The 60948-nt window shown below is 38.2% G+C and overlaps 7 pseudogenes; all 7 read right to left on the bottom strand.

The window, feature by feature from the left end:
- Window positions 1–4815: 4815 nt before the first annotated feature.
- LOC143539238 (L-type lectin-domain containing receptor kinase IX.1 pseudogene) lies at window positions 4816–7195 on the bottom strand (annotated as a pseudogene).
- Window positions 7196–24063: 16868 nt separating this feature from the next.
- On the bottom strand, window positions 24064–25204 carry LOC143539237 (L-type lectin-domain containing receptor kinase IX.1 pseudogene; annotated as a pseudogene).
- Window positions 25205–28842: 3638 nt separating this feature from the next.
- Window positions 28843–35423, bottom strand: LOC143539218 (L-type lectin-domain containing receptor kinase IX.2 pseudogene; annotated as a pseudogene).
- A 51-nt stretch (window positions 35424–35474) lies between these two features.
- LOC143539217 (L-type lectin-domain containing receptor kinase IX.1 pseudogene) lies at window positions 35475–35918 on the bottom strand (annotated as a pseudogene).
- A 2556-nt stretch (window positions 35919–38474) lies between these two features.
- On the bottom strand, window positions 38475–40612 carry LOC143539236 (L-type lectin-domain containing receptor kinase IX.1 pseudogene; annotated as a pseudogene).
- Window positions 40613–49916: 9304 nt separating this feature from the next.
- On the bottom strand, window positions 49917–52124 carry LOC143539235 (L-type lectin-domain containing receptor kinase IX.1 pseudogene; annotated as a pseudogene).
- A 2281-nt stretch (window positions 52125–54405) lies between these two features.
- The window catches only part of LOC143539256 (L-type lectin-domain containing receptor kinase IX.1-like), a 7030-nt pseudogene continuing 487 nt past the window's right edge, over window positions 54406–60948 (bottom strand).

The raw sequence follows: 60948 nt of genomic DNA, 5'->3' as shown, positions 1-60948 counted from the left end.
AATTTCCACTTTTTGCCCTTACAACGAAATGAGTTGACTCATTATATAGAATGGCTGAAATCACTATAGGTCGCATCACCACGATGGATCATTGCAGGATTCCCAACAGCCTGTCGCCAACCTGTTGGGCTAGTAACTTTGGAAAATCATTTACTGCTAAATTCTAGACCTTTTAAAGAGATTTCCTGACATTTTATCAAGTAGTTCGATTTTGGAGGAGGGGAGGAGATTCTGGAATTGATAGAGATGAGCCGAAGTAAAGAATTGAAGAATAATAATTCAATTCGGTTTTCATATTTTACATCATTTCTACACTTGAATATGAATTTGTGAACATGCATTGTTTTTACTTTTGATTTTTGAATGTTTGTTTACAATGAGAGGCTAAACTTCTAGTATCATCCATGTTTGAATAATGGTTGATTAACGAATGTTTGGGTTTTTTTGGGCATGAATTGAATCTCTATTGTTAATATTCTGCTTTTATGGTTTTATATGATATGATAGATTTGGTTAAGGTCAGATTGAGTCTAGTGTGATCTTGTTTGCATGAAATGGTTATATGTTAATTTGTTGGCATGATTTGATCAATTAATTAGTGTTCGTGGTCATATATGGTTAAAGCTTGCTATAGGCTTTGTCTACCTGGTCATTTATGCCTTATTATCCCACATCCTGCTTACGTGACCCTGGATCTAGGATTTGGATTGTGTACTTGTTTTGCTTAATTAATCAAACTCTCACGAAAACTCGGTTAGTTGGACGTTCTGGGCAAGATAAGTTATTGATGACGGGGGTAGCCCAAAGTCTGGTAAAATGGCTTTCACACATTAACGCTAAAAAGGTCAGAATGTTAAAAGGTTAGTTTTCCCGCCCAAATAAGGAAAACAAATACGTGAACAGTAAAAACACGTAACAGTAACACGTCAAATCACTGTTCACATCATCCCTCAGGGATATGCTCAGAAAAGTATATTATCATATACCATTAACCATAGGTCCATAACCTCCCGCGCATAAAAGGGTCAACCCTCTACCAAACTGGAGGTTCACTAGTTTACCCACCGGACAAAAGGCTTATATTCCTTTCTATAAAAGGACATAACTCAGCCATAACAAGAACACACCAGATCTGGGAGTTAAGACATACTCTCTGATTTTCTCTTCTTCCTGGAGAAACTTGCACTTTGCATGTTTCTTTCTTACTTCAAGAACATCATAGCTTCGCTAAAAACTTCATCCAAAAACCGGTTCTAACATCTCGGTCTAGGATCCTTAGTGAACAGTAACAAATACAACTATACTAGTGAACCTCTCTCTACGTTTTGCAAACGTAGAAGGACACGACGACTTGCGTTAGGTTAACCGGAACCCTTGAAGCTTGTTACCCTAACCAGTCCATTCACTATCATTGGTCTTATAATTGTTGTAGCAACAGTTATAAACCAAGGTATTTAATTATTTTAAACAAGAATAACCCCTTTTCCGTAAGATTAATACCTTTAGGAGAATCGTGAATTAAAAACTGATCAAGTGATAATTCATTTGGATGTTTAGATTAATTTTTTTCCATACATTTATCCAACTCATTAGCACTCATTAGCATGCATGGTGGTAGACTGGTTAGACAGATCGGAGGCTTCTCTTTATATGTATTCATTAGCATCCATGCCTTTTAAGATCCGAGAGCTTCGTAGGTTACCATTAAGATTCCTTATCTAGGTGATCCCTCTTCCACAATTGTCAACCAGTTCTATTCAAGTTAGATATTTGTTTTCTTTGTTAAAGATTAAGTTTTAGTTTATTGAAAAAGAACAAATTCATTATTGTATAGTTTATCGTCTGATTAAAGGTTAGTATCAATATTAGCTACTACGGGTCCTCGAGTTCGATATCCGGACTTACTATACTTTGCGACTACAAGATTGGCACACTTTCCATTGTGTGAAGCATAATTTGGTAAATCCACTTCTTAAAGCTCTATCTGTTAAACTGTCTTTGGTAAATTAATTAATGTAGTTTTTCACACTTCGCTTTACACAATTACACTCACCATTTTTCTGTAAACACTTTCATACACATCTTTAATTCCTCCCTTGATATTCAAACATCATTTGAAAAGAGATTCAAGATTAAAGATTAAGATAAGATAACATAGCAAAATAGATGAGTTGGTCTACAACTTCCATCTTTCTCATTCTTATTGCTGTCTTTTTAATCACTTCCATTGTATAAGTACGTTTGTGAGGGTATCACTATATCTGTTTATTAATTTGTGAGTCCGATGATCACTACCTCTAGAGATTAGTGAAATGAAAAAAAGTGATTGCTTTCACTGAATACTGAAACAATTGTGTATGGTGCTCACTACCATGGATTAGTGAGACCCTTGGTGTACCGATGATCTCTTTTATTTAGAAGAGGCATTAGTCGAGCATATCTCTACTGAAAACTCATGGAATTAATGCAGAGTGGATTAGTTAAATCCCACTTGGAGATCTACAAATTCGGTTTTGCCTTTCTAACCCTTACGTTCCTTGCATTTCTTGCGCATCTAAAATTTTAATTTATAACAAGTGATAATCCATACAAGAATAGTTTTTAAACAACACAAATTGTTTGAAAATCTATTCAGCAATCCTCTAGTTGTCTACAGGCTTCGCCAGCAGACTCGAAAATGGGCATGGATTTTATCGGTTTTATTTTATGTACCCCTAGCACGTTGATCGATTACTATACGCAATAATATTATTATAAATATATCATTTTTTCTTGTTTTATGTTCCGTAGGTTTCAAGGTGAAAAAATGTTGAAATGATAAACGGTAAACGTTCTAAAAATTAAATGTTAACTCTTATTAGATTTAGCTTAATGTTATTAAGGCTTAACTAGAACTAAATGAAAACTCGCAGATGGAATTTCGTTTAGCTGGGGGACTGCAGTACTATACTATAATTAATCAGCCAACTGGTATGGGAAGGAAAGTGAAAATTTGGACGGTAGACTGCAAGGTATCAAGTTTGAATCCGATCTCAACCGGGTTTTTGGGCGGCGGGTTTTCCCTAGAACAGGAGATGGTGGACCTGGGCTACTCAGCGCTGTCTCTAATCGCGGGTGTATGTTGTTAAAAAAAACCATGCATTATTCATTGATAGTTAAAAAAAACTATAATTAATCAGAGTGTGATAAAAAAAAACCAAAGGGCCAAATTGAGAATTAGTGTTAGCCCACAAAAGATTAAAAGAAAGATGTGGTGCAGCCCATTACACAACACAATCGAGAAAAAGAAAGATGTAGGGTATGATTCTGCATGCATGTTTATTCAACTTATTATGTGAACTTGGAGTGCCGTCTTCGAGAATTTAAATACCTCGGTCGAGCCAGAATAAAAAGGCCCGTAGGCCTTAACAAAAAAAAATTTATTCGCTAATGTACATGGAAAAACTTTTATCGACCGATTTATTATAAGCAGAACCATTCTGAGCATGTAATTATATTAAAAACCAATGCAAATAACCTTATTTTTAACACCAAAAAATATATATATGTAATATATATAAAAAGGTTTGTGCCCCCGAAACTTATGTGCCCCGGCTGATGGTGTGGCTCGTACACACTCCGAGCCTCCCTGGAACTTTGCTAGACATGAATATGCTCTTGTTACTTTTAAAGTTTTACTAGTGAATGATTTAAATGTATTTCATATTTGTGTGTTGAACGATTTGCTATTTTGAGTACCCCTCATAGAAGAGTTATTATTTGATTGAGGCATCCATTGGTTGTTCATCATTCAAGGATGTTAAACAAGGGTACCTCTATGTAGCCTACTAAGTTACTAGCGTAGTTAATAAGCTGATTTATACATTGTGCTACCAAACCCGAACTTAGATGTGAAATTTGTTTCTTGTCTTGTAGTTTTGCGCGTTTTGTGATTCATGTTTCTTAATTAAAATCGTTGAGGTGGGGTCGATTAAAAGGATTCTCATCTTCCGCGTCACCGTCGCCCTAGACGAAGGCATTAGACTCGGTTTCTTCTATCCGTTCCAAATCCCATATCCGTTGTTGAAGATGCTTGATCTCTTCGTCCTTGGGGTCTCATGACCAGTCAGCATCACAACGATCACCACCTCGGTGACTAGCATGATGAGTTTGTGTTCACGACCGACTATGGGTAGCAAGTTCTGATGGTACTTGATACAGAACAACATTAGTGCCGTATATCATACAACATCCTATCTTAGACTCATTGGGTTCACTCTTATTCTACAACTTATAATCAGGTTGTCCATGGGTTTAATTTTGAGCTGGTTTAATTGCTTATCTTATCTTTTGTCCAAGCTTTATATCAATTTACTTGAGAGATTGGTGTTAACACATAAATCCATTATTAATATACTATAATATTAAACTCAACATTAATGTATTCAAAGGGTGTTCCACTTGGCAATTGGGCTTGAGCTGATATTGTAAACAGATAGAAACGAATTCAAAATTCATATCTTCCAACTTTATCCGCACATCCGGCTTGATCCGATTACAGCTATATCTGCACGAATCGTCTTTGCAGCGTAAACTCGTGCTAAATGAATGCCTTTGAATTCATTAGTCTATGATGCTTAATAGCTCCAACAAGTGTGAAAGCCGTTGCTTCTTGCTTTTGAGCCCATGCCGATCCCCCACTATGGGTGATACTTCTAGCCTGGCTCGTAGTTTGGGACGCTAGGGCATGGGTCAGATTTGGGTTCTAGGTCGAGTTTTTTATAAAAAAATGTTCTTTTAGTTTTACAATATAAAACACTCTAGGATATTTAAAGCCTAATACAAAACAAACACTAGTCAACCAAATATCCTTTCAATAATAAAAACATTTTACTATTAACATCATGATTTAAGACATACTCAAAGTCTCGTAATAACCAAGGTTCTGAAAACAGGATCGGTCTAACAGTTCGACCAATGAACCTCTAGAATAATCGGTTTGATTACCTGTCTAGTTTACAAATAATTGGTACTAATAGAACTTATGTTTACTTAACAAATAGCAATTGTTCAACGGACCAGGTCAATGCTAGTGTAAGTGATGGAAGCACCTCCAGAACCAGAACTAAGTTCAGGAACATCTGGTTCTGCGCAATACATCGGCACCGGCATGTTCATCGGAAGATTTGGGACTGCACCCTCAAACTTCAGCACCTGAATTGCTTGCTGATCGATGGCCTTACACTCCGGTCAGGGTGTGCACACCACAACCCAACCATCATCAAGCACTCGGCTTGTTTTGAGTCAAATGCCTTGTTCAGCCTTGGGTCCACACCTGAAACCAGCTCACTTTCCCGAGCAAACCCCAAACCCACTGCACCAACCCCGATCAGAATCTGAGTCAGCACTATCCCTCACCTTCCGCCCAGAAGCAATCTCTAATGCAACCACCCCGAAGCTGTAAACATCTGACTCTTTGCTAGCTTTTCCAGTCGTTATGTACTCGGGAGCCAAGTAACCCAGGGTCCCGGCTAAACCCGTTGTTTGCTGTCCCAACTCATGGTCCATGAGTCGAGCCAACCCGAAGTCTCCAAGCTTCACGTTGAACCCTGAATCAAGCATAATATTGCTTGTTTTAATATCACGGTGCACCACACATTGCTCCCATTCTTCATGCAAATAGAGCAACGCGGAAGCTAAACCCGTGGCAATCTTATACCTCACACTCCACTCAAGAGGAGTCTTGTGACCGAATAAGTGTGAATCAAGGCTGCCATTTGGCATAAACTCATAACAAGCAAGAATTGAGTTTCATCATGGCACCAACCGATGAGACGCACCAAGTTTCGGTGCCTTAGACTGCTAATAAACCTTCACTTCTGTTATGTATTCTTTCTTTCCCTGTTTAGAACCCTGAGAAATTTTCTTAACCGCAACTGCCATGTTTTCACGTGGTAAGTAGCCCTTGTAAACACATCCGAATCCACCTTGGCCTAATTTTCTATCATTAGAGAAATTGTCGGTTGCTGAAACAAGATCATTGTAAGAAAATCTTTTTGGGCCCGCCCCTCGTTCGAGATCATCATTAATCGATGTCAAGACGACCGTTTCAACCGGTTTGTCTTCGAGAACAGGTTCTCTTTGTTTTCTTCTAAATACAACACATGCTGCCATGGTTACAAGAGCTAGAACACAAAGAGGGACTGCTATCCCCAATGCTAGCTTCCATTCTTTTGAGTTATCTTTACCTTTCTCTACTATATTCAAACTTGAACTAAATTCCCAAAATTGAAGAACATGTCTTTCTACGTAAGCACCAGTTGAGGCTGAAAACCCGACGATCACCTGCTCAGGAAGAACTTCCCTGAGGTCAACTTGATATGAGAGACTGGTATTCATATTCCCTCCGGAATCATTTCCAGCACCATAGCTCCACCGCACGTTGAGAATCTGAGTGGTGCCGTTGTATGATACCCATGCATCTGTGGTGTCTCCACTGTGTAAACTAGCATTCCAAGCAGTGTAAGCAGCGGAACGAATGGAGTTCTTGTTGATACCCACATGTTCAACTTCGGGATCCCAGTCTGAGTTCACGAATGAGTCAAATTCGATGACAATCATTTGGTTTTGGGGTGAGTCGATATAACTCGTGTTAAACAAGCCAAGAAAGCCACCGACTGAGTTAGGTGGGATTTGGAAGGTCACCGGGGCAAGAAAGAAAGCGAGGCCATGACCGTATAAGGATTGACCTCGTGTGTCGATGAAGAAGGTGAAGTGAGTGGTGAAATCCGTGAGCTTACCCGACTTTCGGTCCCAAATCGGGATTGTGTCGTAGTATATGGCTTGGCCTACACGAGTAATGTAATTGACTTTATTGAACTCTATGGTTCCATCTGAAGGCATAGCATCTCCTGAATACAAAATGTGTGTTGCGTCGGTATTGAAACGATCGAACTTGAAATCTACGGATTCAGAATAAGGCAACAGGAATAAGAAAGAAGTGATCCAGAAAATCAAAGCCATATGATTACACTGATTTTGTAATTACAAGCTTATTAAGGTGTTAATACTGATTCCTTAATATATACCATCAAGGAAAATTAAAATATTAAAGCTGATTCATATTCTTCCAATGCTTGATCTCCAAGTTTACCTAATGTCTTAATTTATATAAAGGTTGAAGGATTCGTGAAGATTAGTTGAGTATTTACTATCGGTGAACATATAGAGTCAACACAGAAATTGATAATGTCCTTTTCTTCTGAATTTTTAAGTCTGTATTTTCGTTGGGCTTTTCTGGGGACAAATTTCCCAACATCAATACAAATAATCAAAACCCAAAATATACGTCAGTTAAATATGAAATCGTCAATATAACCGGCCCTGTCACGTTTACTTACACATATAGCAACCAGTTCACAAGTAAAAAACCATAATAACCATCTTGTGGAATGTTGTAGCATAAGAGCGGCGACTTTATACAGAAAGGTCTTTTATTAATTGATTTGACAAATATGAGTTGGTGGATGGAGTGATTAAGATGTCGAAACAAATTGATCGAGGTCTAAAGTCACAAATTCTGTATGCGGGTTGGCTTGTTCTGCATGCCTTTACTTTGTTAACTATCATAGCAAAATTAATCAAGCGTTTTAAGCGTATTATAATTTATCTCATTTTTAATAAATGATTCACACAACACAATCTATAACATGTGTGATCTGTTGTCACAGGATGTGCTATGAGTGATAGATGTACACCTGGTAAAGTAAAGATGCTAATTCATGCAAGCCATATGATATGTTGATCTCCGAGGTTCAACTAATATATAAACGACAAACAAAAGGCAGATGACAATTTAAAAATTTTAATTGTTCAAGATCTTAATTCATCTTCAAGATTATTATGTTCTCATTTGAATATGTTATATGTACTTATATGTACGATCATGGACATTGACAAAATCAATTTAATATACGTTAAACAAACCAATGATCGATAATGACATGTTTAAGAGAAACTCAGTTAATTTAAATAAAACCATAAGCTAAATTAATATTAATAGATACACTAGTGCATGATTCTCATGCTTTTAAAATTAAAACGGAATTATAAAAAAAATATGAAATTTAGAGAACTATAGTCCAAGTAAACCAAATAATGGATACAATGAGCGAATTTGGATCCGAAAGTTAGACAAATCAAAAGTCCATATTATTAGATCCTCGTAATTCCACAAATCGAAAGTCATGGTCGTTTTAACTTTGGTCCATTTTTCCATCCCACTTCTTTTGTTTACTTAGTCCAAATGCGCGTCTCTCGGTTATGATAACACTCAAATTTGTGAACTGTCTTTTAATGGACTCATATTAGATTGTCAACTTAGCAGAAAGCCGGTACCTCGCAACCAAAATGACCACAGAAGTCAACTAGAAGTCAACTACAATAACCAAAATGCAATGGAATATTGCCTGCCCATCAATTGGAACTTTTCTTCGAATATGTTACGGGGGACGTTACTTAAATGTCACCTCAATGTTACGTAGATACTGAGGCATTAACTAATCAACTCAAAAAATAAGTGTTATATATAAATGAGAAATGTTATAGAAGAGTTAGTTGACTAATTTTTTTATTATTATTTTACAATCGTTATTTTCTTACTAATTATTTCTTTTAATAAACAATTAAAGCAAAATAAAAAACTATTAAAATAAAAAATAGTTTAGATAAAATTAAAATACTATTAAATTTAGTCATCATCATATACGTTGACGGAAAAATAATCTTTAACCAAACGGTTATGAGCAGCTTTTCGATCTTGTTCGAGCTTTGGTCGTTCATTTAAGCGGTTGTGAGGTTTGATCATGTTCAAGTAAAAGTTAGATCTCCACTTGAACCGCTGAAACTATCAGCTCGTCTCTAAATCTAAGTTGGAAAAATTTTCTAGTGGTGAGTCAATGTTTTTTTAATGAATTTGTGAAGAGTCGGAGAGTTTTGTTTTATATAAAATGTGGAGACATTTGTGTGTTTAAATAGTTACAAGTATGATTTTAGTAATTCAATATAGCCCATATTAACCAATAACAATGAGATCTTGGGAGAAGCCAACACCAATACTTAGGCTAAATGCATCGGAAACGTCTGGAAAATTTGAAGTACTGTGGTGTTCGCCGTTGGGGTGATGTCTGGAGGGCATGTTACCGCCTTTTTTCTAATTATAACAATTATAAAACTGTATGTAGTGGATGTAGTCTATTATTGGGACGTTTTGCGTCATGTGACGTCACGTGATCATATGGGCTTTTAGACAAAAAAAAAAAGAAGGTGTAGTGGATGACTGGATGGAACATTTTCCAATCATTACTTTATTATCGTTATTATTATTATTATTATTATTAAAAATAAAAGATTTAAACCCAACCCACTAATCAATGGTCTTCTTCCCCAACCTCTTCTCTCACCCGGCGCTTTGTAGAAAACGCCCCACCCCCAAAACATCCCAAAGTGCCTCGGGGGCGGCGGACCTGGACATTTTGAGGTTTTTTAGGTTAGCAAAGCGCCCCACTACACCCGGTTTAAGGTAAGTTATCATTATATATTAATGCTCGGTGTTAACATGTCACGAGGAGATTGGTACTTGGTGTTATGTCTGTGTGTCACTCCTTCATTTATTTATCATTGGCCCCTAAAGCAGCAGATCCATACTGCATTGTACATAGGGCTGTAAATGAACCGAACGAGCACGAACAATGTCTTGTTCATGTTCATTTGTTAAGAAAATAATGTATTCACAAACACTTACCAAACAAGATTTTATGTTTGTGTTCGTTCATTAAGGAAATGAATGTGTTCACAAACGGTTCACGAACACAAACGAACATAAATAAAATCCGTTGAGCTTAGAAATTGAGACCGATGTATTCATCAATCTGAATAGCAAACGCCTGTAAACGAATCGAACGAACACGAACAAGGGCATACTTGTGTTCGTTCATTTAACTTTAAACGAACACGAACACTTAATTGAACACATATTTATGTTCATGCTCGCTTATTTAACAAATGAACATTTGTGTCCATTTATGTTCGTTTGTTTAAAATCTAAACGAACATATCTAAACAAAGATAAACGGACGTAAATGAACATATATGAACAAATGTAAATGAACACAAACATAAATGAAAACACTTAAATGAATACAAATTTACGAATATGAAATATTTAAGTAGATTACTCATCAAGATAATATTTAATTATTTCCTGTTAATACATAAACGAACATAAATAAACATACATAAACGAACGTTCATGAACATAAATGAAAGAACGGAACATGTGTTCATGTTCGTTCGTTTATTAAATAAATGAACATATAGAACTTCTCGTCGAACGGTTCATGACAAACAGTTGACCGAACATTCGGTTCGTTTACAGGCCTAATTTGTACATGCTTGCGTTGTACAGGCTCAAAAGAATCTAACACATGATAATGGATTTGCTGGCCAAGAAAGAAAGTATGTTATGCGGTCTATAGCTAGCAAGACACTTGTCAAGTTTTTGATTGGTTGTAAATTAAGAAGACATGGATAATATTTGAAAAAAAGTTGAGTCCAAATGGTTATTGTGACCCCAAAATTTTTCTAAGGTAAACCTTCTTTTGTAAATATTGTTATGTTCTATATGTTGATTCAAATAAGAAGTTTGATTTTCCAAGAAAAACTAGCAATGAGAGCATTTTGTTCCATTACTTAAATCTCAAAAACCTACTTCTCTTCACTCACCTTCTACAAAAACCACCACTCCACCTCCTATCGCCACCACAACTGCCACCCACCGCCACACCTCACCGGAAAAGTGACATGAAAAAGTCGTCGAAACTCAAAACTGATTGGAAACTCGCCGTAAAATCCGTCGGTAACTTGCCGGAAATGTGACAGGAAAACTCACCAAAAAAGTCACAGAATAAACACAATGGAAACATTATGAAAAAAACAAAATTGTATATTACACTTTAATAAAACACAATTTGTAAAACCCACTTTTTTTTTACAGAATTATAGAGATTGTCATTTACTTTTGTACTCAATTTCACTCATTTTCCTTTATCTTCAAAACTAATATATTTTATCTTTTACATTTCCTAATCCAATAGCGTTGGTCCTTTGACCCTAACCCAATTAGTATTTTTCGTTAAGTCAGGTCATGTGACATGAGGGCAAATTGGTCATTTTACCCATTTGATTAAAAAACATTTTAATAATCAAATTAACTTTTTTAAAAGATTAAGAACAAAATACCTTTTATTTTTGAAATAAAGTTTAAACTAAAAAATTTAAAATTATATATATACACACACACATAGGATTATGATCATGTGAGAAGCATTTTGAAATTGAGAATTTTGAGAGAGAGAGAGAGAGAGAAGAGTGACGGGGTTGCTAGAGTCCATGGTGGCTGTGACATTCGTCAATTTCGGGTCTCGTTTGTATTCGTTTTTGTATTCATTTATCATGTAAACCGACCCATTTTGTAAACCAAAGCTTATGATATAATCAAAATGATGGATTTTATGTTACAATATTATTTTACACTTGTTGGGTCTTGAAAACATTATTTTTGGTCCTTAAAACTCCTTAAAATGACTTAAACCAAACTTTGGAGACTATTATTGCCATTTACCAAAAACTTGTTTGACCATTTCAACCATCACATGCATCTTTACCCTATTTGTATGAACCATACTCTTACCATTATAAAAGAAAGGCTCCATACACCATTTTGGTTGTTCATCTTCTCCAAAATCTCTCTCAAATCCAAGTATTCATTTTCAACATTTTGTTATTTTGATTTTTTAATGTCAACTAACTATAGTCTTTCATTTCAACTTGTTCATCTAATATTACTAACACTTGAATATGGTGGTACAACATATATATAATACACACCCCTTGTTTCCTTTATTTGTTACTTCACCAACTCCGGTTGGTTAAGTTTCGAATGTCAAAAGGCAAGGCTTCATGGAGGACTTCGTGTTCTTGATATATATACACACACACATAACTTATTATACATATCACTTATGACTAACTTCTAACCCTTTTAGTTTGTTCATCTTATTTACAAGTTCCATGGTGTGGGTTTGTATAAGACTAACCTCGGTTTAACCGAAACTAGTCCAAACCGGAAACCGAACTTTTGTTTACTAGTTTTGTTAAAATAGTTGTTTAAACATGTTTATTGTTATATTTGAGTTTCAAAAATCATTTTTACAAGTTCTTTGATATTAAGCATATGGAATCCATCTATGAACTCGTTGGGAGATGGAAACCGAACTAAACCAAAACTTTTGCTTAAAAGACTTGTAGTTAACTTTTTAGTTGTAAAATTTAAGTTTTCTTCATTTATAAACCAATATACAAGTTCTATGATATTTGGGCATGTAGAAACCATCTATGAACTATTTGTGAGATGGAGACCGAACCAAACCGAACTATACCGACTTTTACTCGCTTAAGACACACAAGTGTGTTTTTGGCTATCAAGACTTGTATATTTCTTTAAAAATAGTTTACAAAGTGGTTTTAATTATTTTCTTAAGTACTTGGAATTGTTGGATCCAACTTGATCTCATCACATAGTTTGGACCGACAAAACCGAACACTCGCTTAATGTGCGTTGTTAGTTCTAAACAATAGATCTACATACTTGGTTAAGTGTTAGTATATTTTAATGAGTTATCTCATAACAATTAATATGTTGGAAAGTTGACTTTGGGTTACCATTTGTCAAGACCCGAATCGACAACCCGAACACTTGTTAAAAACCCTTTTTAGTATCTTTGTCCCAAAGGAACTTGCATTTTAGCATTTTTCCCACCTTATTACTTAACATTGGTTAAGTAAATATTAAGGTTAGATACTTTAACCCGGTTTCGAGCAAACTTACATTTTTAAAGGATTGTTATTATAAATTCTTAAATAGTTACATTTTAAACATTGAACTTTAATTGTTTACTTTTTGCAACAATTATTTTATTTAAAGATCTTCAAGACAACCATTCTAAATCCAAGATTTTATTGTCATTTAGGCCTTGCTCGTTAAACTTCATCCATCCGGTTATTCATCTTTTACCGATCAAGTTTTATACTTGAACGTGAGTAACTTCATACCCGTTTTCTATCTTTTGTTTTGGGGTGACATTTCATACTTATTCAAATCAAATGCTTTATACTTGAGTCTTAAACCACAAACGTTGTTGTATACTTTACTTTAATAATTGCTCGATTTGGTGTTCTATGCTTATATGCCTATGTGTTTATCGCTTTCGGTTGGTGGAATTTATAAATCCTAGACTACTTGGCATCCCCTTGTAGCAAGGTGTCGTTAACGTAATGCAATTAACGATATTCTATTAAATCCTAGACTACTTGGCAATCCCTTGTAGCTAGGTGGCGCTAACGTAATTCTATTAGCGATTGTCAATTTATCCAAGTTTATAGCTATTATTTATGGTTTTGTATACTAGTTTTGTGGCTTTTCATACGATATATCTATTGTTCAAACTTATGAATTGCTCACCAACCTTTGTGTTGATAACTTTATTTTATGAAATGTTACAGGTTTGCATCTAGGTTGATTATGGAGTTCGGTGAAGAAAATGACACAAATACCGTTAGGATATTAGCAAAAATGAACAATATTTGATTTGCTATATTTTGTTGTATTTGACTTATGAATATTTGGTTATGTGACATTTTCGATGATGTGAAATGAAATGAGTTTGTTAAATATTGTCGCTTTAAATAGTGTCATGCGTTTATGGGCAATCGTTACACCTCGGCATGTTCCGCCGCCTTTGGTCGAGGTGTGACATCGGCGATGAGAGGGTAGATGAGGACGGGGGATAAAGAGACGGTTTTAGCGGAGAGTTCGTTCAAGAGATTTTCGATTTCAATTGGGTCGTCTTTGTTGATGGTGTAGCATGGAGGGTTTTGAGGGCATGTAAAGATGAATAGTTGATTCCGTGGGACTGTGGTAAAGATGGGATAAAGATGCTGATGTTGTCGTATGTGGCAGGGGGTGTTGATGGTGGTGGGTGAATGAAGGATGAAGAGAGAGAGAGAGAGAGAGAGAGAGAGAGAGAGAGAGAGTTGAGATGAGAGGTGGGGAGAGATATATATTAACTTGTTCTTTGTTTATTTAATAAAATATTTTTAATTAAATAAGTGAAATGACTGATTTGTTCTCATGACCATACTTAACAATAAAAACTAACTGGGTTAGGGACAAAGGACAAACGTTGTTAGATTTGAAAATGTAAAGGGTAAAACATATAAATTTTGAAGATAAAGGACAATGAGTGAAGAATTTCTACACTGATCATTGGAGTTTATGTTGATGACTGATAGTCACGGGCACTCCAAAGAAGGAAATTGACTTGTTCAAATCCCAGATGGAAGATAAGTTTGAGACAAAGAAAAAGGTAACTAATGGGCTCATGTATTCTATTTTGGAGAATCTCCAATAACCTGGCATTATCATTATGTGAATCAGAATTCATGGCAACATGTTAGGCACTGTGGCTAAAGCGCTTACCCGGAGAATTAACTGGCGGGAAGGAAGAGAAGATAACTCTGAAAGTTGTCAACATTTAAGCTATAGCGCGTATGAAGAATCCAATGTTTCATGGAAGGATCAAGCATATAGACACACGTTATCAGTTCATTAGAGAGTGTGTGGAAGACGGACACATCAATGCGGAACATATCGATAATGAGTTACAAAGGGTAAATATTCTGACAAAGGCACTCGCAAGACTCAAGTTTGAAACTATTAGGCAAAGCTCGGTGTTCAAGATTACTACAAGGAGATGATCGCGATTAATGGGTAAATGTAGTATTAATCACTCGTCATCAAGAAGTAAAAGGGTCATATTGTAATTAATTAAAACTATGTTTAGTTATGTTTTAAGCAAGTCTGTAAAGTCACTTTAGGGACTAGAGTGTCATAGTGTAAAGTTTGTAATTGGTCAAAACACGTGTCTGTGTATGTACTATGATTGAAAGGTCGTAATGTTCCCTAATTCACCAAATGACGCGACTATTGGTGATGTATAAATAGGGGCAGCATCTGATCGATCATTCATTCCGTCAATTCAAATTCAATCGATGAACCTTTGCTTGCTTTATATCTCTATTCATCTTTTATTCTTATCAATTCATTGTGCAAAGATCAAACCGGGTCAACAATAGTCGCGTCGTTTGGTGAATTCATTGTTCAAAACCGAATATTCGAAGTTTTGGATATCCGAACTTTGGATATCCGGACCTTTCGGACAGTGGATTTCATTATCCGAATCCGTAACCGAAGTTTTGGATGTCCGAAACTTAGAATATCCGATCGGATATCCGGGAAAAAATCTTTTTTAAAAACAAACTTACAATATTCAAGTTATATGTGGACTAATTAAGACAGCGGGATTGTAGTCTGGTTCCCTAGCGACGAGTAAGGTATATACAACATTAGAATTACCCACAAAAGGTTGATGCTCATCTTGACGACACTTGCAATCAACAATCAACTTAAACTGATGGTAAAAGAGCTATGATTTGATGGTGTGCCATTCAAAAGGGTTGTTTGGTGTAACCTCAAAGGACCGTTTTGACTATGGTATAAGATTAGATGTCAGATGATGTGGGAATATACAACATGCCCCATGAAATAAAGGTATGCACCTTTCTTTTTATCTTTTTTTCTAATACCGTTTGAAGTTAATTATTTTCCCTCTTTATTGCAATTTGGAATTATTTATTGATATTAGGATTTTATGAGTTTATTCATAAAGTGAGACAAATGTGAACTAAGGTTTAATTTAAGTCCAATGATCGTATAGTTAGTAATAGTTTTATTGGAGTTATGAAATATATCAATTTTGAACTATTGGAAGTTAGGGTGTTCTGTGTTGTAGGAGCCCAACGTGAAATGCAAAGATTTTTTTATCTGCTTTTAGAAATTAATGAATAAATTATTATATAACATATAGGTTCCCGGTACACTTAACTGCAGTTATGGTAAATCACAGCCGTTCGATCAAGCTAAAACTAAATCTCAGCCGTTTAAAGTCTGGAAAATGGAGGTTACAGACGGTTTACCATCCTCCCACGTCGCCCTCCTTCCTTCATCAGAGGAGTTAACATCATCCGTTGCTTCATATATCGGGGCGCAGTATTCTCCAGTCCCCTCAATCTTAGTATCGATCTATCGCCGCTGCTCAATAAGCCAATTTCTCCGAAACCCTAATTATCGATGGAGCCCAAAGTGACTCTTGCGTAAGCTATTAAGTTATGTGATTGAAACCTCTGGCATTGGAGCGGAGGGACGCAATGCAATGGGACTGATTACAACCATGAGAATAAAGGTATCATCATCTCGATATTTATCTCTAATCACACTTACTTTTGACTCCATATGCTAAATTAGCTGTTTTGTCTAATTATTTGTTCATATCAGCCATCTAAGCTAGCACGTCATCTACTCTATTCCAAAGCTATTTTGTGATTGAAAGAAACTGAAATGGAGAATTGGGTAAACAAGTGATGGTACTCACAAGTGGTTACTATCATGATATCTGGACGATGTGGTTTTCAAGGTGATTCATGTCTTATATGTTGAATTATTAAAAATGAACTGATATTTTTTCCTTTTTGTATACGCAGACGGAAGTGACATTAAAGATTTAGAGAACCTTAGACCTTTTAAGTTCTAAGGGCTGCAATTCCAGCCCTGAAGGCAGATGTAGGCAACTCGGGACCTTTGGTGGCCTTTGTAGGAGAAATCATAAAAGGGAACGATCACAAACGGTATTATCTCGTAAGTTCATATGGGTTTTTTTTCCAAATTTCATTAGTCTAAATATGGATCTTTTGAGTTAGTTTCAGGTCAAAATCGTGACCCCGTTTACCTACAAGTTGTGTTCGGCCTGTTATTACTTAAATCTCAAAGGTATATAATCATGCTATTATGTAGATTACAATTGGACAACGCTTCAGATTCAACATGCATGGCAATGGACTATTTGACTTAACTCTTTTTGCTCTCGTGTATTTCCAAAGGTAAAATCCTCATTTCACATACATTGAGATAAAGGATATTGCTACTTACGTTATCCACTCTTTTTGTTTCATGATCTTTTTTTATACTTTAATTTTTTCCCCTGTTTTTATTATTATTACTATTTTTTATTTTTTATTTTTGATAATATTACTTTTAAGCTCCTAAATTACCTCGGCTCCCCTTTAGTGCTCTTACTTGGGCAAGCATGGAGTTGGTTGTATTGAATTGAGACAAGATTTTGTTGAAATCCATTTTCAGTCATGTTTAGCGTCTAAATGCTCGATCTTGATTTTATGTTAATGGAAATAACTTTATGTTTCACTTTCATATTAGATAATACTTATGTTAGGTGAACAAGTGATTGAGATTTATGCTTGTTCATAGCGATTATTAGTTTTGTTAAGCAGTCCTGATTCTAATAACATGAATATGGTTTTTTTATTCTTTTTTTAGTGTTTTAATATAGGGGTTCAGATTAACTACCGTCATCTTGCAATTGGAAGTGTCATTAGTTCCCTTGGTGATGAAAAAGAACGAAAAGAAGGTGCTCATGTTCCATATCATGATAGTAAACTTACTCGCCTCTTACAGGCTGGACACAATAAAAAAAATATTAGGAAGCATTTTTAGGTGTTTCAATAATATTAATGGTTTAATCATTTTACTAAATTGGCAGGATCACTTGGTGGAAACAACAAGACTCTTATAATTGGTAACTTTTATATCCCAATTGTACTATTTTGTTATAAAATTATTATATTTCACACAAATTAATTAATTTATTAATGATTTTATTTTTTCTCAACTTGTGTTAGTCCTGTAATCCTGTTGATATAACTGTTGAGGAAACTTGAACGCATTAAAGTTTGATAATAGCGCAAGGAACCTTCAAAATAAACCCATGAATTATAGTGATTCAATGTCAAGTGAAATGTAAAAACTGAGACAACCATTGAAGTGTTTGCAGGCGGAACTTTGTGCTCACTTTGTGCTCGTGGTGGTGGCTCCTCAATTACAGGTGTTTCTATTAACATGTGTAACATTTTATAGAATGATTAAAATCTAGTATTTTAATTCAGTCATTCAGGTATTAAAGGGAAGGATTTCTTGGCTTGAACATGAGTTTATAGTGATGCCATAGGCGAGGTGGATTTGGATAACATATAGTGCATGTCAAAACGGGGTCGTGTTGGGTTGACTCAAACATATTATGTCAAAAAGTTCTATTATCGTTATACATCTTATTGTTCATAAAAATGTGATTGTATATAAATGTTTGATGTTGCTTTCTATGCAATTAACGTTTAAAAGTTGCTTATGTTAAATAGATCTATTACTTTTGTGGAATTACACCAATTGACTGGAATAAAAATATAGTATTTGTTAGGAGTCAATTTCTGAAAAATTTGTTGCTAGGTTCTAACACATGTCTACGTATACGTTGCACAAGAAAATTTTGAAGTTTAAAAAATAAAAAAAGAACATATATGTTATTATAACATCAAAAACCCCGTCCACCGGACGGGTATAAAACTAGTTATTATTATTATTCCTAAAGTGAGACAAATTTTAAACTATTGAAAAATGTTATTGGTGTTTTTAAAAAAGCCAATAAGTTAAAATGTGTTTGACAGCAGTCACATAAATCTTCTTTACTTTAGCTTTTTGTAAAGGTTAAAAAACAGTTTTCGAAAAGCCTCAAATCCTGGCTTTTCAAAATGGAAAAGCCAATAAGCAAATAAGCATTTTCTAAACTCAATCCCAAACATGCTTATTATTTTTCTCAAATGACAAAAAATTCTTGATTCGTCATTCGTCACTACCAACAACTCATACGTTTTAAGCACTTTTCCAAGTCGAAACGAGCTTTAAACATTTGGTCCATCATATACAGTAAGCTGACATGTTTTAAGCATCTGTATTATATGAAGTGTAAGAAAGTTTGAGGCATTTAGTTTTATAGTTAAAGCCGGATTTGTTTATTAAAGTTTTAAACCGTTGCAACGTTTTCTTTATTGAAGTATACCGTTTTTCTTTGTAAACTTGTTGAGTATCTCTTATCACTTAGGAATGGGTGAGTTGTGTGTCATACATTAGGACATATTTATAGGACCGGTAGTATTATGTAAAATGTTCTTTAATTTGGTGTTACAAACAATCAGAATTGTTAGATATTGAGCTAAATTGAATAGATGGTCAAGAGTTAGTCAATGACAGTTGAGTTAGATTGGTTATGTCAAAGTTGGTAAAGTTGAAGATGTTACTCAGCTGTAACTTCAGGGACTGTTTTGTTACTCAGTTGTAACTTCAGGGACTGTTTCTGTTATTTCTTAAAAACATTGATGTTGAAGCCGTTAGCAAGTGGTTAGGGTTATAATTGGGGTTTTTTTTCTCAATTTAGTTTCAATTCATTTTTCTTGTAATCTTTCTCAGTACTCTCTCAGTTTTCGATTTCATTGTAATTATTCTGATTTTTCATAATAATAGACGAGTAATCTTTTGATCGTGTTCTTCTTCTGGTGCTTTGTAATTCCGCTAAATAGTTAACAATTGGTACCAGAGCCTCGGCTCTTGATCTCAGAAGAAGGTTCTTGAAATTCGATTGAAGATTCTTCAATGGTGACTGGTGCAAAGTTTGATATTGAAAAGTTTGATGGAAAGAATGATTTTAGTTTGTGGCGGGTTAAGATGCGGGCACTGTTGGTACATCAGGGCATCTCCGATGCTTTGTTGGGTGAACCAAATATGCCGGAAGCATTGACAGACAAAGAAAAGAAAGATATTCTTGAGAAGGCCCACAGTGCCATTATCTTGAGTCTTGGAGATAGGGTTCTGAGGGAGGTGTCTAAAGAACTAACTGCTGCAGGTGTTTGGGCTAAATTGGAAAGCCTCTACATGACCAAATCGTTAGCCAATCGTTTGTATTTGAAGAAAAGGTTGTATATGTTTCAGATGAATTCTGGTAAGTCAATTGAAGATCATATTGATGAATTTAATAAGATTATTCTTGATCTTGAAAATATTGAGGTGGAAATAGATGATGAGGATCAAGCAATTATTTTCTTGGCCTCATTACCTGTTTCATATGAACATTTTGTTGACACCTTAATGTTTGGGAGAGATAGTTTGTCAATGGATGATGTAGTGTCTGCTATGAATTCTAAAGAATTGCACAAGAATGGTGATACAAGGGATGATGGGGCTGATGGGTTGTTTGTTAGAGGTAGACCCGAACAAAGAAATCACAAGAACAAGAATTCAGTATCAAGATCCAAGTCTAAGGGAAAGAAGAGATGTTTTGTATGTAATTCAGAGAGTCATTTTAAAAGAGATTGTCCTTAATGGAGAAAGAAGAAGGCAGAATTCAAGTCTAACAAGAAGCATGGTGCTCAATCTGAAGAATCACAAGATGGTTATGATAGTGCAGAAGTCTACATGGTTGCGAATCAGGGATCAAAGACTGATTGGGTATTAGATAGTGGTTGTTCTTATCATATGACACCTCATAAGGAGTTCTTTAAGGATTTGATCTTGGAGAAACAGGGTGTGGTTCAATTGGGTGATGACAGTTCATGCCAGATTCAAGGTATAGGTACAATCTCTTTTAAGTTGAAGAATGAGTCTGTTATAGACTTAACAGATGTTAGGTATATACCGAAGTTAAAAAGAAATCTTATTTCTTTAGGAACTTTTGAGAAAAATGGTTGTTATATAGGTTTAAAAGATGGAAAGATTAAAGTTGTTAAGGGTTCACTGATCATTATGTCTGGTACTAGGAAAGAGAATAATATATATGTCTTAGATGGACATGTAGTTGAAGGTTCTGTTTCTGTGGCAGAGGGTAGTTCTGTAAATTGTGCAATGTTATGGCACAGGAGGTTAGGGCATATGAGTGATCAGGGTTTAAGTGAACTTAAGAAACAAGGTGTTATAGAAGATCTAGTAAGTTGTGACTATGGTGAATGTGAGAACTATATGCTTGGAAAAGCTAAGAAAGTTAGGTTCTCTAGGGGTATTCATAGAACAAAAGGGATCCTAGATTACATTCATGCAGATCTATGGGGGCCACCTAAGGATTTGTCACTTGGCGGTGCCTCATATTTCTTGTCAATAATAGATGATTATTCACGAAGGGTGTGGGTATACATCATAAAGAACAAGTCTGATGCATTTGATAAGTTCAAAGAGTGGAAGACTCTTGTTGAAAATCAGACTGAAAAGAAAATAAAAAAGTTGAGAACAGATAATGGGTTGGAGTTCTGTAGTGGTGAATTCAATATATACTGTAAAGAACATGGGATTGATAGGCATCTTACTATACCAGGAACTCCACAACAAAATGGCTTGGTGGAAAGAATGAACAGAACATTGTTAGAAAAAGTCAGGTGTATGCTCTTTACTGCTGGTCTGCCAAAGTCTTATTGGGCAGAGGCATTGAAGACTGCTGCATATTTAGTGAATAGGTCACCATCTTCTGCTATTGAGATGACGGTTTTCATGGAGAAGTGGTCAGGTATGAAGACTAACTATGATAATCTAAGAGTGTTTGGGTGTTTAGTATATTCTCATGTAAGTAAAGGCAAGTTAGAACCTAGAGCTCAAAAATGTATTTTTTTTGGGATACCCTGAGGGTGTGAAAGGGTATATGTTGTGGAGGTTGGAAAATGGTAGTCCTAAGATAATTGTTAGTCGAAATGTGGTTTTTAAGGAAAATATTTTGTATAAAGATGTTAAGGGTAAAACTGTAAATTACCAAGATGATGGTAAGAATGTTCAAATTGAGGTGGAGTTGCCTCAGGATGAACACAAGGACACAGTTGTTACTAGTGATCAATCTGAAAGTTCTCGAACAAGTAGTACAAGGCAGAGTATTGCAGCTAATAGGCCAAGAAGGAATATAGTTCCACCAATTAGGTTCAGAGATGATTTGTCAGCATTTGTCTTTTGTGTGGCTGCAGAAGAATTTGCAAGTGAACCATTGACTTATCAAGAGGCTGTAGAGTCTAAAGATAAGGAGAAATGGTTAGCAGCCATGAAAGAAGAAATGAGTTCTTTGCTCAAGAATAAAACTTGGGTCATTGTAGATAAACCAGAAGATCAAAGATGTGTGGATTGCAAGTGGATCTTCAAGATAAAAGAGGGTTTAAAAGGAGAAGAACCTAGGTATAAGGCAAGATTAGTTGCCAAAGGATTTACACAAAGGGCTGGGATAGACTATGGTGAAGTGTTCTCACCTGTAGTCAAACATTCCTCTATAAGGGCAATTTTGTCATTAACAGCTGTATTTGACTTAGAGCTTGAACAACTCGATGTCAAAACAGCTTTTCTGCATGGTGATTTGGAAGAAACGATATATATGAGACAACCTACTGGTTTTGAGGTTGACAAAGAAGGGAATAAAGTCTGCTTGTTACAAAAGTCTTTGTATGGTCTCAAGCAATCACCAAGGCAGTGGTATTTGAAGTTTGACAGACATGTAGTAACTCATGGGTTTAAAAGAAGCAGTTATGATATATGTGTGTACTTAAAAGAGTATGGTAAGCAGTACGTGTATCTTTTACTCTATGTAGATGATATGCTAATAGCTTGTAAAGACAAGCAACAAATTGATGAGACTAAAAGGTTGTTAATGGAAGCTTTTGATATGAAAGAACTTGGAGAAGCTAAGAAGATTCTTGGCATGGAAATCTGTAGAGATAGGGCTGCTGGTACTATAAAGCTATCTCAAAGCTCTTATGTCAAGAAGGTGCTTAAAGATTATTTCATGGACAACTGTAAGTCTGTCATTACACCACTTGCTTTACACTTCAGATTGTCTAGTTAGGATTCTCCAACTACTGATGAAGAGAAGGGTAAAATGGTAAATGTACCATATGCAAGTGTTGTGGGTAGTCTTATGTACTTGATGGTGTGTACAAGACCAGATATTGGTTATGCTGTCAGTGTTGTTAGTAGATATATCAGCAATCCTGGGAGACAACATTGGGAAGGTATTAAATGGATTTTTAGGTATCTAAGTGGTACTATGCATAAAGGTTTAGTTTTTGGTAAAACTGATAATTCGGATCAGGTGATCAGTGGGTATGTGGACTCTGATTTTGCCAAAGATTTGGACAAAGGGAGGTCCATTACTGGTTATGTGTTTAAAGTTTTAGGTGGAGTTGTAAGCTGGAAGGCAACATTGCAAAAGGTTGTTGCCTTATCCACCACTGAGGCTGAGTTCATTGCGCTGACTGAAGCAGTTAAAGAGTGTATTTGGCTTAAAGGTTTCATGTCAGAAATGGGTCTTGAAATAGAAGATGGGCTGGTGTATTGTGACAATATGAGTGCTATTCATCTGTCAAAACATCAGGTCTTTCATGAGAGATCAAAACATATTAGCGTAAAGCTGCATTGGATCAGAGAAGTTTTAAGTTCTAGGGAGATCAGGGTTGAGTATGTTGATAGAAGACACAATGCAGCTGACATGTTAACTAAGAGTGTGCCTGGAACTAAGTTTATGCATTGTTTGGAATTATTGCATATTTCTTAGGTTCAGGGGCAGTTTTGGTATTTTTCAATTTCTGCTCAAAGGTGGAGATTGTTAGATATTGAGCTAAATTGAATAGATGGTCAAGAGTTAGTCAATGACAGTTGAGTTAGATTGGTTATGTCAAAGTTGGTAAAGTTGAAGATGTTACTCAGCTGTAACTTCAGGGATGTTTTGTTACTCAGTTGTAACTTCAGGGACTGTTTCTGTTATTTCTTAAAAACATTGATGCTGAAGCCGTTAGCAAGTGGTTAGGGTTATAACTCGGGGTTTTTTTTCTCAATTTAGTTTTAATTCATTTTTCTTGTAATCTTTCTCAGTACTCTCTCAGATTTCGATTTCATTGTAATTGTTCTGATTGTTCATAATAGTAGACGAGTAATCTTTTGATCGTGTTCTTCTTCTGGTGCTTTGTAATTCCGCTAAATAGTTAACAAGGATTAAAGCCAAACACAAAACAAACACTAGTCAATCTAGTATTCTTTCAATAATTTAAAACATTTAATTATTAAGAACATAATTTAAGAAATCCTCATAATCATGTAATAACCAATGTTCCGAAAACAGGCTCGGTCTACCAGTTTAACTAATGAACCTCTAGCATAACTAGTTTGATTACCAGTCCAGTTTTCAATACATTGGTAATAATACAACTTATATTTGCATTTCCGAGAATTTCTGACCTTAAATTCACATATAGCATTTGATAAACGGACCAATTCAATGCTAGTGTAAGTTATCGAACCGCCTCCAGAACCAGAACTAACTTCAGGAGCATCCGATTCTGCATGGTATATCGGCACTGGCATCTTCATAGGAATATTTGGGATTACACTCTCAAACTTCAGCACCTGAATTGCTTGACGGATAGATGGCCTTAGACTCCGGTCAGGGTGTGCACACCACAACCCCACCATCATTAAACGCTCGGCTTGTTTAGAGTCAAATTCCTTGTTCAACCTCTGGTCCACACCCGAAAGAAGCTCATCTTTTCCGAGCAAACCCCAAACCCACTGCACCAACCCAAGATCAGAATCCGGGTCAACACTATCCATTGCCTTCTGCCCTGTAGCAATCTCTAATGCCACCACCCCGAAGCTATAAACATCTGACTCTTTGCTAGCCTTTCCTGTCGTCACATACTCAGGAGCCAAGTAACCGAGGGTCCCAGCTAAACCAGTTGTTTGTGGACCCAACTCATGGTCCATGAGTCTAGCCAAACCAAAGTCTCCAAGCTTCACGTTAAACCCCGAATCAAGCATAATATTGCTTGTTTTTATATCACGGTGAACCACGCATTGCTCCCATTCTTCGTGTAAATACAACAACGCGGAAGCTAAACCCGTGGTGATCTTATACCTCACACTCCACTCAAGGGGAGTCTTGTGACCGAATAAGTGTGAATCAAGGCTGCCATTTGGCATAAACTCATAAACAAGCAAGAACTGAGTTTCATCATGGCACCAACCGATAAGACGCACCAAGTTCCGGTGCCTTAAACTGCTAATAACCTTCACTTCCGTTATGTATTCTTTCTTCCCCTGTTTAGAGCCCTGTGAAATTTTCTTAACCGCAACTGCCATGTTTACACGCGATAAGTAGCCCTTTGAAGAGGTAGGTCCCAGCAGAGCCCAGTTGGACCCGCAAGACTCACCTTGAAGAGGGACGTCTGCGCAGAAACCAACAGGATCCGCAGGACCAACCATGCTCAGAGACGTGACGTCCTTACGCGCAGTACGCAAGCTGTTCCCGCAGGAAATGCCTCCCAATGGTGAAGGACTCCGCCTGTCCCCGCAGCCTCGGATACAAGCCATCAGGGAAGGCCACCCGCGCAGCAAGGCTACACGCACAAGGCACTTAGCTCTCAAATCATTTAGTGTCACCTGAAGGAATGAGCAAAGCCGGGAACAATCCCGCACAGTGGCGGGAGGGGGAATACTCCCGCCCAAATAAGCCAGTCCGTACGATACGGGAAGATCTTCTGTACTGTACCTGACGAGGTATGGGCAAAAGATCTGACTAAAGATACGACAGCTTATTGACAACAGTATGGCGAGCAGCATGCTCCTGTACTGTATGTCACTATTAGCCGCTGCCTACTCACCAACTACTGCCATACCACGTGCATAGCCGGTAGTTGGTGGAAAAGGAATGGTACACAGCAGGCCTGGTCACTATCAGCCGCTGCCTACCCACCAACTACCAGCAGGGCACGTGCGTAGGCCACTGTTGGTTGAACAGGAATACTATTGCAGCCGGCCACACCTCCTTGGAAACCTACCTTCGGCTATAAATACCACAAATGGTATGACCATCTCATCTTATCATATCTTATCACATTATCATCATATTATACCTGATATCTGCTCTAGCAATCTCTTAATATACATTTATATTTAAAGAGCAATCTAGTCTGATTCTCACGCCGGAGGGTGGTCACAAGGAGGAACCCCCCCTTCTCAGTGACAAGCTCACGGTGTCTATTTTGCAGGTTATCAGAAGAACCATCTTCTCTGGGTCTAACCCCTCGTGGGAAACATCTATCTAACCCCCAGGTTACTCGTAATCTGCCCGGGGTCTGGTTAGTGTTTCTTCATTGGCGCCATCCGTGCATAAAGCTAGAACATTTTTCTCCAGTTTTTTCAAACTTCTAAGATGGTTAAAGAAACTCCGGTAACCACAACCCCAGCTACTGGGGGGAATACCGGCTACACAGTTTTTACAAACACTACCCCGGTTACCCAAGCCGGGGCAAGTGAAGTAAATATTACGAACACTACCCCAGTTACCCAAGCTGGGGCAAGTGCAGTAAATAATCGCTCACTGGGATTCACCGATACCCAGTTTGAGAAACGAACAAGACTCCCCCGCCAAACTCTCGATGAAGTTAAGGCATGGGCGGAGGCACGACAAAAGGAATTCCAGGCTGAGTTGGACGAACGCTTGCGTTCCGTCCAACAGGCCGACGAATTCGAATACTTGGACGATGACTCGGAGGAATCCGACTCCGACGCGAACCCTCGCCATAGGGCAAAAGGGAAGCGTGGGGAAACGGACTCCCAACCGACAAGGCATTTTGGACAAGCCTTCAAACCAAAAAACACAGGTGGAAGTCCACGTGACTTCTCCAAAGCATACAGACCAAACGTTGCAAATGCGGGAACGTCCAAATTTGCAAAGGACATTGCGAAAGCAATCGCCCCAAAAAGTGCCAAACAAATGTCCAGCATAGGCACATATGATGGTATATCTGACCCAGATGATCATTTGAACAGATTCATAGCGGGGGCAACCGTCAGTCGTTGGACGGAACCTACGTGGTGTTACATGTTCCAAATGACGCTGGTTGGGGCTGCTAGAGCGTGGTTCGATCGTCTACCGGTCAACCACATCTACGACTGGGCAGACTTCCAACAGAAGTTTAGCCAACACTTCAGCCAGCAAAGAAAGTATACCGAGGAGCAATGGACAATCCTCAAATGCATTCGAGAGAAAGATGAATCTTTGCTAGACTTCATCACTCGCTTCAACTCGAAGAAGCTAAGTCTGGGTAACATTAGCGAAGATCTTGTTCGCGCTGCTTTTATTCAGGGCGCGAACGACCCAGAGCTCATCCGCACCTTATCGGGTAAAGATGGCATGCCATCCACATGGGATGCCATCATGACAGCAGCTAAACGCTTTGCGGAAACGGAGAAGCAACTGGGTAGAGATCTCCCACAGAGCACAAACCTCTACACCCAGAAAACAAGGGAAGACAACGTCCTTACCGCCCGATTAAACAAAAAGCGAAAGCTAGGCATTTGGCAGTCAAGGGTAAACTTTGACACCTCATCCAGCTTGCAACATCGGTTAGGCGGAAGGGATAACGTACGGTCGAACCAGAACTCCAGATGGACGCCGCTCACCAAAAGCGTCACCGAGATATTCGCCACCGAGGAGCTCCCATGGCCAAAGCCTCAAATAATCCGACATCGTCACAATGCTGATCGGAGCAAATGCTGTGACTTTCACAGGACAAAAGGCCACAACACTGAAGAATGCATAGACGTAAAGGACATGGTCGAAGCATTTGTCAGAGATGGGACGCTCGCGCACCTCGTGGCGCAATGAACGCTGAGCAGGCTGATGCGTGTAGAACCCCAGCTGGGGAAAACACGAATAAAATTCCAGCTTCAATATGGAGACTACATGCTGCGTAAAGAACGAGATCCCGAACCAGGTGCGTATCGGCTCGATGGCACTCCCATCCCAACAACATGGAAGGGAGCTCATTTACACAGTTTGCATGTAAATCAATTCCAAATTTGTAAAGAAAAGGCCAAGAGCCACTTCTAATGGAAATGATTCTCCTTAAAACATCGATGCTGATGATTTTACATTTATACTTTATGAACTATCAACACGGATATGCCGGTTTCACCGCATAATTACGTGAAAAGTCGTTACATGGGGAAGGCGGCAAAACCCGCATAAACCCAAAAAACGGCAAACCTTCACGCGGGTCAGTTAAAGGGGAAAAGTTCAGTCATCCCACTAAATGAAAGTGCCGGTCTATCCGCATGAATCATGAGAGGAAACTGAACACTAACCTATCAACAACCGCGCGTCGAACGGTTAATTTATTAAACACTAATATGCCGGTTTTCACCGCATAATTACGTGAAAAGTCGTTGGCTGGGGAAGGCGGCAAAACCCGCATAAACCCAAAAAACGGCAAACCTTCACGCGGGTCAGTTAAAGGGGAAAAGTTCAGTCATCCCACTATATGAAAGTGCCGGTCTATCCGCATGAATCATGAGAGGAAACTGAACACTAACCTATCAACAACCGCGCGTCGAACGGTTAATTTATTCAACACGGATATGCCGGTTTTCACCGCATAATCACGTGGAAAGTCGTTGCATGGGGAAGGCGGCAAAATCCGCATAAACCCAAAAAACGACAAACCTTCACGCAGGTCAGTTGAAGGGGAAAAGTTCAGTCATCCCACTAAATGAAAGTGCCGGTCTATCCACGTGAATCATTATAGAGGAAACTGAACACTAACCTATTGACAACCGCGCGTCGAACGGTTAACTTATTCAAGAAAAATTTCTAACGAAAGGATGAGGAAAACCTACACGCAGGTCAGATATAGGTAAAGTTTAGCCATCCTACTAAGTGCAAGTGACGGTCCTACCCGCACAATCACGAAAGAGGAAGCAAAACTTCACACCTACTATCTGCCACATTCAAAGGTTAACTTATCCTAAAGACTTAGAAATTTCAAGAAAGGATGAGGAAAACCTACACGCAGGTCAGATATAGGTAAAGTTTAGCCATCCTACTAAGTGCAAGTGACGGTCCTACCCGCACAATCACGAAAGAGGAAGCAAAACTTCACACCTACTATCTGCCACGTTCAAAGGTTAACTTATTCTAAACACTTGGAAAATTGCTAATTTAAACTAAAGTATGCAAGTCATATAACGTGTATAAAGCAAGGAATCCAAAGAAGATAGCGGTCTTACCCGCACAAAGATTTATATTTCACAATGATTCATTACAAAAATGGCCGGGTAACTACCCGCCTACAAGAAAATAAATCTATACAAGCTAAATCTATCCTTGCAGCGGGAAGGGATCTTCAGGATCAGGCTTCAGGGCCACTTCCACTTGGACCAGCACCATCAGTAGAGCGGGGCAGTTCAAGGAAAGCTTTAAGGATAGCTAGCCCATCATCAGCAGCAGCGACTTGGTTCACCTTCTCCACCACCGGATGCGAGAAGGCGGCATACTGGTTCACTGCCTGGTCGTAAATAGCTTCAGTATCAACATTATACAAAGGGAAGTTGGAAGGCGGGATGCCTTTCTCAACGAACCCTAGACCAAGCAGGAAGCCGACCTTTTCCCCGTCCTCGTGAGAAGCGTTGAGGGCTGCGCTCATAGCATCGTCATAAGATGTCTCAGCAAAGACCCGATGCACAACCTACAAAAGAAAATATACAAGTGTCAAAACCTTTTCTATTTACAAAGAAAAGCGTAAAGACATGAAAACATACCTGAGACAACGCTTCTCGAAGAAGCCATTCCTTGGCAGCCAGAGCTTCTTGGAGGGCAGCTTGAGCTTCGTTACGGGCGCGTTCGGCTTCACTCTTGTTGAGGTTGGCAAGCAACACTTCTTTAGCCGCAGCCTCTTCGACGCCCTTTAGCTTCCGCTCAGTATGGTCAAGCACCTCATCTGGTCCAAGATCTCCTGGAGCTTTTTGGCGTCTTCCATCGCCAAGGCATCATGAGCCTGCTGGAGAGCCTCTAATTTGGCTTTAAGCTCTTCATTCTCCACGCGTAGAGGCTCAGCAACAGCTTCAGCCTTGGTGGCCCTCTCGGTTGCGTTCCTTGCAGTTTCCTTAGCCAGCCGAAGCTGTTCATTAACAGCTTGGGCAGCCTTGGAACGGGCCTCGAGTCGAGCCTGAACTTCAACCTCGAGGGCCTTGAAGGCCTTCTCCTTTTCCGCAGCCACTGCGGAAAGCCTTTGGTTCTCCTCCCGGACAGCCCGCGCCTGAGCCACTTCTTTAAGGCGAGCTGCTTTTAACTTGTCGTTTTCACGACAAAGCAGCTCGACGCGCGGCTGCATCCGGGCCAGGAGAACCCGAAGCTCATTGGTTAGCCTACCCTCCTGTTAGCTAGCCATGGCTTCCCCCAACGCACCACTGGGAGCAGCGTGACGAGCCCATTCCACGCACTCCACAGGGGTGCGAAGGGTTGTTCCTCGGCGAATGTTCCAACGTGGAACATACACTTCATTGGAATCCGACACTGCAAAAAACATAAAGCAGTTAGGAAAAGATGATATAAATATATATATATATATATATATATATATATATATATATATATATATATATATATATATATATAAAATGGGCCAAAAGAACCCTACGCACCTGTAGGGTCAATAACAGGCCGATAGCCGCCGAACCCATCACCTGAACCCAAGGGAAATCCATCCAAGAGGTCAGGCAGATGGGAAGGTGGCAGAGATTGGCGAGAAGGCCCATGCGTACCTGATGGATCGGCCGTCGTTGCCGATGACGGGGGCATGGTAGCAGCCGCCGCGGTCGCCGCCGCGGAATCCGTAGCAAGAGTGACCGCCGGCTCGGTGAAAGATGCTGTAAAAATCGCACTCACAGCCGGCGGTGACGTCATCTCAGCTGGAACAGTCGGCTCAAAGGAGTGAGCAACTGAACCAGCGGAAGCAGGCGCAGGCGCCTGGGTCGTCGCCTCAGGTAGGCTGACCAAGCCTACCGTCATTGGCGGAGAGGTACTCCTCTGCGCTCCACCCTGGAATGCGTCAACATCCACGCCTGCGAAAAGAAGATAAGTGTTAACGATATTAAACTATGAAGTTAAAAGATAAAGGAAGTTTGTACTTACGGGTTTTCTTGAGCCTAAAGGTACGGAGAGGCGGGGACGAACCCGATGGAGCCGGCCTCCTTGCGCCGGTTACCGTCGTCGTCTTGGGCTCTCCGGAGGTGACAGTCGCAGCCTCCGGAGCGGTGGTCTTATCACCACCAGGATTCCCCGCCACCTCTTCGCTCTCGGTCTCCGAATCAGACCGAGGCGCCGGATCGGCAGTGGAGGCCACCTTCTCCTTTCCCTTCCCGCCGGCAGCCTTCTTCTTCCGCACCAACGGAGGACCATCTGCGGATTCCTCATCAGAACATACGATTAGAGGAATTCCAGCAGAGGTTTCAACATTGAGGGGTCGAGGGTTGAATAGCGCCTTACCTGGCCGCCTGGCGCTCAGGATCTCGTGGCCTAGCGGGTAGACCTCCACGAACCGATCCGCAGTTTGTTCTAGGATGGGCAACTCGTTCTCGTCTAGAGCGCGAGTACCCATCCGAGCGGGACCGTCAGCCTCCCGCGGGTTAAGGAGCGACTGCAGGTCGTTCCCCTCTGAAATAAACAGGAAAAAATTTAGAAGAAATTCAGAATCAACAAAAAGAAACAAAGCATACCGTAAGGAACAGAGTTCGAACCGTGTTCGAGGACGATCAGAATCTTTCGCGCATCAGCCTCCTTCCACACCCGGCTCATCCCCAGCATCACCATCCCGGACTCCGCAAACCGGTAAACCGGAGATTGGACCCGGGAAATCTTCGAAAACCATTCCGCCTCCTCGTAGTTGGAGGCGTGAAGGCTGGGAAGTGCTTGCCCATTTTTGAACTTCATGGCAAGGGGGATGGCGCGAGCGGAGATGTAGAAGAACTCCCGCTTCCACGCGCGAAGACTGCGCTCGGTTGCGCAAATCTTCAAACCCTTTATCCGGGTTATCAACGTATACCACCCCTGGATGCACCTCCAAGTGTAGAAGATCATCAGGCGGTCAACATAGGGCTCAATGCCCAGTATCCGGCACACCCACTCGAAGTGCCGAATCTTGGCAATCGCCATCGGATGCACCTCGGTCAGGTGCACACCGTGCCTCTCAAGGACACGGTAAACAAACTTTGTCAATGGGAACCTAAGATTCCCATAAACAAAGAATGCAGCATAAACCCCGATCTTGCCTCTGGGGGCATCATACACCGTCTGGTGGGGTTCAGGAAACTCAGGCTCGAGAGACTCGAGCATGAACTTCCTGACGATGTACTGGTACAGATCGCCAGGCAGAGCACACTGGCACTCGCCAGCAGTACTCTTGTCATCGGCTGTAGATTCAAGATCACGAGACGACATCTTGCAAAGGAAAGAAGAAAGCGATTTCGAGAGAATGCTTGCCTGAAAAGGGGAGTATTCGCCGGAAATCGCTTAAAAGATGAAGAGAAGAGTGAAAGTGTGGATTACAAAGAACCCTCTCCCCCTTTATATACTAATCGCAATTAATGCGATGCATTTAATGCGGAAGAGAGAGAAATCGAAGGTGCAATGAAACTATGACACGTGGCAAAAAGCAAGCTGGCAACAGCTGTTGACAGGACGCGTACAATTAATTTCGCGGCCACGCGCCAGAAAAATCGCGCCCACGCGCCTGAAAAAGCGTCTGGAATGACCATGTACTGTCACGTCACCATAACTTCCTGCACGTCCTGACACAGTCAGAAGAAACCGTCGCACGACGTTTCAGAGGTTTGGACTGTTCTTATCCTTTCACCAACCTCTCGAATTTCAAAATTCAAAATTCAAAAAAGATTATAAAGTAAGCGGGAAAATACCCCTTACCTTGGCAACCAAGTAACCGTAAGACGGATGCGGGTACAGTGTTAAGGCAAAACCCTTCACATACCTAGCACCCGCAGGGAATTGAAGCCAAGAAAACCTTGGCAAACAAGTAACCGTAAGACGGATGCGGGTACAGTGTTAAGGCAAAACCCTTCACATACCTAGCACCCACAGGGAATTGAAGCCAAGAAAACCTTGGCAAACAAGTAACCGTAAGACGGATGCGGGTAAAGTGTTAAGGCAAAACCCTTCACATACCTAACACCCGCAGGGAATTGAAGCCAAGTAAACCTTGGCAAACAAGTAACCGTAAGACGGATGCGGGTACAGTGTTAAGGCAAAACCCTTCACATACCTAGCACCTGCAGGGAATTGGAGCCAAGAAAACCTTGGCAAACAAGTAACCGTAAGACGGATGCGGGTACAGTGTTAAGGCAAAACCCTTCACATACCTAGCACCCGCAGGGAATTGAAGCCAAGTATACCTCGGCAACCAAGTAACTATAAGACGGGTGCGGGTACAGTGTTTAGGCAAAACCCTTCACATACCTAGCACCCGCAGGGAATTGACGCCAGGAATACCTTGGAAGTAAAGTAACCGCGGGTACAGTGTTAAGGCAAAACCCTTCACATACCTAGCGCTCCGCTGGGAATTGAAACCAAGAAGGATCTTCTAGGCAATGCTCGCGGAAACGGAAATAACATCCCCGCATAGCGGGAACGTCGAGAACTACGTTGTTTGAAGCTCCAGGATGGAATTAGTGGTTTTAACATAATTGATCACTATGTTCAAAACTACCAAAACCTCATGGAGAATCCACACAAGTGGGACTCAACGCTCCTGACTTGCGAGGAGGTTACAGACCTACCCGCATCATACCCAAAGATCAAGCAGGAAACTCGGGAATTTCTGCAAGTGACAAGGACTTCCGCGGGAGGAATCCCCATGGAAAACCTTAAAACTAAACCCTTTTCAAAACCCTTTGCTTAAGTCCAAAAGTTCACCTCACTTTATTAAACACTCATGAGAAGAACATTGGACTGGGGGGACTTGAAGAGGTAGGTCCCAGCAGAGCCCAGTTGGACCCGCAAGACTCACCTTGAAGAGGGACGTCTGCGCAGAAACCAACAGGATCCGCAAAACCAACCATGCTCAGAGACGTGACGTCCTTACGCGCAGTACGCAAGCTGTTCCCGCAGGAAATGCCTCCCAATGGTGAAGGAGTCCGCCTGTCCCCGCAGCCTCGGATACAAGCCATCAGGGAAGGCCACCCGCGCAGCAAGGCTACACGCACAAGGCACTTAGCTCTCAAATCATTTAGTGTCACCTGAAGGAATGAGCAAAGCCGGGAACAATCCCGCACAGTGGCGGGAGGGGAAATACTCCCGCCCAAATAAGCCAGTCCGTACGATACGGGAAGATCTTCTGTACTGTACCTGACGAGGTATAGGCAAAAGATCTGACTAAAGATACGACAGCTTATTGACAACAGTATGGCGAGCAGCATGCTCCTGTACTGTATGTCACTATTAGCCGCTGCCTACTCACCAACTACTGCCATACCACGTGCATAGCCGGCAGTTGGTGGAAAAGGAATGGTACACAGCAGGCCTGGTCACTATCAGCCGCTGCCTACCCACCAACTACCAGCAGGGCACGTGCGTAGGCCACTGTTGGTTGAACAGGAATACTATTGCAGCCGGCCACACCTCCTTGGAAACCTACCTTCGGCTATAAATACCACAAATGGTATGACCATCTCATCTTATCATATCTTATCACATTATCATCATATTATACCTGATATCTGCTCTAGCAATCTCTTAATATACATTTATATTTAAAGAGCAATCTAGTCTGATTCTCACGCCGGAGGGTGGTCACAAGGAGGAACCCCCCCTTCTCAGTGACAAGCTCACGGTGTCTGTTTTGCAGGTTATCAGAAGAACCATCTTCTCTGGGTCTAACCCCTCGTGGGAAACATCTATCTAACCCCCAGGTTACTCGTAATCTGCCCGGGGTCCGGTTAGTGTTTCTTCACCCTTGTAGACGCACCCGAATCCACCCTGGCCTAATTTTCTGTCACTCGAGAAGTTATTGGTTGCTGAAACAAGATCGCTGTAAGAAAACCTTTTCGGGCCTGTCCCTCGTTCCAGATCATCATTCATCGATGTCAAAGCGACTATTTCTACCGGTTTCTCTTCAGGTTTTCTTTGTCTTCTCCAAAATATGCCACACACTACAATGGCTATTAGAACTAGCACACCAAGAGGGACTGCTATCCCAAGTGCTAGTTTCCATTCTTTTGAATTATCTTCATCTTTTTCTGGCATATGCAAAGTTGAATTAAACTCCCTGAATTGAAGAATATGTCTTTCTACATTAGCACCAGTGGCAGCTGAAAACCCGGCAATTACCCGCTCAGGAAGCACTTCCCGGAGGTCAACTTTATAAGAAAGACTAGTATTCGTATTCACAGAATCATTTCCGGCACCATAGCTCCACCGCAAACTCAAAATCTGAGTGGTGGCGCTGTAGGAAACCCAAGCATCTGTAGAGTCGCCACTATGTAAACTAGCATTCCATGCAGCGTACATGGCGGAATGAATGGAATTCTTATTGATACCTATGTGCTCAACCGGGGGATCTCATTCTGGGTTAACAAAAGAGTCAAACTCGATGATAATCATTTGGTTTCGTGGTGAATCGGTGTAAGTGGTGTTAAACAGGCCTAGAAAGCCACCGGCTGAGTTGGGTGGGATTTGGAAGGTGATCGGAGCAAGAAAGAAACTGAAGCCATGACCGTATAGGGACTGACCTTGCGTGTCGATGATGAAGGTGAAGTGAGTGGTGAAATCGGTGAGCTTACCCGACTTACGGTCCCATATTGGGATTGTGTCATGGTATATGGCTTGACCTACACGAGTAAGATAATTGACTTTGTTGAACTCTATGGTTCCAACTGAAGGTGTGGCATCTCCTGAATACAGTATGTTTGTTGCATCGGTCGTGAAACGATCGATCTTGAACTCTACTGATTCAGAAAATGGCAAGAAGAATAAGAACATATAGACCAAGAAAATTATAGCCATGGTTAAGCTTAATATTACACTGCTTTTGTGTTAATGACACCTTAATAAATACCTTGAAGGAATATTAAAATATTAAACTTAATTCGTTTTCTTCCAATGCTTGATCTCCAAGATTACCTACTATCATAATATTATATAAAGATTCGTGGAGATTAATGGAGTATTTTGTAATCAATAAGCAATTAAGCGCTTAAGGTCAACATTGAAAATAATTGATCTTGTCTCTTTCTTTTGTATTTTCAAGTTGTTTTTTCTGGGAATTAATATATTGCATGTCCAGCTTCAATACAAATAATCAAATCCCAAAATTTTATTTTCCAACTTAAATGTAGATAACATTGTTCAATCAAGAACTGGGAGGTTTATTTATTATGCTATAACCATGAGTTGACAAAATGAGAAGTTGTTTCAGAACGTGCTATGGGTAGTAGTCAAACACCTGGTTAATGTTGATATATATACCATAAAGAGAAAAAAACAGATGTAAATGAAAAACAAATGTTAATTTATGCAAGCCATATGAAGTCCGAGGTTGGACTATACGTACAAACGACAAACAAAAGACAGATGGCAATTGAAATTGGTCAACATCATCTTTATCTTCAAGATTATTATATTATTATTTAATATTTTTATAGGAACGAGCATGGACTTTGACAAAATTATATTAGTATACACTAAACAAATCAATAATCAATGATGACGTGCTTAAGAGAAAATTAATGTATTTTCAAATAAAAACATAAGAAACCTTTAACAGAAATTTTAAATTTGATAGATGTGTAAATAATGGAAAAGTAAAATAAATTTGACTAGAAATTCTACAAGTACTTGTTCACATGTTAAATATAAAAGGATGTTTGCCTCGGAAAATAACACGGGTAATGGTTATAATTTTCAATGGTGTAAATGGGTTATGGGTAAATGCAATATTTTTGGGTAGAAGGCGGAGATGGCTAAGCTCCTGGCATTATCGGTATCGTCTAGAAGAGTTATTTATGTAGTTTCTCAATTATGCCCTTTGTGTGGGGACATGGGTGAGATTTCGGAACACTTATTCACCTCATGTTATATAGCTATAGTGGTTTGGCAATTTGTGAGTAGTTGGTGTAAAACCAATCAAATCTTTACTTTCTTTGTTTGAGATTTGTTTGAAGTTCACAAGACGGTTCATTTAGAGAAGACCCATAAGGAAGTGGTTCATGGCCTAATGTTAATAGGATGTTGGTGCATATGAAAGGCTAGGAGTGTAGGCCAATTCACAAACAAAGGAGTCAAGGTGGCCCAATTTTTGGAAGACATAAAATCATTTGGATTTCTATGGTTTAAAAGAGGTCAAAGGACAAAACTCTTCTTAGGAAGGATTGATGTGATTTTTCATTTTTGCAAGTATGTTTTAATCTTCCTTTTCATTTTCGGTTGGCCCGACTGTTGAGTGTGCTGGTGTTTGTTAATAAAATATGCCTTTTGAAAAAAAAGAAAAAAACTTTTTAACATAGTTAAAAAGAGAAACTGGTTATAAACAGAATCAGTCAAAATCACGAAATTGTTATTATACTATGCATGATTCAAGAAAAATAGTACATATTTGCAACATAATTTATTGTAATCAAGAACTTGTTTCAAATTTGTTCATACCAGAAAGTATTCATACCTTAAGTTTCAAGCGTTAGATACAATTAATCAATAAAATATATATCATTATAAAGAAGTATATATTAATAAAAACATTCAGGACTTTATCTTAAGATAGTTGACTCGCATAAAATTTAATGTTTAGTTCGAACTCCAGGAAGCTCGCTAAAGTAAACTTTCATTTTCTCAGGTAAAATATCTAAGATTGGAACAAAAATGAAAGTTCAATGACCTGATTGGAACAAAAGTTTTTATCAATGACCTGATTGGAACAACTTTCAAAGTTGGTTACTATTCTATGGAGTAATCCCTTTCTGGTATATCATAGTTTGATACTCCGATATAATTTGAAACTTGTAAAATGGATAACCATTAAAGTCAACTTCTTTTGTTGGAGGGAGGTTATTGATAGAATCTCCACAAAAGATTCATCAGGAAAGAGAATGTGTGGACGTGGATGGAAGACTTGAGTTAATTATGCTCATTATTGTGCTCATTTGCAATCGTCGGATCATTTTCCTGTCTTTAATTTGTGGTCTGGCGAAACCAATTTGGAGGGAGCAAATCTATCGTGTACGTAGAAGATCCAACTTGAAAGGAAAATGATCTGCAAATATCATCTTCCATAATTAATGGTAATCATCTCTATAAATATTAAAATGATAACTCAAGAGATATCATATCCGCAGTGCTTTAGTTCATATGGAAAACAAGAAATGACAACGTCTTCAACAACATTGGTTGCAAGCCCTAGAACATTTTGGAGGAAGTCAAAGACAACACTTTTCTTTGGTTGAGAAATAGATAACTATAAAATATATATGCATTGTTTAGTATGGTCGATTGGTGTTTTTTATTTTTTTTTCTGTCACTCGTTTCATGAGCATGTTATTTATCTTTTGTATGCCATGAAGCACATACTTATCTTTTGGGATTAATTTGTATTATTATAAAACTAACATATTTTAGATATTTCAAATATCTTTATGATAACTCCGATATGTATGTAATTTAGACATCCCTATCTGATTATGCCTAGTATATCACCACTGGCATCTTCATTGGAACATTTGGGAGTGCACCCTCAAACTTCAGCGCCTGAACTGCCTGCCGGATCGACGGCCTAAGACTCCAGTCAGGGTGTGCACACCATAACCCCACCATCATCAAACGCTCGACTTGTTTCGAGTCCCAGTCCCTAAGCCTTTGGTCCATGCCCGAAAGCAGCTCACCTTTCCCAAGCAAATCCCAAACCCACTGAACCAACTTGAGATTAGAATCTTGGTCAACACGATCCATCACCCTTCGCCCAGTAGCAATCTCTATCGCCACCACCCCGAAGCTAAACACATCTGACCATTTGCTAGCCTTTCCTGTCGCCATGTACTCAGGAGCCAAGTAACCCATGGTTCCAGCTAAGTCAGTTATTTGTGGACTCGATCGATCATGGTCCATGAGTCGAGCCAACCCAAAATCTCCAAGTTTCACATTGAACTCCGAATCAAGCATAATGTTGCTTGATTTGATATCACGGTGCACCACACATTGCTCACATTCTTCATGCAGATACAACAACGCAAAAGCTAAACCCACAGCAATCTTATACCTCACAGCCCATTCAACGGGAGTTCTTTGACCGAAGAGGTGAGAATCCAGGCTGCCATTTGGCATAAACTGGTAAACAAGCAAGAATTGAGCTTGATCATGGCAATAACCGATGAGGCGCACCAAGTTCCGGTGTCTTAAATTGCTAATAACCTTAACTTCTGTTATGTATTCTTTCTTCCCCTGATTAGAACCTGGTGAAATTTTCTTAATGGCGACCCTGATATTTTCACGCGTTAAGTCGCCTTTGTAGACACACCCAATTCCACCCTCGCCTAACTTTCTATCATTCGAGAATTTATTGGTTGCTGCAACAAGATCGCCGTAAGAAAACTTTTTGGCACCTGCTCCTCGTTCCAAATCCAGATCGTCATTCATCGATGTCAAGGCCATTGCCTCTACATGTTTTCTTCTTTTTCTCCAGAACACAACACATGCTGCCATGGCTACAAGAGCAAGAACACCAAGAGGAACTGCTATCCACACCGCTAGTTTCGACCTCTTTGACTTATCTTTACTTTCTTCTGGCGTACTCAAACTTGAACTGAACTCCCAGGATTCTAGGATATGCCTTTCTACAGTAGCACCTGTGGAGGCTGAAAACCCGACCATTACCTGCTCAGGAAGAACTTTCCTGAGGTCAACTTGATACGAAAGATCCCCTTGAGAATCATTTCCAGCAATGTATCTCCACGTCAAGTATAAAAGCTGAGTGGTGGCTTTGTAAGATACCGTGGCTTCTCCAATATATCCACTGTGTAAGCCAGCATCCCATGGAGCGTAAATTGCGGAATGAATGGAATTTATGTTGATGCCCTCATGTTCAACTTCAGGATCCCACTCAGAGTTCACATAAGAGTCAAACTCAATGAGAATCATTTGGTTTCCGGGTGAATCGGAGTAAGTGGTATTAAACAAGCCTAGAAAGCCACCGGCTGAGTTGGTTGGGATTTGGAAGTCCACAGGGGCAAGAAAGAAAGCGAGCCCATTACCGTACGAGGATCCATCTTGTGTTTCTATTTTGAAGCTGAAGCGAGTGGTGAAGTCAGTGAGCTTACCAGACTTACGGTCCCAAATCTGTACCGTATCATAGTATATGGCTTGACCTACACGATTAAGATAATCGACTTTGTTGAACTCTATAGTTCCATCAGAAGGTATGGCATCTCCCCTATACAGGATATTTGTTGCATCTTCTTGGAAACGATCGATCTTGAAATCTAACGATTCAGAATAAGGCAACAGGAACAAGAAAGAACAGACCCAGAAAATCATAGCAACCGAAAATGTACGCACGCTATCCAAATTTAACCGGCCTTGAACATTTTATATACAATCAGTATATATACAAGATCCAGGACCATGCTGTCTTGTAGAATATTGTTGTAGCATCCGCAGCAGCAACATTATACAGCTATTTTTGCTCAATCACATTTTCTATACAACCAGTTGAGTTGATATTGTTGTAGCATCCGCAGCAGCAACATTATACGGCTATATATTCTTGCTCACTCAACAAGTGGAAGGCCGGTCTTTTAATTATTGTATGACCATGAACTGACAAAATGAGTTGGTAGAACGAAGTGATCAAAAGGTCGATAATCGATATAAACTGAGGTCAATAATTGGCAAGTTATATGTAGTGTTGGGTCATCCGCATGCATATATTATGTTGAATATCATATTAAAATATATATTACTTAAATAATAATGAAGCTTTTAAGTAAACTGATTTAAAGTGTTTACAAGTTAGGAAAATCACGAGAGCGTCAATGTTGATCAATCCATACTTTTTTTCGATCGGTGACTTTCACAGTTAAGTTATCTCAATGCGCGAACACGCCGCACCCGCCACCCCACTCAGGCCAACTATGTTGACATGATGGGGATCCACGCTGGCATCTGAGTTTGGCTTGGCGTCCCGGTAAAACCCAGTTGGCTCACCCCGCCCGAAGGCACGGCATGTTTTAATGCTCTGGTAAAATCCGGTCAGAATCAGGATTCAAACCCAGGACATCCAGGTCATCCATCATGTTCCTGCCCATTGGGGCAAGCCCCGCTGGTTTGATCAATCCATACTAATAAAATGGCCATTGAATTTCCTTTTTCTTATCTATAAAAAAATTCACCAATGAAACGTTATCCGGGATGCATGCCAAGTATATTTACAAATATGATATAACAAAAATACTCGGGTTTTATGTCAAGTTAGTCGACTCGTATGAATTTCCATGTTAAGTTCTAGCTCAAGGAAGCTCGCTCAAACAAATTTCCCTTCTAGATTTTTTCTTGTATATTATCGTTATATGTATGTATAATAGACATATATATTGGTGCTTAACTTGGTAGCTTTGTTTTTGGTATATTGTTTTGTGTGTTTGTTTAGTTTCAGCTCTTTAGTGAACTATTTTGCTCGTTTTGGCTACACAGGTTGCTATAGTTGAAAGAAATATATAAAAATAATTATAAATATATTAAAATAAATTAATAAAGAGTAAATGAGTCGAGCCCGGACCGAGCTCAAGCTTGAAATCTACTAACGAGCCTAGCTCGATCTTTTAAAATAGTGCTCGAAACGAGTCGAGCTCGAGCTCCGTGTAAATTAAATGAGCCGAGATCCAGCCTAATCGAGCTCGATCTTGGCTTGTTTGCACTCCTAATCTTCCTAGAACCACTGTAGTAGCAAGCCCGAATAAGCAAAACATTTATTGTGGTCTTACCAAACAATTTTCATTTTTCTATTACATTATCTATGTAAGATTATAAGTTTGTTTGGTCAAGACCACAATTTTCATTTCATATATAGCAAAACCATCAATTTCATAAATTAACTTGGGTAATATCATTAACTTGGGTATATATATATTACCCAAGTTAATTTTCATTTTTCTATTACATTATCTATGTAAGTTTATAAATTTGTTTGGTCAAGACCACAATAAATGTTTTGCTTATTCAGGCTTGCTACTACAGTGGTTTTAGGACGATACATAGACTCAAGGGGATTGTAAAGGACTAATAAGGCGAATAAGGTATGGTATTGCTTGAATGTTAGATTGTTTGGTATAAGCTTTAAATTCTGCTTCATTCTGCTATGGCCTTATTGAAATGAATAAATTGATGTTGTTTTCATGAGTTGTAATATTTTCTTTTTTACTTTTCTTCTCATGTTGGGGGAGGCAAAGATGAATACTCGGATGCGGTATTGATGGAAATCGCTAAAAACATTCAAGTTTTGTGGCACAAGTTATTTTCTTATGATATGTTGTATTGACAGAGGAATATTTTATATTTGTATTAACTTGGGAATATTTGTAATATTTGACTAAGGATGTCTAATTTATGAAATGGATGGTTTTGCTATATATGTATTTTATTTGTATTATGAGAATTTATTGTCGATAATGTAAATATAGTAATTATGCAAAAAAAATATTTTTTTTAAACTATATGATGACACGCATAAATGCTTGTCATATATTAGTGTCATAAAAGATTGTCAAAAACGATTGTCATTAATGCGTATCATTAAATATGACATGCAGATGCGTGTCATGTTAAATTTATGACAGAACCTTCAAAAACACGCAGATGCGTGTCATGTTCAAGTTACGACAGGGGCTTCAACGACACGCATTTGCGTGTCATCTGTATCCTTTAATGACACGCAATTTTTTCTAGTGGTGAATGCATAAAGAATGTCAACTTTGCTAAGAACATATGTGTAAGTGTGTGTCTGATAAAGTGATAAGTAGCAGATGTAATATTAATTACTCGTCATCAAGAACTACAAGGGTCCGTGTTGTAATTAATTAAAACTATATTTAGTTATGTTTTAAGCAATTTCGTAAAGTTTAGTAGGGCTGTGCAATGGTTCGGAACCGTGAGAACTGAACCGGAAACGAACCGGAACAAAAAATGAGTGAAAAATAGAACCGGAACCTATTATAGTAAACCGGTTCGGTTCCAGAACCGCTAAATCCGGTTCTCGCTAATCGGTTCTAGCTAGAACCGGTTTAATCATTTATTTATCAAATGAGTTATGCAAACTTTGCAAATTGCAAAACAAGTTTATACAATTGTATGTCTTTTTTCACGGTAAAATTAATTTAGATTACAACATGGACATCCGTTATATTTTTTAATAAAATCTAAGTGTTGAAGTTAAATAAATCATTAGCAACGATATATTAATGGAAGATCATATCATTTTATATTAAATTACCTTGATAGCTTAAATTAAAATTGACCATGGTTGCTAGTTCTTGAATGTAAAGAAATAAGATTTGAATTAAAAAATGATTGAATGGATGCCGTTACTCTATAAAAATGGGGATTGGTAAATTTATTTAAAACGCTTTGAATATTTCGGTTCTTCGGTTCCAAGTCTAGAACCGCCGGTTTTACCCAGAACAGAACCGGGAACCGTTTAATGCAAATTATGAGAACCGAGAACCGAACCAGTACACACATTAGCGGTTCTGAGGCACTGGTTCAGTTCCGGTTCTTCGGTTCTGACGGTTCTGAACCGTTTTTGCTCACCCTAAAGTTTAGAGTCTAGAGTGTCAGTGTGTAAAGTTTGTATATGATCAAAACACTTGTATGTATATGTACGACGATTAAAAGGTCATAACCTAATTCACCAAACGACGCTACTATTGGTGATGTATAAAAAGGGTCAACATCTGATTGATCATTCATTCAGTCAATTAAAATTAAATCAATAAAAGTTTGTTTGTCCATATCTATGTTTCATTTTTAATTTTTATCAATTCATTGTGCAAAGATCAGATTGAGCCAACAGTTGGCATTAGAGCAATAAGGTATTTGGATTTGATATCAAGTGAACAAACGGTGATCGACGGTGGTGTATTTCAACGATTAGATTGAAGGTTAGTCGCAATTCGGGTTTCAATTTATACAAATCAATTGTGGTTTGTGGTGGTGGTGTTGACTGTGTTTTTCGGCGAAGAAAGAACAACGGCGGCAGTGGTATATTCGGCGACACAGGGTGTTGGAAACTAAGGGCAAACACTTTTTTTGTTGTGAGTTGTGGTATTACTGTGGTAGAGGAACAACGGCGACGACTGATTGTTGCATTGTCGGTGATGCGGTTCCGGTTAAAAAGGATAGCCGAGGTGATGGTTTTTCTGGCGGAGCGAGTAACTGGTGATCAATGGCAGGGGCAATGGTGGTTTGTATTTGAATCAAAAGCCAAAGTTTTGGATCAAATCTGATCCATTCCAACAAAGTAGGAAAGTTTGTTGAAGGACCAAATTGAAAAAAGATTATCAAGGATTGGTTCGGTTTTGTTAGTACGTATAACGCGTTTTTAAGAAAATGAAGTTCAGTTCAAGAATAAACACAAAACATAATAATAAACAAAAAAACACAATGATCTTTTTCATTCACCATTGTGTGTATGTGTTTTTTTTTTCTCCTTAGAACGAGAAAGATGGTGAAAATTTTTTATCGCTTGTAAGTTTTCATAACCGAAGATTTTTCATAAATGGCGCTTTTTATAAAAGTTGTTTCAAAAATGGTATTGGTTTTTGAACTTTTTCACAAATAGTGTAACTGTGGTTTCAAACCACGGTTTGTCTTTAATTTTAGAATGTCAGAAAAAATTTTATAAAATAATACATTTTGATTAAAATAATACAAACCGTGGTTTGAAACCACGGATTGTAGCCAAATTTGTAACCTAATACCACTATTCGTGAAAGTGATGGTTTTGTTAGTCAAGCCGAGGTTTGAAACCACGGTTTGATGTTTTTTTATTACTTTTTAATAAAGATAAGTACATAAGTTTACGGGTTTTCTTACCTTTTTATCTTCATGGATAGTTTATATATTTCTATCTCTTTTGTATTTAAGTGGTTATGTGAGCTACATGCATCCAAGATTCCCATAAATAGAATTGTAAGATTAATTTGTAGTTTAGGTAAGATTATGATTCCGCTAAAAATTACAACATATCCAAACTCCCGTCATCAACAATATGTGAAGCTTCACACATTCCTTGAAACTGGTAGGATAACAACATAACCAAATTATAAGATCCTTTATGAAGGCCAATAAGACTATAAATCATAACAGCTAACTCTTCATAACACATTTTTTGACGAATAGAAATGAAGAAATTCGGGTTGATTCGTCACAAGAAACAACTCCATTCTCATAAGAAATATTACCACCCCACTAAATTCTTAGAAGAAATGGATTGAACGAAGACATTATGAATTTTTAAAAAATTGAGAATACAACTTAGATAACATTTCCTGTTAATAGTTTTTTATATGACCTATGTGCTTATACTCTATTTATAGGGTTAAGTGATAAATATTTTTAATATAGTCATGAAAGATGTTAAATTATTGAAATGATAATACAATAAAAAGTTATTGACATTGCATCACCTTGCAAAAGCTGTGACGTGAAATCTCACTGGTAAGAACTGCAATATGAAAAATCTTTCAACCATCACGTGTAAACTTTAATGAATTGAGAAGTGTTATAATCATAAAATTCAAACCTTAGTTTAAAACCACAGCTTGAGTAAAGATACAAAAAGTAAACATATACATATACATATATTTCTCGGCATTTAAAAAATATAAGTTCAAACCGTGGTTTCAAACCACAACTTGACTAATAAGCAAAACCATCACTTCTTCCTAGGTGGTATTAGATTATTATTTTATGCAATCCGCTATTTTAAACCACGGCTTGCATTATTTTAATCAAAATATTGTTTTATGTAATTCACATCTGACACACTCTAAAAAATACATACCCAAACCGTGGTTTTACACCATTTTTGAAATACCTCTCAAAATCATACCATTTGTGAAACAAATATAACAAAGACACTAATTTTGAAAAATTTTCTTTCATAACCCCATTTTAAATCCTTATTATATTTTTGGGGGGTAGCATGTTACTAGTTTTCATCGATAGTTATGTTATCAAGTTTCAAACTGATTCGCGCTTGTGTCGAACATGTTAATATTATCTTATTATCTTTCTATATCGTCTATGATTATCATACATGTATTATGTGCAATGTTTATCATTTTATGGTTGGTACATCAAACATCGAAGTTACCTACGCCGCCTATATCATGTCTCGGTTGGACTAAATGGCAGTTATCATTCCCCCGGTTCCACAACTGTGGTCAGGAGAGTGGGGTGCTATTTACATATTTGTTATCATTTACGTTACGAACGGTATTATTGCATGGGACATGTGAATCGAGTAAGTTTTGTATTATATATATATAGGTATTGGATCATTTCAGAAGTTTTTTTACAGTGAGAAGTGCGAGAAGTGAAGGTGTAACTCCATTAATCCCTAATTTCACTCAATTTCTTATGTGTAGGTGCGTTGTGTAGGTGCATATGTATGTGTGTAGGTACGTATGTTTGTATATGTGTACGTATGTTTGTATATGTGTATGTATGTTTATATGTGTGTAGGTACATAGGTTTGAATGCGGCTCAGTACATTTATATGTTTGTAGGGAGGTTTGAATGTGTAATTAAGACATAAATACAACCAACCTACCTATATGTATGTAACATCATATGAAAGGGAGTGAAATTAGGGATTAATGGAGTTATACCTTCACTTCTCGCACTTCTCGCTGTAATATCATTTCTCGCAAGATTCATCCCCCCATATATATATATATATATATATATATATATATATATATATATATATATATAAACTTATGAATTTTCACCAACTTAAATGTTGACAAAATATATTATTTTCAATGTGCTACAAGTTGAATCGATGGCGTGCTAATGACGAAGATCACTAGTATACCTTATTTTATTTAAATAAAGAACTTTTTGTTATTCGATGAAGTGTATACAATTGTGTACTTGTGATGTTATGAAATGAAATACCCAAAATAAGCGTTTATGAAAATGTTTTTCAGGTTTTAGGTGTCATTTGCAAGAAATTTCCAAAATAGGTATTATAATCTAGTCGTGACGAGTAGTTTGTATAACCAATTAAAACTTGACATGTGTCTTTAAACTAACCGTAACGAGCAGATTTACTAACAATTTACTCATTACAACTAAATAAGTTTTATGCCTCGTAATCAACTCCCACGAGTAATTCATAAGTTCTTTAGTCGCGACGAGTAGATTGTAAGGTTAAACTAGTCGCGACGAGTTAACTACTAATAAACTAATCGTGTATGGAATGTAAACCAGGTAAACTAGTCGTCGCGACTAAAGAACTTATAAACTACTCGTGGGCGTTGATTACAAGGCATGAACTTATTTAGTTGTGACGAGTAAATGGTTAGCAAATCTGCTCGTTACGATTAGTTTAAAGACATGTGCCAAGTTTTAATTGGTTATACAAACTACTCGTCACGACTAGATTCTAATACATATTTTGGGAATTTCTTGCATATAGCACCTAAAACCTGAAAAACCTTTTCATAAACACTTATTTTGGGAATTTTCCCATATAATTATTGTCACTTTAATAGTGTTACGAACTTATGAGTGATCTGTACGTTGCACCCGGGCGTATTCCGTTTAATGTTGGGGTGTTACACTAGGAAACTACAAACATTGGTCGACATGCATAAAATTGTATCTTCAAGGTCAAGATCTTTGGCAGGTAATGAACAGCATCGAGACGAGACAACCCACAAACACTATAAACAGTGTTATCGGTAAGTGGTTGGTGAAAGCGGGTCGGCGATGTTTATCATCAAGACAATGACGATGATGATGTTTTTTTATCACATTCAAGAAATCGAATACCCAGAGCATGCATGAGATACGCTGGAGACCTTATTCACGAAGAAGCACGATGCTCGATTGCAACTAGCAAATGTGATTTGATGACAGTTTCCCAATGTGTCTTCCAATTTCACAATATTTTCGTAAGGTCAAGAATTTGTGTCGCTAAATTGGAGAACTTGATCCACAGTCTCGGGTTAGTGATTCTCATAATAAACGGATACTCATCGACGGTTTAAGGAGTATCATAGCTTTGTTACCGCTATCAAAGGGTGGGCGACCCAAGCAAGTATTAAAGATTTTGAAAATATCGTTTCCGGGCAAGAAATCTTAGCAAAATAGTTAGTCGGTGTGTCAATTAAAGCCGAGAGTGAAGCCTTGTATGCCTGAATGGAGGAGAAGCACCGGTTCAACAAAAATAAGAACCGTTATGGCGAGAAAGGAAAGAGTAAGTACCGAGAGACGAGAAATGAGACCAATCAAAGAAGAAAGAATGGAATTGAAAGGGTCGAGACGACAACTTTGAAGAAGATTCATCAGATGAAGAGAAACAAGAACAAGAATCAATGTACCAACCGAAGAAAATTTCGTATAGGTGCCATAACTGTGGACAAAGAGGGCATATGGTGAAAGATTGTCGAGAACCTATGGAGGAAGGTAATACAGTTGTTGTTAAAGAATAAGAACAGTGGGAAGTGGAGGCTAATGGCCAAGGTTCAAGAAGAATATGCATTTACAACCATCAGAAATTCAAACCTAACCTGGTAGAATAATTGTTTGAAGTACGCTCATGTTGGTGGACAAGTCCGGAAGTTGTGCCAGAGCGAATCAATTGAAGGCAACCTTGGAATTATCTACTGTTATTTTGTGTCTAGATGATGAGGAAACTGTGGTTGAAGAAGAAAATACGGTTGATCAAGACATAATCATGACAGTAACCATACAAGACGAGAATGAAACCGTGTTGGGTGAAGTGCACAAGGAGATATTTCCATCTCATGTTACGGGTTGTCATGGTGGAACAGAAAAGGTTGAAGATTAACAAACTAACAAAGTTGACGTTGGAGTTTGCATGAGGTTCATGCAAAGTTTGGGGATCAGAATGAACGAACGAATGGAGTTAAGTTCAAGGGGGAGCATGCATCAAGTGAAGATGGAAGAATTTCTTTGAGTACCATGATAGTTAGTCATAAGATTGAGAAAGCAAAAGTTGTATCATACCTGAAACCGGGTGATGCAGTTCTAAACAATGGTAATCTCGAAACTAGCTCAGTTGTTAACAGGAAAAGGAATCCTGCATGTAGTGTGAAAAGGTTAAATTCAAGAATCAAGCTTAAAGAGGTGCGAGCTTTACAAGGTGTGAAAGATCTTGAAAGAACAATGGAAATTGTTTTTGAGAGGGGCTGTAAAACTTGGTGCAACATCAACTTGAAGGATCCAAATGGTTAATACGAAAAGTATAAGGGTGATACGGAAGATCACGATTGGCGGTTTTGTGGAGATCTAAAGTTCATGGATCAAGGTGAATAACTTGGTGTTAAAATTATCTTTTTTTATTTATTATTAAATAAAGTAAAAGTCTAGTTTGATTATGTTTCTTAGTTTGAGTAGGATTAGAATTATAGGTGTTACCATAAAAAATTTTATTTTTAATTTGTAGTGTGTATTCCAATCTTTTTTCTTATTAATAAAATGAGTCGCATGAGGTTTATGCAATATCGTGTTTGATAATCTTGATTTACTTGTTTAAGGTTTAACAGAAACATGTCATACAAATGCATTGTTAATTTATAGTGTTTGATTGGTGTAATTTATCCGCTGTCGTGGGTTTTGTGTCTTCATGCGCCTGTACCTTGTGTTATTAATCCTTTATATGATATGAAGCACAATTAAACTTATTTTTTGGGATTTATATTATTATAAAACATACATATTTTAGATATATATTTCAAATATTTTAACGATAACGCTGACATATATGCAATTTGGCCATCCATATTTGGTTATGACTACTACGTCACCACCGGCATATTCATCAGAAGATTTGGGAGTTCACCCTCAAAATTCAGCACCTGAATTGCCTGCCGGATAGACGGCCTAAGACTACAGTCAGGGTGTGCACACCATAACCCCACAATCATCAAACATTCTACTTGTTTCGGCTCGTAGTCTATAAGCCTTTGGTCCATACCCGAAAGCAGCTCATCTTTACCGAGCGAATCCCAAACCCACTGCACCAATTTGAGATTAGAATTTGGGTCAAAACGATCCATCACCTTTCGCCCAGTAGCAATCTCTAACGCTACAACCCCGAAGCTAAACACATCTGACTCTTTGCTAGCCTTTCCTGTCTCCATGTACTCGGGAGCCAAGTAACCCAGTGTTCCAGCTAAGTCAGTTATTTGTTGACCCGACCGATCATGATCCATGAGTCTGGCCAACCCAAAATCTCCAAGCTTCACGTTGAACTCCGAATCAAGCATAATGTTGCTTGCTTTGATATCACGGTGTAGCACACATTGCTCACATTCTTCATGCAGATACAACAACGCAGAAGCTAAACCTATAGCAATCTTATACCTCACAGCCCATTCGAGGGGAGCCCTTTGACCAAAGAGGTGAGAATCAAGGCTGCCTTTAGGCATAAACTCGTAAACAAGCAAGAATTGAGCTTGTTCATGGCAATAACCAATGAGACGCACCAAGTTCCGGTGTCTTAAACTGCTAATAACCTTCACTTCCGTTATGTATTCTTTCTTTCCCTGATTAGAACCTTGTGAAATTTTCTTGACAGCAACCGTGATATTTTCACGCAGTAAGTCGCCTTTGTAGACACACCCAAATCCACCCTCGCCTAACTTTCCATCAATCGAGAAATTATTGGTTGCCAAAACAAGATCTTGGTAAGAAAACCTTTTCGCACCTGCTCCTCGTTCCAAATCGTCATTCATTGATGTCAAGGACACTGCTTCTTTGACATCCACTGCCTCTACCTGTTTCTCTACGGATCTTCTTCTATATCTCAAAAATACAACACATGCTGCCACGACTAAAAGAACAAGAATACCAAGAAGGACCGCTATCCACACTGCTAGCTTCCGTTTCTTTAACTTATCTTTACCTTCTTCTGGCATATTCAAACTTGAACTGAACTCCCAGGATTGAAGGATATGCCTTTCTACATTAGCACCAGTGGATGCTGAAAACCCGACCATCACCCGCTCAGGAAGAACTTCTCTCAGGTCGACTTGATATGAAAGATTCCCTCGAGAATCATTTCCAGCAGCGTAGCTCCATTGCAAGCTCAAAAACTGAGTGGTGGCGTTGTAAGATACCCAAGCATCTGCTGTCTCTCCACTATGTGAGCTAGCATCCCATTCAGCGTAAACAGTGGAATGAATGGAGTTCTTGTTGATACCCACATGTTCAACTTCAGGATCCCATTCAGGGTTCACAAAAGAGTCAAACTCAACGACAATCATCTGGTTTCTCGGTGAATCGGTGTATGTAGTGTTAAACAAGCCGAGAAAGCCACCGGCTGCATTTGGTGGGATTTGGAAGCCCACCGAGGCAAGAAAGAAAGTAAGGCCGTTACCATACGAGGATCGACCTTGTGTATCTATGATGAAGGTGAAGTGAGTGGTGAAATCAGTGAGCTTACCGGACTTACGGTCCCAAATCGGCACTGTATCATAGTATATGGCTTGACCTACACGATTAAGATAATTGACTTTGTTGAACTCTACAGTTCCAACAGAAGGTATGGCATCTCCCCTATACATTATATTTGTTGCATCAGCATCGAAACGGTCGATCTTGAAATCTAACGATTCAGAATAAGGCAACAGGAACAAGAAAGAACAGACCCAGAAAATCATGGTAACCCAGAATATTCGATATCCAAATATAACCGGCCTTGAACAATTTATATACAACGAGTTGATGCAAGGTTCAAAACTATGCTGTCTGTGGCATGTTGTAGCATCCGCAGTAGCGACAGCTATATTCTTGCTCAATCAACAAGTGGAAGGTTTTTTATATATTGGATGACTATGAGTTGACAAAATGAGTTGGTGGTCGGAACGAAGTGATCAAAAGGTCGATATAAACTGAGGTCAATAATCGACAAATTTTATGCAGGGGTTGGGTCATCCGGATGCATATATTATGTTGATATATGATATCATAATTTACATTACTTGAATAATAATGAAGCTTTTAAGTAAACTGATCATGCAAAGTGTTTTATAATTTAGGAATATCACGAGAACAGCACTGTTAATCAAACAATATTAATAAAATAGACATCTGTATTTTTTTAAAGGTTTCATCTAAAATAAATTCCATGTTACGTTGTACCTCAAGGAAGCTCGCTCAAATTAATATACATTCTAGATTATTCTTGTATATTATCATCATGTTGTGATATTTGAAACTTATAATATATTAATATGATTTGATCAACAAACATTAAAGAATAATCTATTAGAAAGAAGAGTGAGTTGAGTCCAACGAGTCACCAAAACACGAGTTGGCTCGTGTTTAACAAAGCGTTCCAGCTGGGACTGGAAGTTACGAGCTGTGAAAGCTTATAGCCCATCATATTACAAGTTTGAGTCCAAATTAATGTTGGACGATCAACTCATAAAGTGGTATATTTCACAACCAAGTGGTTGTGAGTTCAATTAATAAATCCTATAGAGTGGATATTTGGTGATTAACTGCATCTGACCCGATCCCATTCCGTTCTAGATCTGTTTTGACCTAGCCCATTCCGACCCAAACCAAAAACCCTTTTTTAATTGACCCGACCTGTTCTTACCCAAACCAAAACAACCCCTATTTTTATTTGACTTGTTCCAACCCTAACCTTTTTTTACATGTGTCTCGAATCTGCCCAACCCGATCCGACCCTTTGCTAGTCCAGATATATACCCAGTGAGTTGACTGTTAGACGGTTGAGAAAAAAATAAACGAAGGTTATTTTATGAAAGAAGGGCCGACCCAAGGGTAAGCCTACTAAAATTTTGATTAAAATAGGGCACCTTTTATAATTTAATTATATATTATATTATTTTGTTATCTACGAACATACTTGACTTTGAGAGTTCGTGTAACCAGGTGAAATGGAATTATTGAGACAAAAACACAGTTGCTGATTTGAGGTATGCTATAGGTTTATTTACTTTACATTATCTAGTCGAAATCCATAGAATAAAGGTTTTACCTTCTTGCCTACTCTAAAAACTATTTTTGAAAAGGCCAATAGTAGCTTATATTTTTCTTACTCTACTAAGGGGCAAGTGTAGTGGGATGACAAAATGGAGGTTTTGGGGCGAAAAGGGGCTACAACACCGCCCCCGGGCTACAAATGGGCGATTTGTGGGGGGGGGGGGCAAGAAGCAGATGTCGCCCATTCTTCCTTTTCTTTTATTATTATTATTATATTCAAATGTGTCTTATATGTATATACATATATATAAGGGCTACAACGTCATTATACCTAAAAAACAAAAACATACATTTTGCTGACTGGGCGCACAAGGCGCAAAACGTCTCATTTTGTAGCCCATCCACTACACATAGCCTTAGGATTTTATTTTATTGTTGTCAGGTTTAAATCCAAGTAAACAAATAAGGTTTAGCTATTGCATGTTAACCTTTGACTTTTTTTTCGTTGACCAATAGAACCCTTCATACTATAAGCTAAATCCATACCACAAATATAGTTCACCACACCATAAAGCATCTGACTTATGAAATTTTACATTATTCTGAATATACCTGCTGTTTGACTTTTATATTCTCATGACAGTTGGCTTCCCAATTAACGCACCAGCGGTTAATTTAGTCAAATGATTACATGTAGTATCATCATAATTACCATAATGAAATGACTATAACATAGACCATGAGTAATGTCTTATTGTTCAGGTTTTGCTCACTCAATTCGCGCTCTTGTGCTTCTGGTAATCTCTTTTGATATGTGTACATGAGCTTTTGATTTGGTAGGTTATTTGGCTTTTGACATGTTATTATTTGTTTTCCATAATCATCTTAAATGTCTTATTTAATATTTCAGTATATGTTACTTTCAAACTATGTTTGGTGTGCTGCTAGAAATATTTGAAGTGTAACTGAACATTGTATCGATGGTAAAGTATTATTTTTTTGTATAGTTGATAAATATTATTAGATTTGATTACATTATATTAGAGGTTACAAGATCGGCTGGTCAGACGGGTTTCATAATTGATTAAAACGGATCTACTGATCACCCGTGAACACCTTTTGCTCAATTTTTATGCTTCATTAATCATTATTATATTCTTTATAAATAACAAACGGGTCGAAATGTCGACCTCTACATTTTATAGGAATGACTGTCTTATGGCTGCAATCTTCTTTGTCATATTAACCATCATGTATTATGTATTATAATTATGTTTAAAGAGTCTGAAAATGATATTGTGTCATCTTTTGAAGTGAAAACCTTATTTAATAAGACCAGTGGGATCAAACCCTCATTCCCAAACATTACAACAGGAGGGCTTGACTGATAGAGGCTTGTGATTCATACCCTATTAAAAAACTCTTTTATATAGTTGATAGTGTAATATCACCATGAGGTTGGTCAACGAGTGGTCAACTCTTCTTTAGTCTTCTCTCCCTAAAGAAGCCATGGTAAAGGCTCCATGTCTCAAACCGCTCATAGGTTTGGAGTGCGTTATAAGCAGGCAACAGCCATGACTTCATTACGTTTACGACAATTCTAACTATGGCCAAAAGTTGACTACATTTGCTAAATTGAACTAGTGACTAATGGGCTAGGTCCATCTCTTAAGACCTTCTCCGCTGCTCATTGAAACCAAAAACAATGAAGCCGAACCGAAATTAACCGAAACAATAAAAGACCGAATAAACCAAAAAATGGTTATCGGTTTTTTTTGCACCCTCGGTCAACCGAAATTAATCGAACCGATTATACATAAAAGTTATAATAATATGAAGCTTTTAAGTTTTATCCATAAGAATTTTCTTCTAATGATATTATGTTCCAATACTTTAAATAATTTTTATGCAACTTTCTCTGACCTTATATTCTTGATCTTGGATATTTCATACCATTATAATATGAATTTTGGTCTTGATTTTAGTAAAACTCTTAACAAAGGTCAACAAAAATTTAGTCCGTGTTAAAAGTTTGAGTTTAGCGGTTAATTAACCAAACCGAATTAGCCGCCAATAACCGATTAACCGAAACTGAACGGTTATTGCTTTTTAATAACCAAAGTGTTCGGTTATGGTTTCGCTTATTGCTATTAACCAAACCAAACCGAATCGTGCAGATCCCTCCAACTGCCACTCTTAAAACATGTTACCATTAACACGGTTCCTCCTGTCACACGGGTCATACAATCACGGTGGAGGTCGCTTGGCTTGGGTCGCTCCAACAGGGGCAGCTATTCAGGCTCCCATGCACGGGCCGACGCTCACGTCATTGTTAGCTTTGGCAGACCGATTATCAATACACCAAAATTTGGCTAGTTTAGTCTCATACGAGGCTGGCCTCTGAACTCAGACTTATGTTTGAAGATGTTGTCTTCTGAAATAAAACTTAGTGTCTGAAGATGGTGTCTTCTGAACTTAATTTGACGTAGTCTTCGAAAGTGTTTCCTTCCAACAGAGACTTGATTTTTGAACATGTTGCCCACCTAACGGTTCCATATCAAGCCAATAAATTTAACCATAGATATCCCGTTCGTTTTTGCTTCATTTAATCGTTTTAAACACATTTTTGTTTGTTGCAAAGCTCTTACAGTCTTACATTATAATGCAAACACAAATATAATTAATCATACAACTCTTAAGGAAATATCATTATGTTTTCACTTATTTATCCAATATAGTTTTATATATAACATTTGTTCAACGGATAAGATCAATGCTACTATAAGTTATTGAATTGGCTCCAGAACTAGGAGCATCTGGTTCTGCATAGTACATCGGCACTGGCATCTTCATCGGAAGAATTGGAATTGCTCCCTCAAACTTTAGCACCTGAATTGCTTGGCGGATCGATGGCCTTAGACTCCGGTCAGGGTGCCCACACCATAACCCCACCATCATCAAACGCTCTACTTGTTTCGAGTCGAAGCCCTTCAGTCTCTGGTCCACACATGAAAGCAACTCACTTTTCCCAAGTAAACCCCAAACCCACTGCACCAACCCGAGATAAGAATCTGGGTCAACACCATCCGTCGCCTTTCGCCCAGTAACAATCTCTAATGCCACCACCCCGTAGCTATATACATCTGACTCTTTGCTAGCCTTTCCTGTCCAGGAGCCAAGTAACCCAAAGTTCCTGCTAAACCAGTTGTTTGTGGACTTAACTCATGGTCCATGATTCGAGCCAAACCAAAGTCTGCTAGCTTCACGTTGAACGCCAAATCAAGCATGATATTGCTTGTTTTGATGTCCCGATGAACCACACATTTTTCCCAATCTTCGTGTAGATACAGCAACGCAGAAGCTAACCCCATAGCAATCTTATACCTCACAGCCCACTCAAGGGGAGCCTTTTTGTGATACCCGGAAAAATAAAAAGTATTATTATATTCCATAAACGAGATTAAGATATGTTTAGGCCGGATTAAGTGAAGACTAAGACCCATAAGTTAAATATAGTATTTTAAGCTAAGAATGAAGGGAATATATACATTGTAAAACATGTGAGAAGTGAGACGGAATAAAGAACTTCAAGTGATAAATGACGGAGAAACGAACGTATTCGGTTAAACGTGTGAAAATTCAACCCGACATTCGATAAAGTGTCCAGGGGTGATCCATTTGAATATTTTAAAGGATCGAAAACCGAGAACGCAGGCGAAAACGTGGCTCAATTCTGAGTTATAACGAAGCGGGAAAATGCAAATTAGTATTATCGAACACGGTCATTAAAGCACATGTACCGATGAGCTTGTAAAAGTTGATATTATCTCCGTATTTGAAGTTTAGAATTTAGATAAAATAAATTAAATAGACACCATAAGTTTGGACGAGTTGTTTTTGGGAAAAACAACACTAGTTTTATTAAGTTCGGAATAACACGGAACCGACATTGGGTAACAATCGTCAATAACTCATTAACGGAAATAATAAGTTAACGAGACAAATTCAAGTCGAGACGGAATAAGAATAAGTATTTTGACGAAATGTATTTGGAAAATACAACGTCACTTGTAGTAGCCGGTTTGTTAAAGCGAGAGACCGAAACACGATCGCAAAACGCGTTTAAAACCGGACTATATAAGGTGGGTTACCCCACTTTATATTCATTTAAAATCAAACTTCTGCATTTTTAGAGAGAGAGAGAGAGAGTAGAGAGAGGTTAGAGAATTCCGGCAAGGTGGCCGGTGGTGGTTCGCGGTGGCTGGTGGTGGTCCGACGTGGTGGTCTGGTGGCGGCCGAAGCCCGTCTTCTATCCGGAACCATTTTTCAACGTCCTGAACGCGATGGTAAGCTTCGTTTGTCCTAAATATGAGCTTAAGTTCATTAAAAACTCATTTTAAAATCTGGACAGATTGTAATAGTTTTGCATGTCCGCAGAGATCGGTCTATAACTAAAGATCTAACGGTCCGATCATCTTGATATTTTTACAGAGGGTTCATAACCCATAAATAATCATTTTTAACGGTGGAAATGAAGATCGGAGTTGCTTAAGTTGGGTTTCTAAACCCGTTTTAGTGTTCAGCTCGCTGAGCGGATTTTGAAAACGCAGGTGTAAAGAAATGTAGATTCCCGGAGATCTGACCATCGGATCAAGCTGAAATTTTCGGTAAACTTTCATAACATATAGATCTTTGATTCCACCGAAGGGATATATGATCAGATGTTTAGATGGTGAGTTATAAGCTTCGTAAGTTACTGGTCAGATTATAAAACGAAAATAGTTTCTTAAAACGAGTTGCATGTAGGTTTTGAGGTGTCGTACGGACTATCTGAGACCGGAGAAACGTTCGTGACGCAAAAACGAACGCGTTGATGTATCGGGATCGCATTGCATGCGGGTTTTGATCAGATTTCTAGACTCGAACCGTACCCGAGGAGGTATATCGTTTATATCTTTAAGTGTTGAAAGAATTGGATAACGAAATATTGGTATAAATATTGTTATCGGAAATAACTTGGACAATGAAAATCTTGTTAATAATTATTTAGAAAACCGCTAGATACTATCAAGTGATAAAAATGGTACAATTGAGACTTGGACAATTTCGTGCGTTTGTATATATTTATAAACACGATATTTTGACTGAACTAGTTTATCCGGATATTGACCACAATTAATATTAAAAATAAATATATACTTTTAGAAAATGTAAATTTTTATATAAAATATGAAAACAAAGTTTTTATATTAAGAATATTAATATAACACGTTTCGGTATAAATAATAATAACGATTATATTATGTTTTGTTAAGAAAGTGGTATATAATATATTTGTCAGAATTCAAACACTCATCTATTAATAAAAGAATATTATGTTTTAAAATAACTATATATACTTTTATTAAATAACGTTCAAGTGTAGTTTCAAAATCATATATTAGTTTTACAACGATTATTTGAAACTATGGTGTTCTAATGTATTTATAAGATATTTTAAAACATTCGATTCAGTTATGATTTTTCCTAAACAATAAAAATTTGTAATTTAGTTATTAAATTTATAATAAATAAGACACGTGAGGATAAATAAATTAAGTTATGATATGATTCCATTTGTATCTATGTTTATGTGTTAATATACTTGGTATTAAACATAGGAATCCGGTTATCATTTGGATGACTATCAATAAGATCTTGACGTTGATTGGCATATTATCACACATAAATGTTATTTGAGCTGAGGAAAAGGTGAGTTTTCTCGTAAGTCCCCACTTTTAAATGTTTTAATGATTTATAAATGTTTTGGGGGGAAAAGTATGTAAAGAAAAGGGCTATATATTTTACAAATTGTGTTAAATGGGATGAGTCATTATAAAAGGAAAAACCGTTAACCTAGGGAAATGGCCTAAAAATATTGGTAGATCTATCGGGGCGACGCCCCCCACTCTTCCAGTCGCTCTGGTTGAAAAGGTGTGAATATTTTGATTTTGGTATGTTTCGAGTTTATTATAATGATAGTTATACATGTGTTGTACTCTTTGCTCGTTTACAACTAACACGTTTTGTTTAAGAAATATATATCTATGTTTTGAAAAAGTGGAAATTAAATTCCCATTGAAAAGAATGGTGAATAATGAAATTTATCATTGAAAAGAATGACGAATAAATGGGAGTAAAGTTGAGAACTGTTACATCCTGGTTTTTAATTGAGAAACTCACCAACATTCGTGTTGACAAAATTATTTTAACATACTTTTCAGGTAAATGAAGAAAATGGATGCTTCATGAAGGATTCGGGAAAATGTTGTTGTGCGTTCGAATGAATGATAGTTGGACTTGTAATTTAAAATAGAACCGTGCATGTTTGACACGTGTAAAACTCTGATATTTAATAAAGTCCAACTAATGGTTCATTATTTTGAATATTATTGGCTGAACAGCGTCTGTCACCGCCCAAATTAACAAAATTAAGTCTTCCGTTGCCAAGTTAACGATTTTGAGGTGTGACACTTTTGACCAAAGAGGTGATAGTCAAGGCTGCCATTTGGCTAGGGATGGCAATGGGTCGGGTTTGGGTCGGGTTTAGGTATTCCCAAACCCATACCTGGTTATTAAAGACCATCCCAAACCCGTTCCAAACCCATCGGGTTTTAATCGAGTAATTACCCGTCGGGTTTCAGGTTTTACCATCGGGTTTCGGGTTTCCTATCGGGTTTTGAAATACTACCCGTCGGGTATACCCGGCTCAAAACCCGCAGGGTTTTGACAAAATATAACTAATCGATTACAAAGATGGTTACCATAATGATAAAATATCTCAAATAATTAGCATAAACAAGTTTCGACAATAATATATTTGGATATATAATATATTAAGCTATATCGGGTACATCGGGTATATAATCGGGTAAATGGGTTTATGTTATCGGGTAAATGGGTCGGGTAATCGGGTATATTAGAAATCCCAAACCCGTCACAGACCCACGAAAAATTTTAAAACTAATCCCAAACCCGTCCCAAACCCTAATGGGTCGGGTATTACCCGTCCCATTTATGTCGGGTTTCGGGTTTTCCCATCGGGTTCGGGTTTCATTGGCATCCCTGCATTTGGCATATACTCATAAACAAGCAAGAATTGAGTTCGATCATGGCACCAGCCGATGAGACGCACCAAGTTTCGGTGCCTTAAGCTGCAAATAGCCTTCACTTCTGTTATGTACTCTTTCTTCCCCTGTTTAGAACCCTGTGAAATTTTCTTTACAGCAACTGGGGTGTTTTCGCGTGATAAGTAGCCCTTGTAAACACACCCGAATCCACCCTGCCCTAGTTTTCTGTCATTTGAGAAGTTGTTTGTTGCTGAAACGAGATCACTGTAAGAAAACCTTTTCGGACCTGCTCCTCGTTCGAGGTCTTCATTCATCGATGTCAAGGCAACAGTTTCTATTGGTTTTCTTGTTCTTCTAAATACACCACATACGGCCATGGTTACCAAAGAACCAGAATTCCAAGAGGAATTATTATTCCTATGGCAAGTTTCCATCGCTTTAAATTCTCTTCACCTTTATCTACCATAGTCAAACTTGAATTGAACTCCCATGATTGAAGTATGTGTCTTTCTATATTAGCACCCGTGGCAGCTGAAAACCCAACAGTTACTCGCTCAGGAAGAACTTCCCTGAGGTCAACTTTATATGAAAGTCTGCTAGTATTCATATTCCATTGAGAATCATTTCTGGCACGGTAACTCCACGACAAGTTGAGAATCTGAGTAGTGGAGTTGTAACATACCCAGGCGTATGTAGTTTCTCCACTGTGTAAACTAGCATTCCATGCAGCGTAA

The sequence above is a fragment of the Bidens hawaiensis genome, unplaced genomic scaffold (assembly GCF_021521415.1).
Source record: "Bidens hawaiensis isolate Kalapana, Puna unplaced genomic scaffold, B.hawaiensis_p1.1 tig00011830_1, whole genome shotgun sequence".
Classification (NCBI taxonomy): Eukaryota; Viridiplantae; Streptophyta; class Magnoliopsida; order Asterales; family Asteraceae; genus Bidens; species Bidens hawaiensis.
The sequence above is the reverse complement of the archived record's forward strand: the minus strand, read 5'-3'. Positions and strand labels throughout refer to the sequence as shown.